At 46.6% G+C, this 71,806-nt stretch overlaps 2 protein-coding genes across 3 annotated transcripts; one reads left to right on the top strand and one right to left on the bottom strand.

The window, feature by feature from the left end:
* Positions 1–36,391: 36,391 nt before the first annotated feature.
* BIRC5 (baculoviral IAP repeat containing 5) lies at positions 36,392–58,281 on the bottom strand. The gene is made up of 4 exons (XM_068249870.1): positions 57,960–58,281; positions 43,507–43,616; positions 38,080–38,197; positions 36,392–36,589 (listed from the first exon to the last, which is right to left on the bottom strand). The coding sequence occupies exons 1-4, from the start codon at positions 58,107–58,109 to the stop codon at positions 36,497–36,499; spliced, it is 471 nt and encodes a 156-aa protein (XP_068105971.1). The 5' UTR covers positions 58,110–58,281; the 3' UTR covers positions 36,392–36,496.
* Positions 58,282–58,348: 67 nt separating this feature from the next.
* MRPL41 (mitochondrial ribosomal protein L41) lies at positions 58,349–65,753 on the top strand. 2 transcript variants are annotated; one of them, XM_068249872.1, is made up of 2 exons: positions 58,349–58,498; positions 65,244–65,753. In XM_068249872.1, exon 2 carries the CDS (start codon positions 65,253–65,255, stop codon positions 65,658–65,660), a length of 408 nt encoding a protein of 135 aa, XP_068105973.1. In that variant the 5' UTR covers positions 58,349–58,498; positions 65,244–65,252; the 3' UTR covers positions 65,661–65,753. The 2 variants fall into 2 exon arrangements, with proteins under 2 accessions (XP_068105973.1, XP_068105972.1); XM_068249871.1 differs by lacking the exon at positions 58,349–58,498 and adding an exon at positions 58,565–58,779.
* Positions 65,754–71,806: the final 6,053 nt, after the last annotated feature.

Raw genomic sequence — 71,806 nt, 5'->3', positions numbered from 1 at the left:
AGGGAAGAGTTGGATATGGTGTTTACCCTTGGTATTGTTAAGTATGAGAACAGTAACAGTGAAAGGCAAGTTATCACCATATGAAATTGTGTTTGGCAGGTCCTACAGAATCCCGGCTTTTGATGTAATCTGGGATCCCCCTGAGGAGTGGGAACTTGCAGACTACTTAAGACGCACCTGTAAACAAAGATCTCATGTACCGGGGAACCCTCCAAAAGAGCCGGATGTAAGTGAGGATCTCCTCGTAAATATAGGAGATTGGATCTGGGTTAAAATTATTAAAAGAAAACATTGGAACACCCCACGGTGGGAGGGTCCTTACCAGGTGTTGCTGGCCACACCCACAGCGGTCAGAATAGCCGAAAAAAGTTCGTGGATACATTTAACTCACTGCAAAAGGGCACCCATTCCCGGTTCAGGGACAGAATAGACAGCATCCTGTGACGGGAGGTGTTGGCTCCTGGGCCCTGGAGTGTGAGGAACATTTGCCTGAGCTCCAGTCAAGATAACGTCACAGCGGGTGGAGGGAATATTAGAGATTTTCCTCTATTCAAAGCGGGCACAAGCCCTGAACAGGATGATTGAGGAGCTAGATTAGGGAGAGTTGGGGCCCGCTTAATTCCCAGAGTTCTTTAAAAAAAAATATATATAAAAAAGGGAGAAGAAATGGGAATCTTGAATACAGGATACTTTAAGACTCCAAGTGGAAAGGGAGTCATTATTTCTCTGCTTTTCATTGGGACATTGTGGATAGTGTTAGAAGCCCTAGAGCATTTCCAAACACCTCCTTCAGCCTTTCCACAAACTGATAATGTAACTCGCAACTGACCAAGGGTTAAACGGGATGCCATAAATATAGGACTGATGCGAAGAGGACAGGTTGCTGTAACAAGAGAACACCAGAGCTTAGTGTTCTGGTATAATTCTTCACAAATACAAGTGGCGACTTACACCTTTGACTACTGCCAGGTTGTGCAACTTTGTAATTGGCACTGCAGCCTTTATGAAATAGGACAATTTTTCATTTGTGTGACTGATGACCATTGGGGGTATAAATGTAGTTCTTGGAAAGCAGCTGCCTGGAACACAGGTACTGACTGGGGATACAGACCTGATCCTGCCATGACTCGGGTTGACAGAAATGGGGTGCCCCTTTGCTCAAGGATGACCTTAACAACAGCTGGGGGAGCCTGTATGCCTGGAAAACTAATAGATAGTTCCCAGCGCCTGACCCTGAATATAGAAAACCCGAGCCCTGGAGATGCAGGAACGTATGTGATAGGCATGCATGTCCCAGGTTATACAGGGGGGCCTCTGGGGAAGTTTTCGCTCAGGGACATGTACAAAAACCCTGAGTTTAAAGTTATGGAGCATGAGGATCAGGAACCATGGGTACAGGCCCTAGCTAACCCTACATTTGAGGAGACCATTGCCATGGAGACAGGATATTCAGACACTAACATGTGGCTTGAATGGATGAGGTACACAGCCAAGCAACACAATATGTCAGATTGTTATGTATGTGTAGGAGCAAGGCCACACCTTGGCACTGTGCCACTTCCCCTTCCAGAGGGGGGTGAGAAATGTTTTCTATCACTCTATAGGAGTAAGGGTCAAACCCCAGCCACAACTGATCCACTCTGTAAAATGTGGATAGACCGATACCCATTGAAGGAAGGTACCCCTGATCAAATTGACCACTCAGCAACTGTGTACAAGGGCAACTATACCTGTCATAACAGTACTAATTCAGGTGGAGTAGATGTAGGTGAATTTCCCCCTGGTTATTGTGCTGTAATGAAGCAAGCAGACCCTTTCCTACTATTTCATCAGACACACTCCCTTGGTGATATCTACTGGTTGTGCGGTGATCTTAAATTACGCCCTAGATTGCCACCAGTGTGGAAAGGTCACTGTGCACTGGCCAAACTCATTATGCCCATACATATGTTTAGAGAGAGTGACCAGGATTTTGAAAAAGAAGCCCACAAGATCTTTAAGAGAGAACTTAAAGGTAACCTGGACCCGCATGTCTTTTTGGATGCAATAGGTGTCCCCAGAGGGGTTCCAGATGAATTTAAGGCCAGAAACCCGGTGTGGGCAGAGTTTGAGTCTTTGATTCCACAGATCACTATTAACAAAAACGTGGAGTGGATAAACTACATATATTACAATCAGCAAAGATTTGTGAATTTCACGCGTGATGCTCTGCAGGGCATAGTTAATGAGTTAGGCCCAAACTCCAAAATGACATTTCAAAACAGAATGAGTCTGGACATGATGCTTGCCGAAAAAGGAGGAGTTTGCAAATTTCTGGGACTGGGTGGGGCCTGCTGTACCTACATTCCCAGTGAAACTGGCCCTGATGGACGGGTGACAGAAGCTTTGAGGAAACTGACTGACCTATCAGACGAGTTAAAAAGAAACTCTGGTGTATCAGATTCCTTTACAAAATGGTTCAATGACTGGTTTGGAAACTGGAAGGGTTCCCTAAAAAATGTTGGTACCATGATACTTATTGTGATACTCATGTTCAGTTTTTTTGCTTGTTGTGTCATACCCCTGGCCAGGAAATACTTGGGCAGTTTCATAAAGCAGAAAACTGATGCAGCCATGTTTTCACTCCAACATGAGGAATACAATGACAGTGAGGAGGAGGACAGCTTTATGGGGAAGCACAAATTCCCAAAAATTGACTTCTCAGTTGTGTAGATTGTTTGATATCTGATAAGATAGTACACTAGAAGCAGTAGGCGTCATATAAAATACATATATATTTTGCAATGCTACAAGGCTACGATGAAAGCAACTGCTAGCTTCCATTATTTAAGAAGTGTTTCAAGTCTATGTAGTTGAACCCTTTGCCACCTTATACATATATATGTGCAACAGGGGGGTATGTTAATGTCATAGCTGTATGTTAATCCAAGTTTCATATATATGCACTTAATAGATATAAGGTCACACCAATGTTTAATAAGGCTAATGTAACACAGATGATTCAGATGAATAGAGTTACCCTTTAAAGTTAGTCTCAGATTCTTTCTCTGTAGACATGCTTTAGTTAAGACCTGGTACTGTGTGAGTTTTTGTCTTCTCAGGAATTTCCAAACAGATATGGCGTGCCTGATACTGCAACCTCCCATCGGGGGATGATTCGAGTCACGCAAGTAAAGACCTTGAAAGTAACTATGAGAGCAGGATGCCAGAGAGATTGTGTGCTGTAGTCAAGACCAGGTGCAAGGCTGTGAGAATTCTCCGCCCTCTTGGAGTGAAAGAAGAAGACCCTTAGAGACATATATTATTATTGGACAAGTAAATTACATCATGACCACGTAATTCGGGGTATAAGAACTGGTGCACAGCGGAAGTTGAAGCAGAAACCTTAAACTGCCTTGACCCTTTTGCTAGGCTTATCTGGGTTTCCCTCATGTATACATGTGCTATTTTTGAATAAAGCCATAAGTTGTTTTTTCATTGCATCTCCTGACTTATTTTTGAAATCTTGGTGTATTGGTAAGTAAGTGACTTCCACAGTATACAGATCCCATACTACCTTTGATGATATGTTCTGGGGGTCTCGCCCTAGCAGCCAAGATTGCACGTCTTTTTCAAATATAAACTGCAGTTATTCTTACACTTTTAATGGCAGGGTTCTCAAACTTGACACAGTTGGCCACTGGGTGACTGGGACTAATATTCAGCAAAGTGGGCGGAGCCTACAGCAGCCAATCAAAATTCACCTTTTGATTTTCAAGAGGAATATTTACATTGCTGCCATTCATACGCTCTTAACGGCAGAGGCCTCAAATCTGGTACAGTCAGTCACTGGGAGACTGGGGTTTAAATTCTGAGGGCCCGTTTCCACTAGCGCGAATACGCATGCAGATTTGCATAGGCAATACAAGTGGATGGGACTGTTTCCACTTGTCAGTTTTCAATAGCGTTTTTCTGTGCAGGATTTTTCTGCACGGTAGACCACGCAGAAGTCGCCCGCGTGTGGAATGCAGGCGAATCGCAGGCAATGTATTTAATAGGGAATTTGCTTGTGTTTTCCCCATGCGTTTTTTGCCGCGAATTCGCATAGGTACCAATGTAAATCCACACAGGCAGTGACATGGTTAAATTCGCATATACCCCTACCTATGCGAAATCGCATGCGGAATCGCATCCGCATGCGATTTCGTCAGCGGTGGAATCCAGGCGATTTCGCACCGCAATAGTGGAAACGAGCCCTCAAAAGGGAGTGGGCCAAAAACAGCCAATCAGATTTGTTTAATTTCAATGGTAAAATGCAACTTATTGATTCCAAAGACCACAAAGCTCATAAACTTGGTCAGTGAGTGACTGTATGTGAAGGTTAGAAATAGTGGGCAGAGCCAAAAAAAAAACAAAAAAAACAAAAACAAAAAAAACCAAAACTTTTAAATGGGAAAATATAAATTGCAGCTATTCTTACACTGTTAATGGGAGGGTTCTCAAACTTGACACAGTTGGTCACTGGGGGACTAGGATTAATATACGAAAAAGTAGGTGGAGCCTACAAGAGCCAATCAAAATTCACCTATTGATTTTCAAGGGGGAATATTGAAACTGCTGTCATTCTTACACTGTTAATAGCAGAGGCCTCAAACCTGCTACAGTCGGTCATCAAGTGACTGTGGTTCAAATTCACTAAAGAAGTGGAGCCACAAACATCCAATCAGATTTGCTTTTTTTGGATAAACTGCTTCCATTCACGCAATTTTGATGCCAGGAACCCAAAAGCTCACAAACTTGGTCATTGAGTAGTGACTGTGTGTCAAGGTTACAAAAAGTGGGTGGAGTCAAAAACAGATTTTTCTGGGAAATTGTAAACTGCAGCCCTTCTTCACTGTTAATGGCAGGGTTCTCAAACTTTGCACAATTGGTTACTGGGTGACTGGGATTAATATTCATAAAAGTGGGTGGAGCCTAAAAAAGCCAATCAAAATCACCTGTTGATTTTCAAGGGGAATATTAAAATTGCTGCCATTCTTGCACTGTTAATGGCACAAGCCTCAAACCTGGTACAGTTAGTCATTGGGGTTCAAATTCAGAAAAGGGGACAGAGCCACAAACAGTTTCATTTCTTGGGAAAATACAAATTATTGATGCCAAGGCCCCAAAGCTCACAAACTTGGTCATTGAGTGACTGTATGTCAAGGTTACAATAAGTAGGCGGAGCCAAAACCAAAGTTCACTGGGAAAATGTAGACTGCAGGCCTTCTTACACTGTTAATGGCAGGGTTTCCAAACTTTGCCCAGATGGTCACTGGGTGACTGAGATTAATATTCAGGGAAGTGGGTGGAGCCTATAATAGACAATCAAAATTTACCTGTTGATTTTCAAGGGGAATATTTAAATTGCTGCCATTTTTACACTGGTAATAGCCTCAAACCTGCTACAGTTGGTCATTGGGTGACTGGGGTTCAAATGCTTAATTTCTATGGGAATATACAAATTATTGATGCTAAAGATCCCAAAGCTCACAAACTTGGTCATTGAGTGTTTGTGCGTAAGGGTTAGAAGAAGTGGGCGGAACACACACCAGTCAAATACATACCTGGGCAATGCCGGGTCATCAGTGGGTGGAGACAAATACAAATTTCACTGGGAAAATGTAAACTGCAGCCTTTCTTACACTGTTAATGGGAGGGTTCTTAAAGAGAACCCGAGGTGGGTTTGAAGAACATTATCTGCATACAGAGGCTGGATCTGCCTATACAGCCCAGCCTCTGTTGCTATCCCAAAACCCCCTAAGGTCCCCCTGCACTCTGCAATCCCTCATAAATCACAGCCACGCTGCTGACAAACAGCTTGTCAGAGCTGGCTGTGTTTATCTCTATAGTGTCAGTCTGCTGCTCTCCCCGCCTCCTGCAGAACTCCAGTCCCCGCCTGCATCCCTTCCCTCCCTGCTGATTGGAGGGAAGGGACGGGGGCAGGGACCGGAACTATGCAGGAGGCGGGGGAGCAGCTGAGACTGACACTGCAGATGTAGACACAGCCTCACAGCACGGCTGTGATTTATGAGGGATTGCAGAGTGCAGGGGGACCTTAGTGGGGTTTGGGATGGCAACAGAGGCTGGGCTGTATAGGCAGATCCAGCCTGTGTATGCAGATAACATTCTTTAACCCCCTTGGCGGTATGAAAAATACCGCCAGCGGGCAGCGCAGCAGTTTTTTTTTTTTTTTTAAATCATGTAGCGAGCCCAGGGCTCGCTACATGATAGCCGCTGCTCAGCGGCATCCCCCCAGCCCCGCCGATCGCCTCCGGCGATCAGGAAATCCCGTTCAAGGAACGGGATTTCCTGGAGGGCTTCCCCCGTCGCCATGGCGACGTCATTGGGAGACCCGATCCATCCCTTGGCGCTGCCTGGCACTGATTGGCCAGGCAGCGCAGGGGTCTGGGGGGGGGGGCCGCGCGCCGCACCGGATAGCGGCGATCGGGCGCGCGGCGGCGGCGATCGGGGTGCTGGCGCAGCTAGCAAAGTGCTAGCTGCATCCAGCAAAAAAAAAATTATGAAAATCGGCCCAGCAGGGCCTGAGCGGCACCCTCCGGCGGCTTACCCCGTGTCACACACGGGGTTACCGCTAAGGAGGTTAAACACACCTCGGGTTCTCTTTAAACGTTGCACAGTTGGTCACTCAGTGAATGGGATTAATATTCAGAAAAGTGGGTGGAGCCTACAAAAGTGTAGAAAGCTTCACCTATTGCTTTTCAAGGGAATATTTAATTGCTACCATTCTTGCACTGTTAATGGCACAGGCCTCAAACCTGGTGCAGTTGGTCACTGGGTGACTGGGGTTCAAATTCAGAAAAGGGGGTGGAGCCACAAACAACCCATCAGATTTTTTAATTTCAATGCAAATTATTGATGCCAAAGACCGCAAAGCTCACAAACTTGGTCATTGAATAATTGTTAGAGTTAGAAAAAGTGGGTGGAGCCGACACCAGCCAAATACATACCCGGGCAATCACCTAGTATAAAATAAGAGATATATATATTTTTTTTTTAAAAAGGCATTTTTAGGAGAAGGAGGACAGATGCAATTGTTTTTATCATCAGTTTATTTTCACCTCCGATGTCCTTTAAGTGTGTGTTAACAGGAAACTTCAGAGCTACGGAAGATGACCCCAGACTATGAACCTCAGCAGGGTTGCCATATCTTCCCTTTAAAGGGGAACTGAAGTAAAAGGTATACAGAGGCTGCCATATTTGTTTCCTTTAAATCAATACCAGTTGCCAGGCAGCCCTGCTGGTCTATTTCTCTGCAGTAGTATCTGAATAACACCAGAAACAAGCATGCAGCTAGTCTTGTCAGATCTGACTTTAAAGTCAGAAACACCTGGTCTGCTGCATGCTTGTTCAGGGGCTATGGCTAATAGTATTAGAGGCAGAGGATCAGCAGATGCCAGGCAACTGGTATCGCTTAAAAGGAAATAAACATGGCAGCCTCCATATACCTCTCTCTTCAGTTCCCCTTTAAAAAGGGACCCTGAGCAGTGTAGTAAAAAAATGAAAGCCCCAGGTAAGTCCAGTTAACTCTAGCCCACCATAGCCCGCGAGGTCCCAGTCATCATTGTCTGTGGTCCTGCTGGCGGCTCCGGTAATGCTCCGGCTTGGGTGAAGTCACACTTGCTCGCCTCCACTACGTGCCCGTCGTGTCATCACGCTGGCCGCCATAAGAGTCCTGCGCATGCGCGGTTAAGTCTTTAGAGAACCACACATGCGCAGGGCTCTTACGGTGGCGGTCCTGATGACACGACGGGGCACGCAGCGAGCATGCATGACTTGAACTTCATCCAAAGTCGGAGCCGCCAGTGGAACCGCGGACTAGGCCAGGAGGATGCCGGGGACCTCACAGGTTACGGTGAGCTGGAGGAAGCCTCACGCAAGTCCAATTTACTTTTTTACTACACTGCTTAGGGCCCGCTAGCCCCCTGCAGCCTCCATGTTCAATTTTGTTATCGCAAGGCCGTGGCCACTGTGTCCTCGTTCGCATTCCTCTCACCTGGAGGGGCAGGCACAGTACAGGACTCTCTGCAAACGAGGACGCGTGCGGGCAGGTCCGCATAGTCGCAGTGAAAACGCAAAAGAAAAACGCATATGCATTTTGTATATGCGAATCGCAAACGCATTAAAACGCATGCAAAACGTTAGTAAAATGCATCTGCGGTAAGAAAAAAGCTAACGCAGACACACACAAAAACTCACACAACATAAAATGAAACTTGATATAAAACGTAGTCTTTCACGCAATGTTATGTGTGCACCTAGCCTAAAACCTACCAGAATTGCTAAATATCATTACCTCATGAGATAAATTGCCGTGCTAAGCACAAAGCCATATACCATTAGGCTGGGTACACATAACAACGTGAAATGCTGTGTTTTATGTCATGTTTCATTTTATGTTGTGTGCGTATTTTGTGCATTTTTACTGAGTTTTTGGTACGATTGTGTTAGCGGGTTTTTGTTTTTACCGCAGATGCGTTTTTCAAGTGTTTTGTGTGCGTTTTATGCAAATCACTAGGGAGACAACAGGAATCAGAAATACATCACAAAACATTTTTTTTAACCAAAAACTCATGCAAAACGCATACCATTGCATTTCCATTGACTTTTACTATGTGCGTCTTCCTGCGATTTTGAAGAATATGCAACAAAATCTGCATTTTTTTTTAAACGCACGCATCAAAAACATATATGCGTTTTTTCCTCCGCCCCATAGACTTCCGTTAGCGGCAAAAAATGCAGCGTTTTCCCCAACGCTTGCGTTTCTGCTATGTGTGCACCTAGCCCTAGTGTTGCCATGGTTTTCAGCAAGTTTTCTGAAAACCTTCTAGCAGCCGCAATGCAGCCTTGTGAGGGATGATCACATGTTGTCATTCTGAAATGTAAATATAAAAGGCAAACAAGGAATCTTTACAAAAGGAAAGATACTTTCACTTACCAGAGTCAGAGGATTATGGTGTGTACACACTTGAAATATTAACCACTTGCCGACCAGGGGATGTTACACTGATCGGTGCTGCGTGGGCTCTACAGCCCGCAGCACCGATCAGCAGTGCAGCAGGGCGATCAGACTACCCCCCTTTTTTCCCCACTAGGGGGATGTCCTGCTGGGGGGGTCTGATCGCCGCCGGCTGCAGTTGCTTAGCGGGGGGGGGGCTCTTCAAAGCCCCCCTCCGCAGCGCTTTCAGCCCTCTCGCCAGCTCCCTCCCTCTCCCTTCCCCTGTGTGCTGCGCAGGACGGATTTCCGTCCTGCGCATTGAAGGATAGGCTTCAGCCTATCATATGCCGGCGATCCCCGGCCAATCAGAGGCCGGGGATCACCGATCTGCCTTACGGCGCTGCTGCGCAGCAGCGCCGTATGATGTAAACAGCGGGGATTTCTTCCCCGCCTGTTTACATTTTGCCGGCGAGCCGCCATCGGCGGCTCTCCGGCTGTTCACGGAGACACCCTCCGTGAACTGACATGGAAAGGCCGCTCGATCGAGCGGCCGTTTCCATGGTAACCCGCAGACGACCAGTTTACGCCAATCGGCGTTAGCTGGTCGTCAAGAGGTTAATGAAAGATCACAGACCAATTTTACCCCCTTCCATGTAGTATGAGAGCCATACTGTACACAGTCTATTCTATTGAGCTGAACTCCCCATCAGATAAAATCTTTGCAAGATGCTGCACACACAGATGCTGTAAAGACACAAAAGATCAGTATCTGCAAAAGATCTGGGTACTTATCCGTTAGCCGGGCGCATCCGGCAGGTGGCGACAAAACTCCACCAGAGTTACATCTTTTCCTACTATCCATGTCGGCCTGGAGGAGGAATAGTAATTAGCGCCACCTGCCGGATGCGCCCGGCTAACGGATAAGTACCAAGATCTGCTCCTGCAAAATGTATTCATAGGCCTCTATTCATAAAGCATTCCCGCATGCGGTAATGCTCAAAACAGCTGACTTTACTGACCATAAAGGGCTCGTTTCCACCATAGCGAATCCGCATGCGGCGACGAGATGCAGATTCGCTTGTTACACAAAGTGGCCGGGGCTGTTTCCACATGTGCGGCGTGCGGGAGCGATTTGGCGGCATGCCAAATCTGCACGACGGGACCCACAGAATTCGCCTGCGTCGGGAATCCGTGCAAATCGCCGCTAATGTATATAATAGTAAAAACGCATGCGTTTGTTACATGCGTTTTTACCCGCGATTTCGCACCTTTTTCAATGTTATTTTGCCCTGGCAGTGTCATGGTTAATTTCGCATGGCACCCTGCCATGCGAAATCGCGGGTAAAAACGCATGTGGAAACGCATCCGCATGCGTTTTTACAAGCGTCGGAATGCCGGCGAAATCGCGTCGCAACAGTGGAAACGAGCCCTTAGCAAAGTGTCCATTCATAAAAGCTGTTTCCGCATGTGTCACAAGGGGCTCTAGTGGCTGACCGCACTTAGCCTTCTAAACGATGCCAGCGCACAGATCGTGCGAACTCTGGTCGCCGTCAATGCGCAGGAACCGTTAAGAATTGGCCGCGGACAAACCAGGAGGGCGCCTGTGAGATACGGGTGATTACAACGTCACCTACTGGTTCAGAGTAAACTGCCACCACCGCGGTTACTATGGGACCGTGGGGCCCACTAACTGACTGACTAATCCTGCGAATAAAACGGTTAAACACACGATATTCTGTCTAGCCAACAACAAACAAACAGTAGCGTATCTTCAGAGACCCGGGATCAGTTCTGTGTGTGCTGATAAGCAGGGTAGCGGAAAGTGAATGACTTGGAGAAAGTCGTTTATTCACGCAATATAAATAATTAATATATACAGACAATTTATTAAAAATCACAATTATTAAGACAGTAATAGCCAGTATGAAAAATAAAAGAAGGGAGAAAAATACTTAGTTCCTGGAAAGATGTCCTTATTGTGGGAAGAATCATAAAGTTCTTGGTTTCAAAGTCCAGAGTTCAGACCAGGTGGATGCCAGCATATCCTCAAGCTGGCATCTGATGAGTGCAAGATGGTTCAGTGTGGAGGACCCTGAGTTTGGCTCCTCTCCCATTCTTATGCCCCTGATTCAGTAGGAGGAAGTGAGGGCGGGCCCACACACCCCCTTAGAACATGAGATGAGTCCTGCCCTTGTCCTGGAGACCAGAAATCATGCCTTAACCATATATGGGCTCTATCTCACAGAACCGTACAGGTCAGGGCAGATTTACTAATATTTTCAGGTCTGCCTCGATGTACCCAGCAGTCTGATACCAAACATGAGGGGTGGGACCCCTGTGGTACCATTAGGGCACTGTTGAACTGCCTAACGGGCAGTCTTTACCTCAGAAGGTTCTGAAATGTTCTCAGAACCAACGCCAGGCAGGGCCCTACCTGCTCTGTTAGTTTGGAGGGTCTGCCAGCCTGGCAACACAGAAAATATGATACATATAGCAGTTTATGGAATATGAGAGACCCCTGGGATTTATACCAGGTCATTCCCAGGCAAAGGTTCTTTGAAGTTGGCAGCAGCAAGCCACATGTCGGCTCCCTGCTGGGAAAAGGAGTCGGAGTGTCTGAGTTTCCTCACTCTAAATTGGTTCTGTCATGGTGTTTGTCACCTTATACCTGATGGATGGGCCATCAGCACAGCTTGAAGCCAGGGACTCTCTGGGCCCAGGCTCATTAGCATATCAAAAGGGCCAACCAGCATTTAGGCTGGGGCTCTCTCTCTGCTGAGAAAAGACTGCAGCTGCCCCTACACACTCAACCCGGATTGTACCGTTTTGAAGCGCAATCGATGCAGGGAATCGAGTGCGATTGCTTTTTCTTCACGGTCGTCCAGGACGTGCCTGCGTCCCCGCAATCGTCCGTGACAGCCCTCCCCCTTGTCCGTGGCTTAGCCACTCATCCGCAAGATGTGTGGCGGCGCCGCTAACCTGGCTGACGGGCCTCGAGTTGCCGGTACGGCGGGAAAACCTATTGGAGCCTGTGGCTCGGTTCCCCTGGACCGGTCGCGGTCTGCTACCCTCAGGGTTGACCCAACATGGACCGTTCTGGACAGGGCGTTTGCGCCACTGCAGTCGGACGTGGTGCCTGCCGGGACTGCTGACAACGGGCAGTGGGTTGGTTAGGTCAACAGCCAGCCCACGCAGGGTTCCCCTGCTGAGTGGCTGTGGACCTAAGGGAACCCCGCGGGAATCCCTGGACCTTCCCAGCTCCTGACAGACGGCACATGCCCTGCAGTAGTTTGCTACATCCCTGTTCATCCGGGGCCAATAAAACTGGTTCCGAATACCGGCGAGTGTCTTGCGGACACCCGAGTGCCCTGTCAGAGGATTACCATGTGCGGATTTCAGCACATGTCCCCTGAACGCACTCGGGACCACAAGCCACTTGGTATTCGCGTGGGATCTACCTGTAGGGGGCTGTACAGACTCACTGTACAGTCTCCCACCTTCCCAGTACACCTTGAAAGCGGCCCCGTCTGCGAGGGGCTCAGCGGCTTGCTGCCTGAGCACCTCCAGGCTTGGGTCACTTTGTAGTGCAGCTGAGAATACGGCGCTGTCAGTTTCAGCCAACTGGCTCATGTCACACGAGGCCAGCGGCTGAAAGGTCTCATCCCTGCGGTCAGAGGAGGGGGAGGAGGCCGGAACCCCCTCCACCTGTTCTGAGCCCAGGTTCTGAGCAGTGCAGCTGCGCGGTACTGCTAGCACCGGTACACTGTCAGAATGGCACAGACGGACAGTACTCAAATCATCATTGCATGCAGTAATGATATTGACAGGTATAGACATTTTTTCATTACAGATAGGTTGTACAGTAAACTCAGGTACAGTTACAGCATCATCACAACAGACAGTCTGTACATCAAACTCAGGTGCCTTTGAAGCAGGCACTATTGAACCTGGTACCCTTGAACTGGGCACATTCAACCCACCTCCCCCTGGTGCTCCCCCAAGTGTATAAAGTACCTGGTGGTGGGTGGAGAGTCCGTCTCCTTCCGTGAGCGACAAGGCGGTCGTGGCAGGTTCATAGTAGGACACAAGCTTGCCCAAATCAGTCCCTAGCAACACAGGGACTGGGAGATCCTTCATAACCCCAACAACCCTTTCGTGGACCCCTCCCACTCCCCAATCCAGCTTCACTCTGGCGTGGGCTATGTGGAAAAGGGTGCCCTCTACTCCAGTAAGGGCAAGGGATCGGCTGGAGCTGATGCTCTCCTTTGGCACAAGATGTGAGTGAACTAACGTGATGTCAGCTCCGGTGTCTCGAAATCCGGTGACAACTTTGCCGTTCACTCTAACAAGTTGCTGCTGGTCGGTTCGGTCGCGGATTTCCTTTCCGCGGGCAAACAGGACAAAATCGGATGATCCAGGCTGTGGTTCGCTGGCGGGCTGCCTCTGCTGTGGGTGAGGTGCAGGTGATGCAGATGATCCAGGTGCTGGTGGTGTCTGTCTCCGCTCCGGACAGTCGAATTTCATGTGTCCGGGCTGGCGGCAGTAGTGACAGGTGACCTCTCCAGGCGCTGCGGGCCTGGGTGCAGCAGCTGCGCTGGGTGGCCTCTGTGGCGGACGGCTCACAGGGGCAGGAGGGTCTGCCGAGGTATTGGGCTGACCTCCTCTCCAGCTGGATGGGACAGTTCTGCGTGTATCAGCCACCCGGGTAGTTGCAAAAGTCTCAGCAAGGTCTGCAGCGACAGTGGCTGAAGCCGGCCTGCGTTCTAACACAAACTGTCGTACATCAGCAGGGCAAATGTTCAGAAATTGTTCCAGGACTATCAAGTCCTCCAGGACATCATAAGACCCTTTGGTGAGGCCTAGAGTCCACTGCCGGAGTGTGGTGAGCAAGCTGCTGGCCACATCTCGGTACGAATCAGAAGGCTTTTTCTGCCAGGCCCTAAACTTTTTCCGATAGGCTTCTGGCGTCAGCTGGTACTTAGTAATGATAGCGTCTTTTTTAGCAGCATAATCATTATCCTTTTCCGCAGGCAATTCTGCGAAAGCATCAAGCGCTTTGTAGCGCAGCAACGGTGTCAGATGTCTGGCCCACTGGTCTTGGGACAGACGATACTGACGGCATGCTTTTTCAAAAGACCGCAAAAACAAGTAAATGTCAGTGTCTTTTTCAATATTAGCAAATTTAAATTTTGCACTTACGGGTGCTGCAGCTCCTTCAGCAGGGAGGCTGGGCGGTGAACTCCGGCTGGCCTGTTGCACCTTTGCCATGTTGAGCTCATGCTGTCGTCTCTCCCGCGCCTCTGCGGCATCCCTCTCCGCGTGGCGTTCAGCAGCAGCAGCAGCAGCTTTGCGTTCTGCAGATTGGCGCTCCCGTTCCTCTCGTGCTTCCATGTACTGCATGTACTTTTCCAGGTCAGTCTCCATCAGCTTTTGTAATGCCTGCTGCATTACCGGGTCAGCACCCATGGACAGTCCAGTACTGGCCAGTTCCGGGCGAGTAATGTCAGAAACTCTGGGATTGGGGTCCATACTGACAGTCTCTGGCGTAACTGTTGCAACAGGGCCCGCAGGATGCTCAACCTCTGTACGCCTAAGATCTTCAGCCTCTGGTTCCCCTTGATTGTCAGATGGGCTGGTATCCACCTCAGCGGACACTCCCGGCTCCCGCAGTTGCTGGGCATCCCATCTGGACAAGTCTGCTATCAGGTCCCGTTTTGTCTTGCGAAGGATGCCAATGCCCCTCTCTTCGCAAAGATTTTCCAGGTCTGCTAGGCACATGTTCTGGTAGTTCCCGGACATTTCCATGCCAAATAAAATAAAACTTTGGGGAAGGGGTACTGGCTACACAGTCTCTCTGTATATATAAAAAATATATTGCCTTCCAGCTACACCAACGAATTAGTTCGTTTCTCGATAGCGCTAGCGCTATCGCAGATACTTTCAGCACAACACAGATCCCAACCGCTGCCTAACACTGTCACAAGGGGCTCTAGTGGCTGACCGCACTTAGCCTTCTAAACGATGCCAGCGCACAGATCGTGCGAACTCTGGTCGCCGTCAATGCGCAGGAACCGTTAAGAATTGGCCGCGGACAAACCAGGAGGGCGCCTGTGAGATACGGGTGATTACAACGTCACCTACTGGTTCAGAGTAAACTGCCACCACCGCGGTTACTATGGGACCGTGGGGCCCACTAACTGACTGACTAATCCTGCGAATAAAACGGTTAAACACACGATATTCTGTCTAGCCAACAACAAACAAACAGTAGCGTATCTTCAGAGACCCGGGATCAGTTCTGTGTGTGCTGATAAGCAGGGTAGCGGAAAGTGAATGACTTGGAGAAAGTCGTTTATTCACGCAATATAAATAATTAATATATACAGACAATTTATTAAAAATCACAATTATTAAGACAGTAATAGCCAGTATGAAAAATAAAAGAAGGGAGAAAAATACTTAGTCCAGAGTTCAGACCAGGTGGATGCCAGCATATCCTCAAGCTGGCATCTGATGAGTGCAAGATGGTTCAGTGTGGAGGACCCTGAGTTTGGCTCCTCTCCCATTCTTATGCCCCTGATTCAGTAGGAGGAAGTGAGGGCGGGCCCACACACCCCCTTAGAACATGAGATGAGTCCTGCCCTTGTCCTGGAGACCAGAAATCATGCCTTAACCATATATGGGCTCTATCTCACAGAACCGTACAGGTCAGGGCAGATTTACTAATATTTTCAGGTCTGCCTCGATGTACCCAGCAGTCTGATACCAAACATGAGGGGTGGGACCCCTGTGGTACCATTAGGGCACTGTTGAACTGCCTAACGGGCAGTCTTTACCTCAGAAGGTTCTGAAATGTTCTCAGAACCAACGCCAGGCAGGGCCCTACCTGCTCTGTTAGTTTGGAGGGTCTGCCAGCCTGGCAACACAGAAAATATGATACATATAGCAGTTTATGGAATATGAGAGACCCCTGGGATTTATACCAGGTCATTCCCAGGCAAAGGTTCTTTGAAGTTGGCAGCAGCAAGCCACATGTCGGCTCCCTGCTGGGAAAAGGAGTCGGAGTGTCTGAGTTTCCTCACTCTAAATTGGTTCTGTCATGGTGTTTGTCACCTTATACCTGATGGATGGGCCATCAGCACAGCTTGAAGCCAGGGACTCTCTGGGCCCAGGCTCATTAGCATATCAAAAGGGCCAACCAGCATTTAGGCTGGGGCTCTCTCTCTGCTGAGAAAAGACTGCAGCTGCCCCTACACACTCAACCCGGATTGTACCGTTTTGAAGCGCAATCGATGCAGGGAATCGAGTGCGATTGCTTTTTCTTCACGGTCGTCCAGGACGCGCCTGCGTCCCCGCAATCGTCCGTGACAGCATGAAAAGCTACAATTCCTGAGCAGTGCGGGAAATTACCGCCTTGTGCCTGCGCAGTCCACTCCGGCCCACGTGGCGGTGATTGACAGCGTCGCTCACGCAGGCGTCGTACAGAGGAGACCTGGAGGTCGCTCTGACGTCATTGCCGGGAACCGGGACGGACCTGCGGGGAGAGCTGCGGCGAGGGACGTCCTGGGAGCTTGGGGCTGGAGGAAACCCCCGGTAAGTAGCGTTTATTTTATGATTTTCTCCCTGATGACTCCTTTAAGGAATGAAGAGATAAGATAGCTCTCTCACTGCATGGTGGTAAGTTTTCTCTTGACTTATCTCCAGCATGATCTTAGTGAATTGAGGCCAATGTATCAACTCAGCAGCACCGCTAGTTTAGTGCGGGAATTCCCCGACCAATTATCACAAGTGTAAACATTTTTATGAATTAGCACACAAAAGTCTAAAATACCGATGCGGTATTTTCCCTGGAAGATTTTTTTTTTCCGCAAATGTTTTATGAATAGAGCCCATAGTCTAAGATATCTGCAGATCCTCATACACCCCTTGTTTAACAGACATTCATCTGCATATCTGACATTCATTTGCATATCTGACAATCATCTGCAGATCTGAAGATCCATCCTTGTGGATCTGATATGCAGATGAATGTCTGTTAAATCATGTGTGTATGAGGATCTGCAGATATCATAGACTATGAATGCAATTTGCAGGAACAGATGTTTTGCAGGAACAGATCTTTTGCAGATACTGATCTGTTGAATGTGTACAGCATCTTTGTGTGCAGCATCTTGCAAAGATTTCTGTCTGATGGGGAGTTCAGCTCAATAGAATAGACTGTGTAGAGTATGGCTCTCATACTACATGGAAGGGGGTAAAATTGGTCTGTGATCTTTCATTAATCTTTCAAGTGTGTACACACCATTAGTGAGCAGCTGATGCCAAGTCTCAGTAATCGGAATGTAGTTTCAGTTTCAAGGCAGGAAACCAATTTATAATTAGGCACTTCAATAAACAAGCCCCCACAGTGTTCACAGATACTTTAGGCCTCTTTTCCACGGACTGTTGAGCTGTGTACTCAGCAAGCAGTTACCAGGCAGCAGTGAGCAGTTACCAGGCAGCAGGGAGCAGTTGTGAGCGTTTGAGAGGCATTTCACTGCCTATCAACAGTCCGTAGAAGAGAGGCCTCACTTTCTGCACTATTAACCCCACATCATCCAAACCATAAGACTGCATAGGGGTCAAAAGTTTAGGAATTTAAGTTTACTTATATTTATCTATTACAAGCAGGCAGGTTTAATTAACCACTTCAGCCCTCAGTCGTTTTTCACTTTATGCATCCGAGCAATGTTCACCTCCCATTCATTAGTCTATAACTTTATCACTACTTATCACAATGAACTGATCTATATCTTGTTTTTTCCGTCGCCAAGTAGGCTTTCTTTGGGGGGGGGGGGGGGGTACATTTTGCCAAGAGCCCCTTTACTGTAAATGCATTTTAACAGGAAGAATAAAAAAAGAAAAAAAAACGGTAAAACTTCATTATTTCTCAGTTTTCAGCCATTATAGTTTTAAAATAATACATGCCTCCATAATTAAAACTCACGTATTGTATTTTCCCATTTGTCCCGGTTAATCCACCATTTAAATTATGTCCCTATCACAATGTATGGCGACAATATTTTATTTGGAAGTAGAGGTGCATTTTTTCCTTTTTGCATCCATCACTATTTACAAGTTTAAAATAAGAAAAAAAAATAGAAATAGTTAATCTTTACATTGATATTTAAAAAGTTTAGACCCTTAGGTAAATATTTACATGTTTTTGTTTTTTTATTGTAATTTTTTATATTAAACATTTTATTTGGGCATTTTTGGGAGAGTGGGATGCAAACAGTATTTTTTTAAAGTAAATATGTGTTGATTTTTTTTTTTTTTCACATTTGGTTGTAGTTTTACTTTTTGGCCACAAGATGGCAGCCATGAGTTTGTTTACATGACGTCACTCTAAGCGTAACACATGCGCTTAGAGGGATGCATGGGGACGCTAGAGCCAGAAAAAGCGAAGCTTCCGAGAGAAGCTGTCGCTTTTTCTGCGGGGGAGAGGAATCAGTGATCGGGCACCATAGCCTGATTAACTGATTAAAGATTTTGTTATATAAGCGCTCGCTTCACATCTAACAAACAACTAATTATAGGTTTGTTCTGATACACATCTGACAAATACTGTTCGTATGCTTGTTCTGATTGGTATTAACAGTCAGTATAAAAGCTCGTTCTGTTCTACACCCAACAAGTGACTGTTGGTATGCTTGCTCTGATTGTTATTAACAGTCAGCATATACTGCACTAACACCGTCAAGTGCTGCAATTAAGTCTCTGGATTACTGCCAGTGATATAAAAGTAGTAATGGTGTAGTTGCGCTCTTGACTTTAGCAGTTAAACCATTCGCCTTTCCCCCCCTTCATGGAATCACTCACCAGATGCTGGGGTCTCAGAGACCAATGTACACCTTCGGGGTGTATGGTCCCCCGTCACCATGCGATCTCACTGCCGCTCCTCCCTGTCTGGTGCAAGCTTGATCCGTGCCTGGTCAGGTCCTTGTTGTTATGAAGCATGTGGGGAGAAAAACACAGGAAGACCAGCCTCAAATCAAGTCAAGTCAAATCCTGGGTGGCCACCATGGACTTCCGTACCCCCTCAATGTAAAAAAAAAGCATTGAGGGGGTACGGAAGTCCATGGTGGCCACCCAGGATTTGACTCAACCTAAACCCATATGTTACCGGCCATTGCCGGCTCATACTACACCGGTTTTTTAAAACTTTTTCAAAAAAACTTTGGAACTTTTTATCAATAAAACGGAATTACACTATAGGAGGCTGGTCTTCCTGTGTTTTTCTCCCCACATGCTTCATAACAACAAGGACCTGACCAGGCACGGATCAAGCTTGCACCAGACAGGGAGGAGCGGCAGTGAGATCGCATGGTGACGGGGGACCATACACCCCGCAGGTGTACATTGGTCTCTGAGACCCCAGCATCTGGTGAGTGATTCCATGAAGGGGGGGAAAGGCGGATGGTTTAACTGCTAAAGTCAAGAGCGCACCTACACCATTACTACTGATTCACTGATTGCCTGGCTAATGAACTGCAGGCTGGGAGCGAGCAGGAGCGCGCGGACGCGCACATGGCCTCCTGGGCGTAGCTAGTACGTCCAGGAGGCGAAAGTAGTTAAAGACAGGGGCGTCACAATAGACCCTGCAAGGGATGCAGCCACAGGGGGGCACAGAAGCCACAGGGTGCCCCATGGGAGGAGAAGTTTATTTTCCCTGGCCTGAGAGACTGTCAAGTAAGGACACGGAGAGAAAAAGCTTTCTGCTCTCTGCACAATTGTTCTAATGACTGCATCTGCTCAGCCACTGAAAAGGAATCATACAAAGATTTGCAGACATGGCCTCTATTCATAAAGCAATCCCGCATGCGGTAATGCTCAAAACAGCTGACTTTATCGACCAATTAGCAAAGTGTCCATTCATAAAAGCTGTTTCCGCATGAAAAGCTACAATTCCTGAGCAGTGTGGGAAATTACTGCCTTGTGCGGTGATTATCTTAACACATGTCCCCAAATGTCAATTCATAAAGATTAAAGCAGGCGGAATGGGAATGGAGAATACTGGCTGTTTAGATAACGCGATATGCATGCGGATAACAGCCAAGCTTAGGCCTCCTTTCCACAAACTGTTGAGCTGTGTGCTCAGCAAGCAGTTACTAGGTAGCAACAAGCACTTACCAGGCAGCAGTGAGCAGTTGCCAGGTAGCAACAAGCACTTACCAGGCAGAAGTGAGCAGTTGAGAGAGTTTGAGAGGCATTTCACTGCCTATCAACAGTTCCTGGAAAGGAGGCCTAATAGGGACAGACCTCCCAGACAGCAGCAGAGAGAAAAAGAGCAAACAAGGCATCCCAGAATACCAAGGCTGTGTTTTTTAACCCCTTGGGTACCTGTTTTCAGATAAATTTCACATCAGAAAGCCTGCATGTGTAACATTTCTTGAAGTTCTTCTAAGATGCAGCAATTAAATAGATTGTTTAGAAAGACTAATAAACAGATTCAGGGCGGGAGAGGCAATTTAAAAAAAAAATGCACATGTAAAGGGATGCTGGGGCTGCCTCCTTTATAGTAACTGTCTCTGCATGGAGAAAATGTATCAACTCAGCCAGCAAATGTAACAACTCAGCCAGCACCACTAGTTTAGTGTGGGAATTCCCCAACCTTTCATCGCAAGTGTAAACTTTTTTATGAATTAGCACATAAAAGTCTAAAATACCGATGCAGTGTTTTCCCTCCAAGATTTTTTCCCCGCAAATGTTTTATGAATAGAGCCCAAAGATTTGTAGACAGTCCGTATTCAGTGTGCATCATGGTCTTGTGTACAGCGCCCCGCCCCCAACCTCTCTACCCCTCCCCAAGTGCTGTGTACTGTAATGATACTGGAGAAGTCTGCAGAGCCAGTTCTGCTCTATCAGAGATGGACAGATTGAGTGTAATAAGCTGGGGAGGCTGGGAGCACACTCGTCTGATGGTTTTCTGTATGTGTTTTCTGCGCACCATGTGTGTCTGTTTGTGTGAAAATATGCATGTTTATTACAGAAGCTAATGTAATTGATAGAGAAAATGCCTGCAGTGCTTCACTGCTATCAGTTTTTATCTGTATGGGGAAAACACATTCAAGTGTACACTAGCCAACTGAATAACATTGGTTCTTAGTTTACCTGTGCAAAAAGCGAGGGGGAGGGGCCCCCATTCAAAGTTTCGCAGGGGGCCCATCGATTTCTAGTTACTCTCCTGAATAACCACTTAAGGACCACAGTCTTTTCACCCCTTAAAGCGGTTTAACACCCAGCATTACAACTTTGCTTTAAAAGATTGCTTACAGCTTAGAAATTATTATGCCAGATTTTTTTTAAGCAGAAATTCACTGAATGGGTTAAACATGACATTTTAGTGTTGTATTTAACTAGGAATCCGAATCCGTTCTTATCTTTAGTTACAAATGTATCTTTGTTTGGAATGCAATTAGACCTCTGAAAAGCCTGCCGGGGAAGCCCTCTTTGTTCTCTCAGAGCAGTGTTTGTTTGTTACATTGTAAATAGATACATTTGTAACTAAACAAGCAAGCACGGAGGAGGATTTCTAGCTAAATGCAGCACTAAAATGTCATGTTTAATACATTCAGTGAATTTCTGCAAAAAAAAAATAAAAATCTGGCATAATCGTTTCTAAGCTGTAAGCAATCTTTTAAAGCAAAGTTGAAATGCTGGGTGTTAGACTACTTTAAGGACCAGAGCCTTTTTTTCCATTCAGACCACTGCAGCTTTAACAGTTTATTGCTCGGTCATACAACCTACCATCTAAATGAATTTTACCTCCTTTTCTTGTCCCTAATACAGCTTTCTTTTGGTGCTATTTGATTGCTGCTGCGATTTTTAGTTTTTATTATATTCATCAAAAAAGACATTAATTTTGTAAAAAAAATGATTTTTTTAACTTTCTGCGCTGACATTTTTCAAATAAAGTAAAATTTCTCTATACATTTTTGTCCAAAATTTTTTGTGTTACATGTCTTTGATTAAAAAAAACAACATTCAGTGTATATTTATTGGTTTGGGTAAAAGTTATAGCGTTTACAAACTATGGTGCCAAAAGTAAATTTTCCCATTTTGAAGCATCTCTGACTTTTCTGAGCACCTGTCAGGTTTCATGAGCTGCTAAAATTCCAGGATAGTATAAATACCCCCCAAATGACCCCGTGAGAGGCATGGTGAGTTCATAGAAGATTTTATTTTTTGTCACAAGTTAGCGGAAAATGACACTTTGTGACAAAAAAATAAATAAAATCTGCCATGGACTCACCATGCCCCTTCTGAATACTTTGGGGTGTCTACTTTCCAAAATGGGGTCATTTGTGGGGTGTGTTTACTGTCCTGGCATTTTGGGGGGTGCTAAATTGTAAGCACCCCTGTAAAGTCTAAAGGTGCTCATAGGACTTTGGGCCCCTTAGCGCACCTAGGCTGCAAAAAGGGGTCACACATGTGGTATCGCTGTACTCTAGAGAAATAGTATAATGTGTTTTGGGGTGTATTTTTACACATACTCATGCTGGGTGGGAGAAATATCTCTGTAAATGAGATTTTTTTTTATTTTTTTCACACACAATTGTCCATTTACAGAGAGATTTCTCCCACCCAGCATGGGTATGTGTAAACATGTGTGACACTTTTTTGCAGCCTAGGTGCGCTAAGGGGCCCAATGTCCTATGAGTACCTTTAGGATTTCACAGGTCATTTTGAGGCATTTGGTTTCTAGACTACTCCTCACGGTTTAGGGCTCCTAAAATGCCAGGGTAGTATAAGAACCCCACAAGTGACCCCATTTTAGAAAGAAGACACCCCAAGGTATTCCGTTAGGAATATGGTGAGTTCATAGAAGATTTTATTTTTTTGTCACAAGTTAGCGTAAATTAATTTTTATTGTTTTTTTTCCACAAAGTGTCATTTTCCACTAACTTGTGACAAAAACTAAAATCTTCTATGAACTCGTCATACACCTAACGTAATACCTTGGGGTGTCTTCTTTCTAAAATGGGGTCACTTGGTGGGGTTCCTATACTGCCCTGGCATTTTAGGGGCCCAAAAAACCGTGAGGAGTAGTCTGGAAACCAAATGCCTCAAAATGCCTGTTCAGGGGTATAAGCATCTGCAAACAGGTGGTCTATGAGGGGCCGAATTTTGTGGAACCAGTCATAAGCAGGGTGGCCTCTTAGATGACAGGTTGTATTGGCACTGAAGTGCAGGAAGCGCAGGATGTTCTCAAATCGTGACCTGGACATGACAGCAGAGAACATGGGCATGTGATGTATTGGGTGCGTAGACCAATAAGACCGCAATACATTCTTTTTGAATAGACCCATGTTAAGGAAAAGGCCCCAAAAAATGTTACGTTCAGAAACTTGGAGTGGTTTCCACCGAAAAGGCTGGGCATGGTAGCTTCTTGGATTGGCAGTTGCGTATTGTGTGGCATAATGGTTGGTCTCAGCCACAATTAAGTCGTAGAGACCAGCAGTGATCAGACAAAAAAATTCTGTCACTGCGGTGGGGCGGGTGAGGGTTTGGCCGGGTGATCAGAAGCTCGCAGGGGGCAGATTAGGGCCGGATCTGATGGATAAGAGTGCTAGGGGGTGACAGGAGGTGATTGATGGGTGTCTCAGGGGGTGATTAGAGGGGAGAATAGATGCAGTCAATGCACTGGGGAGGTGATCAGAAGGGGGTCTGAGGGGGATCTGAGGGTTTGGCTGAGTGATCAGGAGCCCACACAGGGCAAATTAGGGCCTGATCTGATGGGTAGGTGTGCTAGGGGGTGACAGGAGGAGATTGATGGGTGTCTCAAGGTGTGATTAGAGGGGGGAATAGATGCAAGCAATGCACTGGGAAGGTGATCGGGGGGGGGGGGGGGGGTCTGAGGGTGTGATTGGGTGCCCGCAAAGGGGCAGATGAGGGTCTGATCTGATGGGTATGATGGGTAGCAGTGACAGGGGGTGAGTGATGGGTGATCAGTGGGTGATTAGAGGGGAGAACAGATGTAAATAATGCACTGGAGAGATGTTCAAGCGGGATCTGAGGGTGATCTGAGGGTGTGGGCGGGTGTTTGCGTGCCCGCAGGGGGCAGTTTAGGGTCTGATCTGATGGGTAGCAGCGACAGGGGGTGACGGGGTGATTGATAGGTGATCAGGGTGTGATTAGAAGGGAGAATAGATGCAAGACATGCACTGGCGAGGTGATCAGGGCTGGGGTCTGAGGGCGTGGGCGAGTGATTGGGTGCCCGCAAGGGGCAGATGGGGGTCTGATCTGATGGGTAGCAGTGACAGGTGATGACAGGGTGATTGATAGGTGATCAGTAGGTGATTGCAGGGGAGAATATATGCAAGCAATGCACTGGCGAGTTGATCAGAGGGGGTCTGGGGGGCTATTTGAGGGTGTGGGTGGGTGATTGGGTGCCCACAAGGGGCAGATGAGGGTCTGATCTGATGGGTAGCAGTGACAGGTGGTAACAGGGGGTGATTGATAGGTGATTACAGGGGAAAATATGTGCAAGCAATGCACTGGCGAGTTGATCAGAGGGGGTCTAGGGGGCTATTTGATGGTGTGGGCGGGTGATTGGGTGCCCAAGGGGCAGATTAGGGTCTGATCTGATGGGTAGCAGTGACAGGGGGTGATTGATGGGTGATTGATGGGTGATTAGAGGGGAGAACAGATGTAAACAATGCACTTGGGAGGTGATCTGAGGGTGGGTCTGCGGGCAATCTGAGGGTGTGGGCGGGTGATCAGGTGCCCGCAAGGGGCAGGTTAGGGTCTGATGGGTGTCAGTGACAGGGGGTGATTGATAGGTGATCAGTGGGTGATTACAGGGGAGAATAGAATAGATGTATACAGTACACAGGGGGAGGGGCTGGGGAGGATCTGAGGGGGTGATCAGGAGCCCCCAGGAGGCAGTTTAGGACCTAACCTAAAAAATAGTGTTGACAGATAGTGACAGGGAGTGATTGATGGGTGATTAGGGGGGCGATTGGGTGTAAACAGGGGTCTGTGGGGTGGGGAGGGTCTGAGGGGTGCTGTGGGCGATCAGAGGGCAGGGGGGGGGGGGCAGATCAGTATGTGTGTGTGTATACCAGGGGGGCTGCCTCCTGCCCTGGTGGTCCCTCGATCACTGGGACCACCAGGGCAGGAGGCAGCCTGTATAATACGCTTTGTATACATTACAAAGCGTATTATACGCTTTCTATGCGGAAGATCAGGGGTTAACAACCCGCCGGTGCTGCTAATTAGCCAGTGGGTTGACGTCGTGGGTGGGCGGAGCCTATTGCCGGCAGATGCGCGTGCATCCAGCGTGCGATCCCCGGCCAGGCAGATGCGCGTGCATCCAGCGTGCGATCCCCGGCCAGATAGTGCAGAACGAGCCGCCGCCGATGGGCGTATTGCGGTCGGCTGTGGGCAGTTGGCAAGTGGTTAAAGGGAATCCAACTAGAGAGGGATATGGACATGTTTATTTCCTTTTAAATAATGCACATTTCCTGGCTGTCCTGCTGATCCTCTGCCTCTAATTCTTTAAAGGGGAACTGAAGTAAGAGGTATACGGAGGCTGCCATATTTATTTCCTTTTAATCAATACCAGTTGCCTGGCAGCCCTGCTGGTCTACTTCTCTGCAGTAGTATCTGAATAACACCAGAAACAAGCATGCAGCTAGTCTTGTCAGATCTGACTTTAAAGTCTGAAACACCTGATCTGCTGCATGCTTGTTCAGGGGCTATGGCTAATAGTATTAAAGCTTAAAGGGGAACTGAAGAGAGAGGTATATGGAGGCTGCCATGTTTATTTCCTTTTAAGCAATACCAGTTGCCTGGCAGCCCTGCTGATCCTCTGCCTCTAATACTATTAGCCATAGCCCCTGAACAAGCATGCAGCAGATCAGATGTTTCAGACTTTAAAGTCAGATCTGACAAGACTAACTGCATGCTTGTTTCTGGTGTTATTCAGATACTACTGCAGAGAAATAGACCAGCAGGGCTGCCAGGCAACTGGTATTGATTAAAAGGAAATAAATCTGGCAGCCTCCGTATACCTTTTACTTCAGTTCCCCTTTAACAAACATAGTTACATAGTTATTTTGGTTGAAAAAAGACATACGTCCATCGAGTTCAACCAGAGAACAAAGTACAACACCAGCCTGCTTCCTCACAAACACAAACAAAAACAATGCAAGGACAGACAGTGTGTATATTACAAGTCAAGGACATTATGCAAGTATAGTGGCAGTAAGCAATGTGCGAATTGTTCATTTACAGTTCTGTGCTGATTACTTTCAAGTCCTAGCAGCTCTAGCTGGGTTCTGCATTTAGTATGGCTACCGCTTGAGGAAAAAAGGTGTTCCTGTGTCTAGAGCAGTGGTCCTCAAACTAAGACCAGCGGGCCGAATGCGGCCCCCTGATGCATTTTTAGCGGCCCCCCTCCCACACACAAAATGTATTACTTATAGATACGGTCAACTACATCTTTAAATATTGGTGGTCTGCATATAGAATAGTAGTGCTGGCACCACCCATCCACATGGAAGCCAGAAAGCAGTAATTAGTTGGTTTCCAATCAAATTTCACATCAGGTGACACTGCTGTCCGCTGCAGGTTGTCACCTGGGTATGCTTCACTGTCTGGGCCGCAAAGACTTCTACATCATTTTATGTATACTCCGGCCCCCCAGCAGTCTGAAGTATGTTTACCCGGCCCTCAACCCAAAACGTTTGGGGACCCCTGGTCTAGAGGTTTTGGTAGCGATTGACCGGAATCTTACTCCTGAAGGCATGCGCTGGAAGATGGAGTGTGCAGGGTGAGAGGGGTCAGAGGCAATTATGGTTGCTCTCTTTCTGCACCTGCTAGCGTAAAGATCCTGCAGGGAAGATAAGCTACAGCAAATTATCCTTTCCACTGTTCGGATGATACGCTGCAGCCTCACATTTTCTAATGCTGAGCAGGAACCGAACCATACAGTCATAGATGATGTTATGGTGGATTCGATGATTGCAGTGTGGAACTGCACCATTAAATTTTGAGGTAGGCCAAACTTTTTCAGCTGCCATAGATGGTACATCCTCTGTTGCGCTTTGTTGACAATAGTGGAAGTGTTGTTGTCCCATTTTAGGTTGTGTGAGATTGTGGACCCAAGAAACTTGAATGACTCTACCTGGGTTATTGTGGATCCATTTATGGTTAATGGGAGGTGCTGGGGGGGGGGGGGGGGGAGATCTCCTAAAGTCTATTATCATCTCCATGGTTTTGAGAGCATTTAGTTCCAAGTTGTTGCTGCTGCACCAGGAGGAAAGCTGTTCCATCACATGCCTGTATGCAGACTCGTCCCCGATTTGTAGGAGACCAACTACTGTTGTGTCATCTGCAAACTTCAGAACCTTAACAGATGGATCTGTGGAGATGCAGTCATTGGTGTACAGTGAGTAGAGCAGAGGGGAAAGCACACAGCCCTGGGGTTCACCAGTACTGACTGTCAGAGAGCTTGATGTGTGCTTCCCAAGTCTGACCTGCTGTCTCCTGTCGGTTAAGAAATCGGTTATCCATTTGCAGATGGATTCGGGTATGTGTAGCTGGGAGAGCTTGTTGTGTAGCAGAGATGGCATTATGGTATTAAATGCAGAGCTGTAATCTATAAACAAAATCCTGGTGTAGGTTCCTGGGGTGTCTAGATGCTGTAGTACATAATGCATACACATGTTCACGGCATCGTCTGCGGATCCATTAGGCCTGTAGGCAAATTGCAGAGAGTCCAGCAGGGGATCTGTGATAGATTTCAGATAAGCCATCATCAGTTTTTCATGACCAATGATGTCAGGGCAACAGGCCTGTAATCACTTAAACATGTAGGTTTTGATTTTTTTGGAATTGGTACAATGGTTGAGCTTTTAAAACAGGCCGGAACAATTGAGAGTTCGAGAGATGCTTTGAATATGTCTGTGAATAAAAGTGCTAATTGATCGGCACAGAGTTTCAAGCATTTCGCAGAGACAGTGTCTGGCCCCATTGCTTTCCTAGTGTTTTGTCTTTTGAAGAGTCTGTTTACATCTGATTGGCATATTGGTAGAGCATGCACATCTGGGGACAGGTTATTATTATTATTTAGTATTTATATAGCGCCGACATATTACGCAGCGCTGTACAATGTGTATATATATCTTGTCACTAACTGTCCCTCAAAGGAGCTCACAATCTAATCCCTACCATTGCCATATGTCTATATTATGTAGTGTAAGTACTGTAGTCTAGGGTCAATTTTAGGGGGAGCCAATTAACTTATTCGTATGTGTTTGGAATGTGGGAGGAAACCGGAGTGCCCGGAGGAAACCCACGCAGACATAGAGAGAACATACAAACTCTTTGCAGATAGTGCCCTGGCTGGGATTCGAACCAGGGACCCAGCGCTGCAAGGCGAGAGAGCTAACCACTACGCCACCGTGCTGCCAGGTTAGAAGATTGTGTCTGGCCTCCTGTGTTGTGTAGATACTGAGGCACCGCAGGGGGTGGAGACGTTGGCTGGCTGGAGGAGTGTTCAGTTTGCCTGTTGCAGAGATGCAAATTATGCAAATTGACATTGGTGTGTTTGGCTTTTGTTGCTATTGTCAAACCTGCAATAAAATGTATTCAGTTCATTTGCAAGCTGCAGATTGCGTAGTGAATTTGGAGATCTCTTCCTGTAGTTGGTAATTTCATGTAGAGATTTCCATATTGTGGATGAGTCGGCGTTGGAACATTTTTCCTCAAGTTTTTTTTAGAATAATCTTTTTTTGCATTAGTAATGGCTCTCTGCAGTTTGTATTTCGCAGCTTTGTAGAGGACTTTATCGCCAGTACGATATGCCCTTTCTTTATCGAGGCGCAGCTTCCTGAGATGTGCTGTAAACCAGGGTTTATTATCGTTATTGTACCTGGTGCACTTTTTTGTGGGAATACAGGGCTCTTCACAAAAGGTAATGTATGATGTCACAGCGTCAGTATTTATTTAGGTCACTGGAGGATTCTTTAAATATATTCCAGTTTGTTAAATCAAAGCAGCTCTTTATTTTTTTTACAGCTTCACTAGTCCATTTCTTAACTGTGGTCACTACAGGTTTGGCAGTTTTTAGTCTTTGGATATATGTTGGGATAAGCTGTATAACAGCATGGTCAGAGTTCCCCAAAGCTGCCCTGCTGACAGAGTGATACAAGTCCTTAGTCATAGTGTAACAATGATCAAGTGTCTTCTGCAGATCCTCATACACACCTTGTTTAACAGACATTCATCTGCAGATCAGATCCACAAGGATGGATCTTCAGATCTGCAGATGATTGTCAGATATGCAGATTAATGTCTGTTAAACAAGGTGTGTATGAGGATCTGCAGATATAGACTATGAATGCATTTTGCAGGAACAGATCTTTTGCAGATACTGATCTTTTGAATGTGTACAGCATCTTTGTGTGCAGCATCTTGCAAAGATTTTTATCTGATAGGGAGTTCAGCTCCATAGAATAGACTGTGTAGAGTATGGCTCTCGTACTACATGGAAGGAGGTAAAATTGGTCTAAGATCTTTCATTAATCTTTCAAGTGTGTACACACAATACGTTTTTATCATAGCAATTTGCATATACTCCAGAATGTTATGAAGAGTGTTCAGATGAATTGCATAGACCTTCTTTGCCATTCCATTCCTTTCCACTGCATTTCATTGCTGTCATTAAAAGACCTGCTGATATCATTTCAGTAATCGTCTTGTTAACTCAGGTGAGAATGTTGACGAGCACAAGGCTGGAGATCATTAGGTCAGGCTGATTGGGTTAGAATGGCAGACTTGACATGTTAAAAGGAGGGTGGTGCTTGAAATCATTGATCTTCCATTGTTAACCATGGTGACCAGCAAAGAAACACGTGCAGCCATCATTGCGTTGCATAAATATGGCTTCACAGGCAAGGATATTGTGGCTTCTAAGATTGCACCTAAATCAACAATTTATAGGATCATCAAGAACTTCAAGGAAAGAGGTTCAATTCTTGTTAAGAAGGCTTCAGAGCATCCAAGAAAGTCCAGCAAGTGCAGGATCGTCCCCTAAAGAGAATCCAGCAGCGGGATCGGAGTGCAACCAGTGCAGAGGTTGCTCAGGAATGGCAGCAGGCAGGTGTGAGCGCATCTGTACGCACAGGGAGGCGAAAACTTTTGGAAGATGGCCTGGTGTCAAGAAGGGCAGCAAAGAAGCCACTTCTCTCCCAAAAAAACATCAGGGACAGATTGATCTTCTGCAGAAAGTATGGTGAAAGGACTGCTGAGGACTGGGGCAAAGTCATTCTCAGATGAAGCCCCTTTCCGATTGTTTGGGGCATCTGGAAAAAGGCTTGTCAGGAGAAGAAAAGGTGAGCACTACCATCAGTCCTGTGTCATGCCAACAGTAAAGCATCCTGAAACCATTCATGTGTGGGGTTGCTTCTCATCCAAGGGAGTGGGCTCACTCACAAGTTTGCCAAAAAACACAGCCATGAATAAAGAATGGTACCAAAACACCCTCCAACGGCAACTTCTTCCAACAATCCAACAACAGTTTTTGAAGAACATTGCATTTTCTAGCACGATGGAGCACCGTGTCATAAGTGGCTCGGGGACCAAAACGTTGACATTTTGGGTCCATGGCCTGGAAACTCCCCAGATCTTAATCCCATTGAGAACTTGTGGTCATTCCTCAAAAGGCGGGTGGACAAACAAAAACCAACTAATTCTGAGAAACTCAAAGAAGTGATTATGAAAGAATGGGTTGCTATCAGTCAGGATTTGGCCCAGAAGTTGATTCACAGCATGCCCAGTCGAATTGCAGAGGTCCTGAAAAAGAAGGGCCAACACTGCAAATACTGACTCTTTGCATAAATCTCATGCAATTGTCAATAAAAGCCTTTGAAACGTATGAAGTGCTTATAATTATATTTCAGTACATCACATGAACTGAAACAAAGATCTAAAAGCAGTTTAGCAGCAAACTTTGTGAAAACTCATATTTTTGAGTCTCAAAACTTTCGGTCAGGAGTGGACTGTATTGTTTAAAAGGAAATAAGTATGGCAGCTTCCATAAGTCTCTCACCCCAGGTTCCTTTTAAGGTACCCATACATTGTTCGATCTGGTAGCATCTCAGGTCAGTTGTCCTTTTAAAGGGAACCGAAGGTGAGTGGGATATGCAGGCTGCCATATTTATTACCCGTTGATGACTAGCTGTTGATCTGGCATAAGTAGTATCTGAGTCAACACCCTGGAACAAGCATATAGCTAATCGAGTAAAACCTGAGTCAGCTAAGTCACTTGATACTTGATCTGCTGCATGCTTGATCAGGGTCTATAGCTAAACGTATTAGAAGTAGAGGATCAGCAGGACAGCCAGGCAACTAGTATTGTTAAAAGGAAATAAATATGGCAGCCTCCATAACCCTCTCACCTCCAGTTTCCTTTAATGGGGAAGTGCACTGCAGGGAAGATTTTAATGTGCTGCCATCTAGTGGCAATATAACAACTACAACAAAATTGATAGTGTGAGATCTGAAATGGAGCTATTGTATTATTATTATTATTATTTTTTTTTTTTAAAGATTCTTTTAATTATTATTATTATTGATTTATAAAGCACTAAAATATTCTGTGGTGCTGTAGAGAGTAAGAAACAAATATGGGGTACATAATACAATACAGAATGGTATACACAAAATATAGACACTGGTACATAATACAGAATTGGTAGACATAGTAATTACAGTGACAAATATAACATGATGAACAAAATGTAAAGCAACTTCCAAGCCACAAAAGAGTCAGAAAGTCCTGCCCTTCCAAGCTTACAATCCAAAGAAAACAGAGAGGAAACACTAGGGGTGGGGTAATGTACAATTTGTATACCTAGCAGCAGTGTGTTTTTAGGTAATATTTTGTAAGGAGCAAAACTTGGCCAGAGGATGAAAGGTAATGGCCTAAGTTAGAGCATATGCTTTGCTGAAGAAAAATGAGTTTTGATGGAACACCTAAAAGATTTCAAAGGTTGGAGAGCAATGTGTGAGGATCTATGTGGTGATGTTGAGATGTACGGTAATATGCAAAACATAGCAGCCATATTGATCTCGTGGAAGCCATATTTTCACATTTTCTGTCTGTGTCACATGTGTATGTCTGCTAAAACCCAGTCTGGCTTTGGGGGAAGCTGTGATTGTCTGTATGTCAATGACAACTACATTTGCATTTAGTGCTAATAAACAGCCACTTGGCAAAGATTAGTCTGTGTCTGCATGGCTTTTGAACTCTGTGTACATGTAGACACAGCCCATTGTCCCAATATACAAATCAGGACCAACTGAGTCTGGGAACTTCAAAGGCTAACAGGAAACTCTGGAATTTACATATGACAGCATGCTGAAGAAGCCAGGAAGCCTTGCTCAAGTTGTCACCTGTCACCTGGAGTAGGGAAGTCCTTTTGATACTAGTTTACCTGTGGAAATTAGATCTATGGGGAGATGGGAAATCTCTGCAAAGATCAAAAGCGAAAACAGGAAAGCTTTGAAGTTTGCATATCACAGAAAGGATATGACAAACTGAACAATCTGGGAAACTGCATTAGTTTTGGGACTGAACATTAAAGGGGCACTACAGCAAAAAACTGTAAAATGTAAAATATGTGCAAACATATACAAATAAGAAGTAATTTTTTCCAGATTAAAATGAGCCATAAATTACTTTTTTCCTCTGTTGCTGTCACTTACAGTAGGCAGTAGAAATCTGACAGAAGTGACAGGTTTTGGGCTATTCCATCTCTCCATTGGGGATTCTCAGCAAGGCTTTTATTCTTTATGAAGATATTCCCAAAAAAAGGATTTAAACAATGATGCTGGCCAGCCTCCCTGCTCCCTACACAGTTTTTTGGCAGTTGGTCAGAGCAACTGCCATTCACTAAGTGCTTTTGAAAATAAATATATCCCTGAGAATCCTCTATAAAGAGATTGACTAGTCCAAAACCTGTCACTTCTGTCAGATTTCTACTACCTACTGTAAGTGACAGCAACATAGGAGAAAAGTAATTTATGGCTCATTTTACTCTAGAAAAAAATTACTTATTTGTATGTTTGCACATATTTTAAATTTTACAGTTTTTCGCTGTAGTGCCCCTTTAAATACCACCGGGCCACACTTCGGACTATATAAGTGGCCTAGGATAGTCACAACTCTTAGTTCTTTGGGGATAGCAAAATGCTAGGACAAACCTGGTCTGACCAGAACCGCGTTCCCCTCGCAACAACGCTCAGATCTATATGCTGGTAAAGTTTATTCCCATTTTATTTTATGCAACCTGTCTTGTTGTGTATCTTTGTAACTTATTTTGTAATTTTTACTTTTTGTAAATCTTGTGGATATATTTTCTGCATTGTTCCACTTTTTTCTGGAATATTAAATCGTTATTTAATAAGTTTGGCGTCTGCTGTACTAAGCCAACACTCATAGCCTAGAGAGACTGCAGTATAATTTACGTTACAAGTTCAGTGCCTGATTGCGCCTTGCTACTGTACGATTGTACTGTGTATGTGTGTGTGCGTGGCATTCCCATATTTGGCCTAAAGCGCAAAGCTGACCCAAATACAAAAACGCGGACTGCGTGCAGATCACTCGACAGCAGAGTGGGAATCGTGGAAGTGTCTAGCAGCAGCTAGTGGTGGCAGTGAGAAGTGCGACAGCCTTGTTGTAGCTTGACTAAGGCTGCTTCCCTCTCGATCTGGTCAAACCTGCAGTCGGGAACCGTATCTGCAGGCTTGCTGTGGGGCCGGTTTCTGACACAATGGATGTGTCTTGGAAGAGGGATCCAGAGGAGGGGGTGAGACTCATGAGAAATCTTATACGTGAATGCGAGGAGATGGGACAGAAGTAGGTCACATGTAGAGCAGAGATTGTGGTTGTGGTGGTATCTAGAAATTAGTGAGAGCTATTTGAGACTATTAAAAAAAAACCATGGAAATCCAGGTTTGACTTGTTGGGCAGTTCAGCATCTGCCGCCCGCGAGCTCCATTCGGGTGCAATTAAATTGCAGTGCTCAACATGCAGTGGTATTACCTGGGCATACAAGAGAAATCGCCACCGGGAGACTTACAGTATACGGCTGATCCTGCTGCTGCACAAGTCCTGGCGGCATTAACCTATTTTGGTTCCTGGACGTAGAAACTACGTCCAGGAACCATGCGCGCTACCGGCCCGCGATTCGTTAGCCAGGCAATCAGTGAATCGGGCTACGGTGCCCGATCACTGATTGCTCTCCCCCCGCTGAAAAAGCGACAGCTTCTCTCGGAAGCTGTGCTTTTTCTGGCTGTCGCCTCCCCCATGCGTCACTCTAAGCGTGTGTTACGCTTAGAGTGACGTTATGTAAACAAACTCATGGCCACCATCTTGTGGCCAAAAAGTAAAACTACAACTAAAAAAAAAACAAAAAAAAAAACATGTAAATATTTACCTAAGGATCTAAACTTTTTAAATATCAATGTAAAGATGAAATATTTCTATTTTTTTTTTTTATTTTAAACTTGTAAATAGTGATAGATGCAAAACGGAAAAAAATGCATCTTTATTTCCAAATACAATATTGTCGCCATACATTGTGATAGGGACATAAATTTTAACGGTGTAATAACCGGGACGTATGGGCAAATACAAAACGGGAGTTTTAATTATGTAGGCATGTATTATTTTAAAACTATAATGGCTGAAAACTGAGAAATAATGATTTTTTTCCGTTTTTTTCTTATTCTTCCTGTTAAAATGCATTTACAGTAAAGTGGCTCTTAGCAAAATGTACTCCCCAAAGAAAGCCTAATTGGTGGCGGAAAAAACAAGAGATCAATTCATTGTGATAAGTAGTGATAAAGTTATAGGATAATCAATGGGAGGTGAACATTGCTCAAGTGAAAACGACGGAACGCGAATGGGTTAATTACTATCCCTCCTCCAGGTCCACGTGGATGGTGGAGAATGATGTAATTCGGCTTCCAGCAGATCCCAATTCAGGAATGAGGGGGTGTAGGACCTTTACTGATTTATCTTACTTCAGTTACCCTGGAGGCTGCGAGGACACTTGTCTGTTTTCATGTGCGTTTTCTGCATGGGAAACCCAAGAACCAATGTTCATCAATAAGCTAGTTCACACCTAAAGTTAGATCAGAAAGTTACCCATGGAGAGGGAATGCTCTGGGTCCTAAAGAGTCTTCCTTTCCTCCCATGGCCCCCACATTCCAGTGCTGTCACCCCCTTTATCCTCTTCTACAGACTGGTTGAAAACCGCTCCATCAGCCTTTGTGTCTCCGAAGATGGACCGCTCTGTACATCAGTCACCACCCTGGTGCCTGCTAAGCTGGGTAAACATATCAGATAAAAAAAGTCTTTGGAAAATGAAAGCTCAAAGACCAATTTTACCACCTTTCATGTAGTCTTAAGGTAGCCATACACTTATAGATTTACAGCAGATTTGACCATCTTATAGATTTCTGTCAGATGCCTGTGTTGTGAAATACCACAAATCGATGTCTTGGAAGTAAAGTATTGGTTCATTTACTGTACAGGAGACGAAATATTGTCTGCAGAGGAAGGCTCGGAACAGAAGTTATATACCCCAAATTACACATTACAATCAATCCTCCTACCAATAATCTGATTAGATCCTCGCAGAATCTCCAAGTTAACTATTGGAATACAGAATACAGCATAAATTAATACATATTAATATTTAAGTGGATGAGATCAGTCAGTCGTTAATTATTAGAGGTATATGTTTCATCAGTAACTTGTTTAATTTAAGGCTAGTTTGACTGGTGAGATTCACACAACACCATCCTCATCTACAAGACAGACAAAGCATCCCTAGTAGCACATTCCAAACCCATGAAACCATGTGAATGAAGAGAACTAGTCTTATACGAGTAGCTGTATAGAACAAAGGGAGTGTGGCAAAATGGCTTACAGGTGGCCATTTTATTTATCAATTTTACTTCACCTGTCAAGTCTAATCTGCCAGGAATCTATCTGATGTGTGCCACACATTAGGAAATTTCCAATAGATTTTGAAATGAAATCTATTGAAAATCGATCTAAATGCATTATTGGGCCATTAGATCCAATGCAACTCTATGGGCCATCGATCTGCTGCCAGCAGCAGATCAACCTAGATCTTCCATCCTGTAGATAGATCAATTCGATCGAAATCGGCCACAAATCAATTGGCAATCGAAGGCTGAAATTGACTAGTGTACTTGTCACAGCCATCATTTCTCTACATTAGTTAGGAGAGGGGTCACTGTCCCCCGCTAGCAGTTCAAATGACAGACTGACCAATTTAAGGTTTTTTTCTTTTTAAATTTTATTTGAAACACTCCCCCCCCCCCCCCCCCAGGAAAAAAAGGACAAAATACAAACAACCCAGCAGTACAGAACAGGCCACTACACGGAAATATAAACATAATGTACAGAGGCAGGCTGGAGGCACTATTACGCTATTCCTCATCCTTATCCAGTTCCTCCAGTCTGGCTCGGGTCACTTGAGCCGCTGCTTGGAATCTCTCGATGGATTGATTCATAGTCTTTTGCTGCAAAAGAAGAAATACCAGTGAACCCAGATGTTTTAAAAACCATGCTGAAGTTGAAATCATGCACAGCTATGACAGATTCCTATTTAATATTCTTTTTTGCGAACTTGAGATCTTTATAATTAAGGTTTAGAAACTGCAGAATGTGAGTAGAGCAAGTCCATATCCTGCATTCCAGTTCCTCAGCACAAGCCAGAAGGACTTCATTCCCCTGAAGCGTTTGCTTTGCTTCCAGCTGTCACTGGTAGAGCGCCATTTCACAGGAAAGAAGAATTCCCCTGGCTGTCTCCAACAAACAGCTCCTCTCCACTCACGCTCTAAGCTACATTTTACAGGAAGCTTTAAAGAGGAACTTTAAGACAATATACTATGTACAGTGCTGCAGGAGAGGTTGGTGCCATATAAAATACTAAAAAATACATTCAGATTGAATTACATTCCAATCAGTAGCTGATTCCCATGAGAAATCTTTGCCTTTTCTCTAACAAATCATCAAGGACGATCTGTATGGCTGCTATTGTGGTGAAACCCCTCCCACAGTGTGATGTCATGATCATGGTCCTGACAGTTTGCCGTCTGGGAACCTCGTTGCATTGTGGGAAAGAATGGCTTTTTCCAACTGCAAAGCATACAGTATCTCCACTTTGTGGAAGGTTTGTGTACTGAGAGTTCTATGCACAGTCATCACCTAGCAGGACTAAAGATATTGCCACCTGTAAAAATTCAGAATGTAAGGGCTCATTCACACCGCCGTCTGCCTGGCTTTTAGTGGCATCATGGTCAGTGGCGTTGCATTCGGACTTTCGGCGGCTTTCAGGTGCGGTTGGTGGTTTTGTCCCCACAGGGGGACATTAGCCGCGGCTGTTACCGTCCCAGGACGCTACATGTAGCATCCAGGGTCGCCTTGAATGGCAAAAAAAAAAACCCCAGGATCTGAACGGCGCATTCACACAAATGTTGGTAGAAGCGTGGTACAAACGCTCCGATTCACAAGTCGCTCCTGCACGATGGATGCACCAGGTCTATTTTTATCCTCTAAAACTAAGTGCGTCATATATTCTGAAAGATACAGTAATAAAATGGTTTACTGTTTATAATAATTTATTATTTACTGTGTTTGGCCCTTGTAAAATCTTTCCTCTCCCTGATTTACATTCTGAAATTTATCACTGCGGCATCTTTAGTTATGCCAGCTGATATGTACAGAATGTTCGTTACTGAGGGTTTCATGCACAGAGGGAGATACTGCTTGCTTGGCAGTTGGAAAAAGCAGTTATTGTTCCTACAATGCAATGAGGTTTACAGACAGCAACATTGGTCATCTGGGAAAGGGGGTGGGGGGGGGGGGGGGGGGGGGTGGGGCCTGGGGGGAATCAGCTAATGATTGGGATAAAGTTTTATCTTTGGTTTCAGTTTAAAGAATCCCCAGATAAGCAACTGGCCACTTTTTGTCACCTAATGTTCCCTTCTAATTTCACTGGGTTACTCACCATCTTCAGTTTGACCCTTTCCTTATCCAGCTTGAGGAATTCGCTGAGTGTAAGCTGCTCGGGCCTCTTCTTCAGAGTGAGGAGTAAGCAGTTGGGCGAATGCTTCCTATGTTCCTCCCTGTGGGAGCAGAATTTATAGCAGTGTAAAGAAGGTGAAGGAATGGGAGTCCAGCAAACACGGGATAAACAGAATAAAGCACTCAACCTGGACTGGCAGCCGTATAGTCCTAGGACACATCAAACAAGGCAGTGGGCACCGGGAAGGAGGACCTCTGAGACATTTGTTTCACCCAGGTGGTGTGAGAGACATGGCGCTATGAACGTCATGCCTCTGCGGTGCACAAGCACCAGTGGAGTGAAACTGATGTCTCAGAGGTCCCCCATCCCAGCACCCACTCCACCGGGCATACTGTATGCAAGTCCACTCTTCACAATATACTTGAGTAGTAGCAGTGCCAGTGTTTGTTTCCTCAGCATCATAAAGAAACTCATCCTGCTATTACTGTATACCAAATTTCCATGGACTTGCTCTATTCTTGTTAAAGAGTAACTGTCAGGCTGCAAAAGCTAATTTAAACCTCTATTCTCCTGTGTTAAACAGTTTAGAAGGAAGCCAAAAAGGCAATACTGAAGTTAAAAATCTCTCTTACTTTTGATGTGCGCTGAACAGCAAGGCTGTTATTCTCAAGCTCTTAAAAGGAGAGGCCGCATAACATACTGCAAAGCATTCTGGGGCTGCTTCTCCCCACCTTGGGTCCTCCCCTCGGCTGCTAGTGAGAAGTTACAGGCACATGTTACAGCAGCTTGTAATGCAGTCCAGCTCACAGCACTGAAAAATCACAGGGCAGAGTATACTGCATGAGTCTGCTATTGTTCCTAGCCACATGGCTAATATTCACTGCACAGTAGTGTTGTCCATTAGGATCTTTTTTGTGAGTGGAATCATCAGGAAGCAGGGAGGACATGACGACACATTTGGCTTCATAGGAGACAGACAAACATGGAACCTGCCATGAGCTGTCAGGAGCATCATTCTCTGCAAATACTATATAAAAATTCTGTGAAATCCAAACGGACAGTGAAATGCATATGTAATGTAAGTACAGCCAATATTTAGCTACTGATATATGTGTTTTTTTCCTCTGAGACCTTATACCTAACAGCTCCTCTTTAAAGGGAAGGTCCAAGAAAAATAAAATAATGAGTTTCACTTACCTGGGTCTTCTACCAGCCCCATGCAGCCATGCTGTGCCCTCGTGTCACTCACTGCTGCTCCAGTCCCCCACTGGCAGCTTGCCGACCTCGGAAAAATTTACGCATGGCACCACTAACACGTAAAAACTTATGTGTTAATGCTCCTGCACTAGCGGGAATGTGTAAAAATGTACGCAATGCGGCCCGCCGACCTCCGAGGTCGGCAAGCTGCCAGCGGGGGACTGGAGCAGCAGTGAGTGACTACGAGGGCACAGCATGGCTGCAGGTGGCTGGTAGAAGACCCAGGTAAGTGAAACTCATTTATTTTGCTTGGACCTTCCCTTTAAAGAGGAGCTGTCAGCCATACTATTTAGAAAAAAAAAAAAAAAAAAACATATATAAAGTAAATACTTGCTCTACTTACATACATAACATACAGGGGTTGGACAAAATAATGGAAACACCTAACATTTTGGCATCATAATCTTTGAACATGTTTTAAGCAATCAAAACGTGACATATGTTACTTTTTTTTGTTTATTTTATATGTTTAATTAATTTTTTTTTTTTTCACAGATCTAAACCACAATTGGTTATTTATAAAAATGGCAGATCTCTCAGACTTTCAAAGAGGCCAAATTGTTGGTGCTCGTATGGCAGGCTCTACTGTAACAGAAACTGCCCGAATGCTTGGCAAAGTAATGACTGCCTTTGAAAGAGAAGGAAAAACGTCCTCAGCAAAGCACAGTTGTGGCCGAAAGTCGAAGTTGTCTAAAAGAGACCGGACTCTAAATCAAATGGTTAGAAAAGCTCGCAAGACCACGGCTCCTAAAATCACTGCAGAGCAGAATGAACACCTACAGAACCCAGTTTCCACAAAAACTGCTCGTCCGGAGCTGCACAAATCTGGATTCCACGGAAGAACTGCAATTAGAAAACCTCTGCTCTCAAAGACAAATGTTTCAAAGTGTTTAGAGTGGTGTAGAAACCACCAGAATTGGTCCCTTCGAGCAGTGGAAAAAATATGGGATTTTCTCTGACGAATCATCATTTACCTTATTTCCGACTTCGTGTACGCTTGGAGACAGACGAAATAAGCATTTCATCCAACGCAGATAGAACAGAGGCGACAAAAAGAGTAAAAACACTATTACTTAAAAACAGTAAAAAGAGGGAAGGTAAGGTGGACTTACCTCCCTCTAGCAGTGGACAACAAGACTCTGAGGTAGAGTAGAATGCATTTATTAAACAGTGTAACTCCTAAAGATGCAACGCGTTTCGCGGGCCACAGCACCGCTTCCTCAGGCTATACAGGAGTTCAAAAAAGCTGTATCCAATCCAAGTATTGAATGAGCGCCTCTGTGACAGGGGAAAACACATTCAAGTGTGCACTAGCCAATTGAATAACATTGGTTCTCAGTTTACCTGTGCAGAGCCCCATCCAAAGTTTCTCAGGGGGCCCAGTGATTTCTAGTTACACCCCTGGTAGGTTACATGCCCAACTAGTGATGAAACATGTCATATGGAATCATTTTAACTGGTACGAGCCAAATGTATTGTGAGGAGTTTAAAACTGTGGCACTTGTCATGTAAAAGTTAGGAAGAGGAAACATGAAAAATGTGTAATTTTTGCATTAATGCCTAATTTTCCTTGATAAATTGCCTGTCGAACTAAATACTTGAAAAAAATATTACCTAAAGAAAGCCTATAATGTCCTGGGAAAAAAAATATGTATCACTTTGATTGCATAGGGAATAAAAAGTTATTGCTGTATCAAAAGCAACATGGCTGAGGTACCAAAACTGTCTGGAAACTTAACCACTTGCCGACCACACACTCATACCGTGCGACGGCAAAGTGGTAGCTGGAGGACCAGCGACGCACATCTGCGTTGCCAGGTGTCTCCCTAATTAATCAGGAAAGGCCGCTCGCGCGAGCGGCCGTTTCCTGTTAGATCATGGAGCGGGTCTCCGTGAATAGCCTGCAAGCCACTGATAGCGGCTCACAGACTAAATGTAAACGCAGGAGACGTATGACGTAAGGCAGATCGACGATCCCCGGCCAATCAGCGGCAGGGGATCGCCGCCATGTGTCAGAGGACAGCCTCTCACAGGCTGCACAGGACGGATAGCCCCGATCACCAGGGGTGAGAGGGAGGAGAGGGGGGAATTTCGCAGCGGAGTGGGGCTTTGAGGTGCCCCCCCCCACAACACCCAGGCAGGCAGGAGCGATCAGACCCCCCCCTGCACATCATCCCCATGGGGGGGGGGGGGGGGGAAAGGGGGGCGATCTGATCGCTCTGCCTGCAACCTGATCTGTGCTGGGGGCTGCAGAACCCACCCAGCACAGATCATAAAATAACATGCTGGCCCTTAGGGGGAGGGGGTATGGGAGTAAAGGCTGAGTCCTCAAGTGGTTAAAGGAAACCTAAAAAGAGAAAAAAAACAAAACCCACACACAAGTTTAACCCACATGGGGCTTCTACTGGCCCCCTGCAGCCGCCAGAACAACTGGATCCTCCAGTCCCCCGCAGCAACACCAGTTTCGTTTTCAGCTACTCAGCCAGCTGATTGCCACTGCCCTGGCCAGGAGCATCCTGCACAGTACGTGAAACGGGAGTGTGATCAAGAAAGGAGGAGGTTCACAGACTACGCCGCACAGGCGCAGTGGCCATCAACTGGCTGAGTCCCCAAAAATGAAACTGGGTCACTAAGGGGACCTAGAGGATCAGTTTGTCCCACGGGCACAGGGCAGCAGCATGGGGCAGGTAGAAGCCCCAGGTAAGCAAAGTGCTAGCTGCGTGTACCAAAAAAAAAATAAAAAAAAAATGCAATTCGGCCCACCAGGGCCTGAGAAATCCTCAGCGGCGGCTTAGCCCTAGCTCAGCTCAGGCTTACCGCCAGGGAGGTTAAAGAAAACCTGAACTGAAAATTAAAAGTCAAAATAACCATACACAGGTCATACTTACCTCCTGTGCAGTCTACTCCTCAATCTCTTTCTCCTCTCCTGCGTCCCATTCGTCCAATGTGATCAAAGAAATTCTCCGTCCTTCATTTTGAAAATGGCTATTACCCCATAACAGTTTCCTGGTTAGCACTGTTAAATTGTAACATCGCCCACTTGAGCCATAGGGAAACATGGACATTACCTTGCACATTCAGTTGTAACGGACAGCTGCTGATATATAACTGACATTTCAGTTCTGACAAAATGTTGTCAGAACTGGAAGGGATCATTGAAGAAAATGGTGATCTTCTGAGAGGAACTGATGGCAAAGTAACTGTCTAATGTTCATTTGAAGTTACCTCATGTGTTTATTGTAAATAATTTTACTCAGTTCAGGTTCCCTTTAAGGAGTAAAAACCCAGGAACCTGAAGTGGTTAAAAGGAAATAAGTATGGTAGCCTCCATAGGCCTCTCACTTCAGGTTCCCTTTAAAGGGTCTTGAAACTGCCAATTAAAAAAAGTACCTTTTTTTGTTAAGTACAAAAGTAATTGGTGTAGGACTATTTTTAGGCATTCCAGGCCATTGGTCCTGGGGGCCATTGTTCCTGGGGGGGGGCGCCATGACAATGGAATAAGCCCCGTGTGCAGCAGCAGGAAGTTTGGTGTCCTGAGGAGCGGCAGCATTAGAAGTCCCTGGAGAGCAGACATCACAAGGTCCAGATAGTATAAGTTGCGGGCAGCCTCTATGTCCCCCTCTGCCAACTCTTAACCCCCCATGCCTCTTCCTGTCCCCCATGCTTTATTTTGTACCCCTGTTGGCCACTTCTTGTGTCTTCTGCCCCCCCCTCCCCAGGCTTTGTCCCCTTTAATTCCTCCCTTTGTGCCTTTTTATGTCCACTTGTACCACTAGCTGTCCCAGTCCCCTTCCTGAACTCTCCCAGTCCAGAGTGTAAATGCAGAGCATTGCACAGCAATAGCTGTGCTCTCACCTCTGACCGGAGTCTAGTGATGTGCCTGTGTGACCATCCTGTCTGTCTCCTGCTTTCTCTAGTGCTGGCACCCCACTCATGTCACGTGGAATTACGCTACATGCAGTAGGAGATGCCGGGCACTAGGCTGATCAATGAGCAGACAGGGGGAAGCACAGCACTGGACTCAGTGGAGTGGTGAGAGCACAGCTTTAGCGCCACCCCTCCCCCCCGAGATATCAGCAACCAAATAATTCAGTTGATGCAGGAATATGGGCAGCACAGAGACGTATCGAGATGGGTCGGCTGAATACTTACATGGGGTCATCTTCCGGCTCCCAGCCTTCCAGCTCCTTCAGGCAGAAGAAGCACTGCGCCACGTCCGGACTGTTTGCAGTTGGACAGTGAATAAAGCCGGCCTCCGCCATCTGGGTTGGGCAGAAAACAAATGTGTTGAGCAGTTACAGAGGGCAATCTGTAGAGCAAGTCTGAGATGTGCCATCAAGCAGCCTCTTGTTCATCAAAATAGCAGTCCAAAGACCAAAAACACGCAAAACCACAACCCCCCCCCCCCCCCAAAAAAAAAAAAAAAAACAGTGCTAGTCTACTTTAGGGGACCCACCAGGAAACCTCATAAGGCATTTCAGCTAAATGATTTAGTCGCCGAACTGCTAGGTTTCCAGTAGGTTGCAGTAAACCCACACATCAAAAAAAAAAAAAAAAAAAAAAAAAAAAAAAACACTTGTAGGGATGATTGCAAATATTTTTAAATTCATACATGATTATGTAAGCATATGCAAATGTATGCAGCTTTAAGGGAACATAACTGCCAACGCTTAGGAATTTTAAAAGACAACTGAAGTGAGAAGGATTCTGAGACTGCCATATTTATTCCCTTTAGTCATAGACTAAAACTAGTCCTTGGTAAGGCTAGGTCCACACTAGACACAGTTGCAGGACGGACAGTCGGACACTGCAGTCCGGATCAGGGGAAGATTAGGGGAAGTACCACCGTACTGCAAACTGATGAAAGTGCATCAGTTTCCGTTCAGTTTTTCCCTGACAGAAAACGTCTCCATCGTTAGGAAGGAGTGGGAGGATTTTTTTGGGCCAATCGTAAAGCTCAGGCTATCCGTTTTCAGATCAGTTTTTTGCCTGTGGAGCTGGAGATGCGTTTTCTCATTGCTTTTCACTACCCCTGCGTGTATCCGTGGTCCTGATCCGTTGCGTGAAAATGCAGCAGATCCGGACCTTCCGTTCAGGTTTTGAAAACGGGTCCCTGCAAACGCAGACGGATCCGTTTTTTTACTTGGGTGAGGCTGGCTGCTATTTTGAACATTAGTATCCGGGACTCCGTTTTTCATCAGGTTTGAAAAACGCAGCCACGGATACGTTTCCGGACCTAGTGTGGACCAGGTCTAAGAGTACTTGTAAAAGGTACAGGCCAGAACAAAGAACATCTATCAGGCCCTAGGCAATGTAACTGTGGGTACACGTAAGAGTGATGTGCAGGTACTCTGCAGGGGAATAAGGAGATTCTTCCTTTATTACACACTTTCTGAATGCCCGGCGTTGCCCGGGAATGTATTGGCTAGTGTTGGCTCCGCCCACTTTTTCTAACCCTAACACACAATTACTCAATGACCAAGTTTGTGAGCTTTGCAGTCTTTGGAATTAATAACTTGCATTGAAATGAAGAAAAATCTGATTGGCTGTTTGTGGCTCCACCCCCTTTTCTGAATTTGAACCCCAGTCACCCAATGACCAACTGTAGCAGGTTTGAGGCCTGTGCCATTAACAGTGCAAGAATGGCAGCAATTAAATATTCCCCTTGAGAAGCAATAGGTGAAGTTTGATTCACTTTTGTAGGCTCCACTCACTTCTCTGAATATTAAACCCAGTCACCCCGTGACCAACTGTGCAAAATTTGAGAACCCTGCCATTAACAGTGTAAGAATGGCTGCAGTTTACATTTTCCCAGTGAAATTTGTATTCGTCTCCACCCACTAATGACCTGGAACTGCCTGCCCATGTATGTTTTTGACCGGTTTTGGCTCCGCCCACTTTTTCTAACCCTAATGCACGAACACTCAATGACCAAGTTTGTGAGCTTTGGGGTCTTTGGCATCAATCAGTGGTATATTCCCATAGACATTAAACAAATCAGATTGGCTGTTTGTGGCTGCGCCCCTCTCCAACATTTGAATCCCAGTCACCCAATGACCAACTATAGCAGGTTTAAGGCATCTGCTATTACCAGTGTAAAAATGGCAGCAATTTAAATATTCCCCTTGAAAATCAAAGGTGAATTTTGATTGGCTATGATAGGCTCCATCGACTTCCCTGAATATTAATCTCAGTCACCCAGTGACCATCTTGGCAAAGTTTGAGATCCCTGCCATTAACAGTGAAGAAGGGCTGCGGTTTACATTTTCCCAGTGAAATTTGTTTTTGGCTCCGCCCACTTTTTGTAACCTGGACACAGTCACTCAATGACCATGTTTGTGAGCTTTGGGTCCTTGGCATCAATAATTTGTATTTTCCCAGTGAAATGAAACATATCTGATTGGCGGTTTGTGGCTCTATCCCAGGCATGGGCAAACTTAGCCCTCCAGCTGTTAAGGAACTACAAATCCCACAATGCATTTGCCTTTATGAGTCATGACTGTGGCTGTCAGACTCCTGCAATGCATTGTGGGACTTGTAGTTCCTCAACAGCTGGAGGGCCAAGTTTGCCCATGCCTGCTCGATCCCCTTTTCTGAATTTAAACCCCAGTGACCCAATGACCAACTGTATCATGTTTGAGGCTTGTGCCATTAACAGTGCAAGAATGGCAGCAATGTAAATATTCCCCTTGAAAATCAAAAGATGAATTTTGATTGGCTGCTGTACGCTCCACCCACTTTCCTGAATATTAATACTAGTCACCCAGTGGCCAACTGTGTCAAGTTTGAGAACCCTGCCAATAACAGAATGGCTGAAATCAATCTAACAAATATGATTGGCTGTTTGTGGCTCCACCCCCTTTAGTGAATTTGGTCCCCAGTCACCCATTTACTGACTGTATCAAGTTTGAGGCCTCTGCTATTAAAGAGACTCTGAAGCGAGAATAAATCTCGCTTCAGAGCTCATAAATAGCAGGGGCACGTGTGCCCCTGCTAAAACGCCGCTATCCCGCGGCTAAACGGGGGTCCCTTCACCCCCAACCCACCCCCCGCAAAAGTGTGTCGTGAAAAAGTCGCTGGCTGTCTCTTCCTGGAGGCAGGGCTAACGGCTGCAGCCCTGCCTCCAGTCGCGTCTGTCAGCGGCGCATCGCCGCCTCTCCCCCGCCCCTCTCAGTGAAGGAAGACTGAGAGGGGCGGGGGAGAGGCGGAGATACGCGCTGACAGACGCGCGTGGGGCAGGGCTGCGGCGGTTAGCCCTGCCCCAACCAGGAAGCGCTCCCCCGGTGTATCGAGGGGGATTTGGGGGTGAAGGGACCCCCGTTAAGCCGCGCTATAGCGGCGTTTTAGCAGGGGCACACATGCCCCTGCTATTTATGAGGTCTGAAGCGAGATTTATTCTCGCTTCAGACTCTCTTTAACAGTGTACGAATGGTAGCAATGTAAATATTCCGTATGAAAATCAATAGGTGAATTTTGATTGGTTGTTGTAGGCTCCACCCACACTTCTGAATAATAATCCCAGGCACCCAGTGGCCAATTGTGTCAAGTTTGGGAACCCTGTGTAACAAACGCTGGAGAGGCAGCCGCGGTGAACAGCGCTACCTCCGCAGCTGCCTGCAGCTCCCTGTTTAGCAGCATATCCGGGCCTCAGGTGTCTAGCACGCCAAGGACAGAACTGTCAGTTGCACATAGGGTTGCCTTGTCGCGCGCACATAGACAGGACCTTTATGCGGGGAAGAGGCGCGTCAGCTGACCGGCTGACGTCAGAGGAGACGCTCGCCGTTCCTCATTGGTCAATTGCAAGGGGCATGCCTGGAGGGTCTCCTCTACTTCATAAGCCTAGCTGCGTCACTCGCAACTTGTCTGCTGTTGCGAATACTTCGTGTTAGCGCACAGACCCTTAGATAGTTCTGGTGTGCTTTGATCTGGGAGGAAACCGGGGATTTCACACAAGATAGGAATTGTTTGATAGCCTTAAAGTATTACCTTACTGTATATTATTTGTGTATGACTCTGGCTCGTTCTGACCACTCTATTGCTCAGTGATTCTGTACCTTTGCTCATCTGATCTTGCTGCCAACTCTGCCTGATATATCTTCCTGACTCTGCCTTCCGATTTTGTACTGCATCTGTCTGTCTGTTGCCAAACCCGATCTGTCTGACTACTCCACTCTCACCAGAGGGCCCTTGACTCTGGTGAGAGGCACTATACTGATAGTACCCACCAGCTCCGCTGGTGAGGTATAGCTCTGATCAGTATTACTGTTGCACCAAACACCACCTGTATTTGTTGTCACATCAGCTTCTGATATACCAGTATTATAGGTGATTCTGCAGATCACCTTATAATCAGGTATGTATATATCTGCACATAAACAAAATTAAGTTTCTGGCAAAGCCCACCTTTTTGTAACATTGACATATAGTCACTCAATTATCAAGTTTATCAGCTTTGGGGTCCTTGGTATCAATACTTTGTATATCTGAGTGGCTGTTTGTGGCTCCACCCCTTTCTGAATTTGAACCCCAGTCACCCAGTGACCAACTGTACCAGGGTTGAGGCATCTGCTATTAACAGTATAAGAATGGTAGCAGTTTAAATATTCCCTTTGAAAATCAAAAGTTGAATTTTGATTGGCTGTTGTAGGCTCCACCCACTTTCCAAAATCTTAATCTCATTCACCCAATGACCAACTGTGCAAAGTTTGACAACCCTGCCATTAACAGTGCAAGAAGTGCTGCAGTTTATATTTTCCCAGGAAAATTTGGTTTTGGCTCCGCCCACTTTGTGTAACCTTGTCACACAGTCACTCAATGACCAATTTTGTGAGCTATCAGGTTCCTGGCATCAAAAATGTGTGAATGGAAGCAGTTTATCCAGCAAAGAAATCTGATTGGATGTTTGTGGCCCTGCCCCTTTAGTGAATTTGGACCCCAGTCACCCAATGACAGACTGCAGCAAGTCTGAAGCCTCTGCCATAAACAGTGTAAGAATGGCAGCAGTTTAAATATTCCCCTTTAAACGCAATAGGTGAATTTTGATTGGCTGTTGTAGGCTCCACCCACTTTCCTAAATCTTATTCACCCAGTGACCAAGTGTGGCAAGTTTGAGATCCCTGCGATTAACAGTGTAAGAATGGCTGCAGTTTACATTTTCCCATTTAAAATGAATGGCTGAATTTTGATTGGCTGTTTTATGCTCCGCCCGCTTTTCCTGGATTTGTAACCTTGGTCACCAACTGACCAAGTGTGGGGACTCTGGCTTGATTACTGTGAGAATGGCAGCCTTTTACATTTTTTCCATTGACTTGAATGGGTGAAATCTGATTTGCTGTTTGTAGCTCCGCCCAGGTGTGCAGGAGGGCCACGAGACCCCTAGAACCTATCATCCCAGGTAGTAAGCGATCTGTATACCAAGTTTCGTTCAAATCGGTCAAGCCGTTTGAGTGATCGCGACACACACACACACACACACACACACACACACACACACACACACACACACACACACACACACACACACACACACACACACACACACACACACACACACACACACACACACACACACACACACACACACACACACACACACACACACACGTGTTATGGGTGATAGACAACACCTCAGTTCAATGTGCACAACATTCTCAGAAGATTCCCTGCAGCTCTGTGGAGAGTGCATATGTAGAGTATAGTACTACTGTGTAACAAAGTAAACCTGAGACAGATGAAATTAAAGTTTTATACATACATGGGGCTTCCTCCAGCCCCCTTCAGGCTAATCAAAAATCAGTCCCTCGCTGTCCTCCGGCATCTGGATCTTCTGCTATGAGTCCAGGTACTTGAGCCAGTCTGGAGTAGTGCGCATGCACACACTCCGCCGCCGGGAGCGTACTACACCTGCGCAGCACTATTGCGCAGGTGCAGAACGCTCCTGGCTGTGGAAGCGGCATGCGGCCGGACTGCGCTGACTGGTTGAATTACCAGGACTCATAGCAGAAGATCCAGGTGGTAGAGGTGGACAGCGAGGGACTGATTAGCCTGAAGGGGGCTGGAAGAAGCCCAAGGTATGTATAAAACTTTTCTTTTCATCCTTTTCAGGTAGCATTAAATTCGTAGTCACCAAACCAAATTTTAACAACATATCAAATTATTTGATTTCATGAGCAAAGAGGCACTCTTTGCATAAATCAGAATCAACGCAGAAATATTTCCATCTCATTGACCATCTCTATTAGTGACAGGGCTACACATCAGGCTTTAGGCCTTTTGCACACTGCATGCATTTCAGATTCCGATTCCGCTTTTTAATCTGTTTTTACATCCGATTCCGATTCAGATTTTTAATCTTAACTGCATGCTGCGTTTTTTGATCCGTTTTTCTGTTGAATGTATTCAAGGAAAATCGGAAACGGAATCGGAATCGGAAACGGAATCGGAAAACGGATTTGCAGTGTGCAGGGAGCCTTATACTTACAGCATAGATGTTATTTAGTATATATAAGAAATTCCTGTGTACACATCATATATACAGTCACAATCAGATGTGTATATCTGACTTTAAAAATACGGGGACTGCTTTATTGAAGCAGCACAAGTAACTAATTTTGATTGGTTTATTTCATTTTTGTGGACTAAGCACAGCTATTACTGTATGTATAAATTATTTATGATGATTATCTGAGAAAGAGAAAATGTTATATTTTCTATTTTAATTACAGTTTAAATTCATTAGGAGTCGGTGCATTTTTTCCCGACTCCGACTCCAGGCACCCAAAATTGCCCCGACTCCACAGCCCTGGTGTTATACCCCCCTAGTGACCAGGCCATTTTTTACTTAATAGGCCCCTGCAGTTTTAAAGAAAGTGCCGGCTGCTTACCTGGTAGCAGTGTTCCGGCGAGTCCTCCAGGACGGCCCTCCTGAGATTGTGTAGTCTCCCCCCCCCAAATCAGAAACACCTGACAAGAATTAGAATAATAGATTAGTATAAATCCCACCCCTCCACAATCTCCCCTCAGTTTAATGAAGAGAAAATAGTCCACCAACCACTAACATACCATTAATAGATATAATAGGGAAGGGAACTTAGGCGGCCGTCCTGGAGGACTCGCCGGAACACTGCTACCAGGTAAGCAGCCGGCACTTCCTCCCTACGTCCTCCAGGACGGCCCTCCTGAGATTTAGCGAGAAATTTACCTTTAGGGTGGGATAACGGCTTGAAGAACCTTGCGGCCAAAGGCCTGGTCCTGACTTGAAAGGAGCTCCACTCTGTAGTGTTTGATAAAGGTCGAGTGGCTGGACCAGGTCGCGGCTCGACATATCTGATCTAGAGAAGCTCCTGATCTCTCCGCCCAGGACGTTGATAAGGATCTTGTCGAGTGTGCCGTAATGTGGTCAGGCACCTGTAACTGAGCTTCTGAGTATGCTAGGGATATCAACTGCTTAATCCATCTAGACACTCATTTTAGAAACGTGACTTCCCCTCTTAGAACCCCCAAACGCTACAAAAAGGTTAGTGGAAGTTCTCCACTCTCTGGTTCTATCCAGATAAATCAAAACTGCCCTTCTAACATCCAAAGAGCTCAACCTCTTCTCCTTGTCATTCTGCGGGTCAGCCAAAAAGGAAGGGAGTACAATATCCTGGGTCCTATGAAAGGACGTAGATACCTTGGGTAAGTAAGAGGGATCTAGTTTGAAGATAATCCTGTCAGCATGGATTACCATGTACGGATCTTTAACAGATAATGCCTGGATATCTCCAATCCTGCGAGCCGAAGTAATGGCCACCAAAAAAACAACCTTAAGTGTAAGGAACTTCAAGGGGACCGAATCCAAGGGTTCAAACTTGTCTGAAGTTAAAAAATCTAATACCAATGATAAATCCCATGGAGGAACTAGCTTCTGAGGGACCGGTTGTGAACGCTCCACCGACTTCAGAAAATTTTTAACATAAACATCGGCCGATAGCCGTCTAGAAAGAAAAACCGAAAGAGCCGACACCTGGGCCCTTAGGGTACTAACAGTTAAGCCTAACTGAACCCCGTGCTGTAAAAATGCCAATATTGAGGCAATGCTATCTGACCTGGAAACATTCTTCTGTTTCCAAGCGGAGAAGGTGTACCAAACCTTGTTGTACTTCTTCCTAGTAGCTGGCTTTCTACAGGCCAATAATGTTTTAACCACATCACTGGAAAACCCCGATCCTTCAATATCTGCTCCTCAGGATCCATGCGGTCAGATGTAAGAATTCTGGGTTCGGATGGACCTGGCCGTTTTGTAAAAGTAGGTCCGGCCTGCACTGAAGATGCCAAGGGCCCCTGATTACTAGGGACTGAAGGAGTGGATACCAAGCTCTTCTTGGCCACCAAGGCGCTATCAATATCACCTCCACATGCTCTGTCAGGATCTTCCTGAGAACTCTTGGTATCAACTTGAACGGAGGAAACGCGTAAAGCAGACCCTCCGGCCACGGAATCGACAGGGCATCTATTCTGTTTATTGAAACAGGAGGATCCAGGGTACAAAAATCTTTGACTTTTGCGTTCTCTGGACTGGCAAACAAAATCGAGAACAGGAGTTCCCCAACTTTCTGTGATCTCCCGAAAAATGTCGGGATTGAGCTCCCATTCTGACTCTTCCACAAAGCCTCTGCTTAGAGAGTCTGCCTGTTTGTTGTGGATCCCTCGAATGTGGACCGCTGATATGGACTCCAGGTTGGCCTCTGACCACGACATGATTTGCGATGTTAGGTACTTCAGGTCCGGCACTCGTGTGCCTCCCCGCTTCCTGACATAGCAGACCGAGACAAAGTTGTCCGAGAACCTCCGAGTTGGAGATTATCGGATGCAGAGCTTGTAATCCCAGAAGGATCGCCCTGAGCTCTCTGTAATTGGATGATCTGTGGGACATCTGTTCGTCCCATAATCCCTGAGCCTGGTGACCCAGACAGTGGGCCCCCCAACCCCAGGCACTCGCGTCTGTGTACAACTTCAATGGAATCTCCTGGGTCCACCTGCGGCCCTGATTCAGGTTGGTTAGATGATCCCACCAGAGAAGGGACTCTATCACCCGATCGGGTATCGTCACTCTTCTGTCTAACGGCCGATGATCTCTGTCCCAATTTGTTAGAACCCAAGTCTGTAGGTCTCGTGAATGGGCCTGGGCCCATTCTACTGCTGGAATGGCAGAAGACATCAAACCTAGGATTGATACTAATTTCCGGAGGGGAACCTGAGGATTCAATCTGAGTCCCTGAATCTCTGATCTCAGCTTGTCTATTTTTTGTTCGGGACACGTCTGACCGTCGTGTCCCACCTTAGCCCCAGAAAAATTAAGCTCTGAACCGGGTGTAAGTGAGACTTTTCCGCGCTCACTATCCAACCCAGACTGTTCAAGAGCTGGAGCGAAAAATCTAGCTGCTTTTGCAAGACCTCCCGGGTCTCTGCCATAAAAAGAAAGTCGTCTAAGTAAGGAAGGACCCTTACATTGTGGAGATGCAAAAAGGACATCACCTCTGCCACAACCTTCGTAAAGATCCTTGGGGCCGACGAAATTCCGAACGGGAGAGCCTGATATTGAAAGTGGCATATCGACTCCCCCGTCTGGACAGCAAATCTCAGATACTTCTGAAACAGGGGGTGGATTGGGATGTGGAGGTAAGCATCCTCCAGATCCACCGTTGCCAGAAATTCCCCTGGAGACATGAGGTTGCGAACAGAGGCAATGCTCTCCATTCTGAACTACTTCTCCACAATGTAAGGGTTCAAAGGTTTCAAATTCAAGATCATTCGAAACTTTGATTGTTTCTGGATCAAGAATACTCGTGAGTAAAATCCCCCCCCCCCCTGTTCCTGAGTTGGAACCGGTCGAATTACGTTCTTTTGCAGAAGGGAGGAAACAGAGTCCATGAAGGCCTCTGCTTTGATCTGATCCCTGGGAATAGAAGTGACTATAACCCGGGAGGGAGGAGGAGATACAAATTCTATTCTGTAACCCTGTCGAATTAGAGTCAGAATAAACTCGTTCTTTGTTATCTTTTGCCACTCTGGAACGAAGTGGAGAAGCCTCCCCCCCCACCGGGATCTGGCCGTCACTTGGCGGACTTTGCAGTGGACGAGGTTGGTTGAGGTTTATTGAAAAGGAATGGCCTGCCTCTGCCCGCATTATAGGTCCATTTTTTATTTTGTCTCTGCCCCCTATTTGGCTGGTCCTGCCTAAAAAAGGGCTTCCTGTTCTGAAAGGACCGTTTAACACTCTTCTTATCCGGGAACTTCCTGGCCCTATTGGAAGATCTTTCCAAGACCGAGTCCAAATCCCGTCCAAACAAAAGGTTACCCTGGAATGCCATTCCACATAGTTTTTGTTTGGAGGTAACATCTCCTTCCCACGTATTTAACCAAACGGCCCTTCGTGCCGAGTTAATTAGTGCTGCTGTTTTGGCGGCTGCTCTGAGAGATTCAGTAGCTGCGTCCGCCAAAAAGGCAATAGATTTGATGATAACTGGAAGGCTCTCTAGGATTCTAGCATGCGGAGTGCCCTCTTCTAAACGTTCCTGGAGCCCCCGAATAAACTTATCCAAGTTACGGGCTACACATACTGAGGAAATGGCCGGTTTAAAAGAGAAGGATGTTGAATCCCACGCTCTTTTAAGCAGGGCCTCTGCTTTCCTGTCCATTGGGTCCTTCAAGGTCCCCATATCCTCAAAAGATAAATCAGTATCCTTAGAACACAGAGAGGGGAGCATCTAATCGAGGACACTTGAATAATGATTCATGTTCCTCAACATTAAAGGGAAAACGGCGTTTAAAGGATCTAAAATAGCATTCCCTCCGGATCCTTCCACTGAGCGGAAATAACACTTTTGATTGCTCTATGGACAGGAAAAACCCGACCTCCCCGATCCTCTATAAATATCATCCTGAGGAGTAGAGGACGCTCTAGGTTGCTCAATCTGTTCTGAATCATAAACTGCTTTCAGCAGTTCAGATGTGTCCTCAGCATTGAACAGATACCTAGGAATTCTAGCTTCTAACGGATCTCCTGAAGCATCAGATTCAACAAGTTCACCCTCATCCGATCCCTCAGAAATGTCCGATAACGGTGAGGAATGCTCAATACCAACAGCTTGGGAAACCCCCGTATCACCCCCCTGAGTATTAGGGAGTACAGGTAAGGGTGCCATCTCATCTGTGGGGACAGAGACAGTCTGAGGAACCTGTGATTGGGAAGTTATTACAACAGACTGGACAGTGGGTAATGGTGGCAAGGCTGCCGAAGCCTGTGGAAGAGGAACCAACTGGACAAGGAGGCAGAGCTGCTCTAAATGCCGAAAATGTAGTAGCCAATTCCTGTTTCATTGATTTCATTAAATCTAATAATGCTACAGTAGTGCTTTCGGGCCTTGGAGAATGAGACTTTGATCTATTGTAGCAATCAGCACATAAAGACTTAGAAGACCCCTCAGGTAGCCTGCAACCACATTTAGCACACTTATTAGATTTCCCAGTGCTCTTGAGTGGCTTCTGTAAAGAAAATAGACAACAAACCACCAGGGGATGCTTAGCCTGAATAAACAGCACATTGTAGCATAAAACAAACAGGAATCAAAAAGCACCTTACCGGCTGCTGTCCTGACTCCCCAGTGACAGCCGGAGGCGTCTGCCTAGTCTCTGGAGTGGGCTCTGCTGACTGCTCCATGGCCCCTGCAGAGTATCGCTGCACTCAGTGCAGTCCTTGTGGCGTGCTGGGTGGTCTGCTGTCCGGCCGTATTGCTGCTTGCGGCGGCGGGGAGTGCTGCGCGGATTCAGAGCTGCACAGTGTGGCCAGACTGCGTGCGAAGTGATCACCCAGATGCGCACGCCGGGACCGCCCCCTTTATGCGCACACGTGCCTCCGCGTCTGACGCTGGCTATGCTGCGTGCTTCCGCGTCATTTCCGACTTCAATACAATACAATAACATTTGTAAAGCGCTTTTCTCCCATAGGACTCAAAGCGCATAGCTGTGTCTCAGATTAATACAGGGTTTCAGGCTGGGTTGTGTTACAGAGGAGATAGTCAGATGTTCATGAATGCCAGACTGAAAAGGTAGGTTTTCAGTTTAGACTTAAATGCTTCCAGGGATGGGGCTGTCCTGATTGGGTGTGGCAGGGAGTTCCAAAGTGTAGGGGCAGCATGACAAAAGGCTCTGTCTCCAAAGGTTTTGAGGTGGACTCTGGGGGTGACCAAGGTGTTACGTCCTTTTGATCTAAGATTGTGGGGGGTGTGATGTAGTTGCAACAAGTCCTTCAGGTATCCAGGGCCCAGATTGTGCAAGGATTTGAATGTCAGTAAGCCAATCTTAAACAGAATTCTCCATTTTATCGGTAGCCAGTGGAGTGAGCTCAGGGTTGGTGTTATGTGGCAATGGCGGGGTTGGCTCGTTAACAGCCTTGCGGCGGTATTCTGTACTAATTGCAGGCGGCGTAAGTCTTTCTTATGCAGGCCTGTGTAGAGGACGTTGCAGTAGTCTAACCTTGATGTGACGAAGGCATGAACTAGGGTTGGAAGATCCTCTGAAGGAATTAGGTGTTTAATCCTTGCAATATTCCTTAGGTGAAAGAAGGAATGTTTCACAACAGCTGAGATTTGATTCCTGAAGCTTAATTTACCATCAACTTCCGGAACTCCAATGCGGAAGAGAAGCTGGCGTCCACCCAGCCGCCATGCCGTCCGAGAGAGCAGTGGAATGGGAGAAATCCTATGACCTACCCCACCCCAACACGTGGAGAAAGGTATGGCTGCCCAACAATCCACTAGCCGGGTCGCGCCCAGCGCAGACCCGAACCGCTCTCAGACAGAAATCTTGACAAACTTGAGCCTGGTCATTTAGATACAGTAGGTGCCATCAGGCTCCCCTACCACCAGGATTCCATAGGTGCTTCCGTGGTGAGTCTAGGAAACTTACAAAAAACTGAGGGGAGATTGTGGAGGGGTGGGATTTATACTAATCTATTATTCTAATTCTTGTCAGGTGTTTCCGATTTGGGGGGGGGGGGGGACTACACAATCTCAGGAGGGCCGTCCTGGAGGACGTAGGGAGGAATTCTGTAATGGAAAAAAAAAAAACTCCCCTGGGGGTACTCACCTTGGGTGTGGGAGGGGGGGAACCCTCCGGATCCTATTGAGGCTTCCCCCATCATCCTCAGTCCCACAGCGGTGGCGAAAATCATCCCAGAGCAGCGGCGATGTAAATAGATAGACAAAAATAGGCGATCTCCGTCGGGCCTCTGTACTGCGCAGGCGCAAGTCTCCTGCGCTGTACAGCGGACCCGACGGAGATCGGCTATTTACGCCTATCTCCGTCAGAAGAGCCACAACAGCTCCCCAGCTGGAGCCAGAAAAGGTAAATATTGCACAGCGTGACAAAATGGTCACCTGTGCGTTCCGGGGGCCGCAGGGAGACCACCGTGGGACACCGGTGGACGAGGGAAGCCTTGATAGGGTACAGAGGCTTCCCCCTACTGAGGTGAGTACACCCCTGGGGAACTTTTTACAGTACAGGTTCTCTTTAAAGGGACACTAACATCAAAAACATCCCCTGGGGGGTACTCACCTCGGGTGGGGGAAGCCTCGGGATCCTAATGAGGCTTCCCACGCCGTCCTCTGTCCCACGGGGGGTCTCGCTGCAGCCCTCCGAACAGCCGGCACAGACCCGACTGTCATTTTAATATTTACCTTAGCTGGCTCCAGCGGGGGCGCTGTGGCTGCTTTTGGCTCCGAAGTAGACGGAAATACCCGATCTCAGTCGGGTCCACTCTACTGCGAAGGCGCCGGAAACTTGCACCTGCGCAGTAGAGCAGACCAGACGGCAATCGGGCATTTCCGCCTACATCAGAGCCGACAGAGCGCCTGCGCAGGAGCCGGGAAGGTAAATATTGACATCACCGCTGTACAGAGGGCTGCAACGAAACCCCTGAGGGACGGAGGACGGCGTGGGAAGCCTCATTAGGATCCTGAGGCTTCCCCCACCCGAGGTGAGTACCCCCAGAGGACGTTTTGAAGTTACAGATTCTCTTTAAGGCCTTGCTGCAGGGCCACACAACTCAGCACACAAGTGATTCTCTCCCCCCCCCCCCCCGAGCTCTCTGTTAGAGGTTTGATAGCTTAGCTCCCCAAATATTTGTTTTTTTATTAAATAAATGTAACTTTTTAAATTATTATTATTTCCACCATCCCTCCCCCGTCAGCCTATCACAGCGATCGTCTGTGATAGTCTTCAGCCTACCACAGCAGAACGCTTCCGTGTCCCCAAGGGAGACAGCTCAGTCATTCATGCAGAGATGTGCATGATCTCCTGCAAATCTGCAATCCCCACCCACAGCCATTCACACCAATCGGCGTTGAGTGGTCCTGGGGCCGTGTTCACGCCAAGTGGCGTGAAGCAGTCGGTAGGTGGTTAAACCTGAGTTAGGACCTAACCATTTTCAAGCTGTGTGTGTGTATAGTATATCTCATTAACATAATCCTGCATCAACTCAGAAATATTTGCATCTTAGAAAACAACACAACACTTCTGGCTCGTTGCATAGAGCAAGTAGAAGCGACACTCAGCAGCAGCCTCACCCTCTCCGGAGTGCAGGCGCACGTTTCGGTGAACGGCCAGTTGCTGAACGTCTTGATCCGGTTGCAGAGCAGCCACAGCCGCCATTGCTCCGGGACTTGGGGCTCCCCGGGGCCCGGCAGCGACACCAGAGAAGGACTACAGCTCGCCATAACCGCCCAATTCAAACAGCCGCGGCGTCACAGCTCGCAAAGCACTGTGGGAAGACCCCTCCCCCTCTCCGGCTTCAATCTCCCTGGCGCAGCCAATAGACTCCATGAGGGGCGCGGCCGCTCGCTTTCCTCTGTTGTGCTCGGCTAATGGGATCCGGGGAAGGTGTGGCCATGAGCGGCAAGGGATTTGGATACTGCGCGTCGGCGTTTCAAGGGCAGCACGATCGGACGCAGCGCAAGAGTCACTTTACTGACGTGCGGCGGTCACGTGGGCAAGTGACGTTACGTCACTAGTGTCCTTTAGCGCACAAGGCGCTGCGGTAGGTTGCAATGCATTGAATTCACCGATACGGACGCTGCGGCTGCTGTGCTGAGCGCGGTGCCTGAAGGTGAGAGGTGACCCTTTCCGTGCCGGACTGTTGTTTTTGTGTGACTTCATGGCCACGTGGGTGATTGCCAGGGAAAAGGTCCAGTCGCTGTAAGGGGCCCCATACGTCACTCAACACTTGCAGCCTGACTACTTTCCAATTTGATACATTTTATCGAAATGGGAGAGAATAGGGGCGGAGCAAGGTCAGCCAATCGATCTTTCAATGGACTTTTGGGAAGATGTGGCTGAATGGATTGATTGGCAATGGTGGAAAGATCTCAGTTGCAAGGGCTCAAACAGGTACGCGGTGATAATGGCATTTGATATCACAACGACCAATTGATCCTGGATATGTATCATGCTGGGTACACACCATGCGTTTTCCCGCTTGATCCGCAGGTCGATCAGGATCGATTCGACTATTTCCGACTCCGACATGCTTGATTTGGGCTTCGATCGTTCCTGCTGTCGATTTTACATACTTAGCGTGCAAATCAATGGCAGGAACGATCGAAACCCAAATCGAGCATGTTGGAAATAGTCAAATCGATTCCGATCGAGTGGGAAATAGCATGGTGAGTACCCAGCATTAGTTTGCCGTGGGCGCAAGGCAAGCTGCATGACGGCTCTCCCTGCTGCCACTAAATTCCCTGCGGCATTAAATACTATTCTACCTCCAGTTGTCGCAGCTCAGAGGGAGGTGTAATTTGGGCCCCCCGGATTACACTTATGCGCCCCAAGCAGCATAATATTGCTGCTATGGGGTGCTTGGTTTCGGCTCAGCACCGGGCGCCAAAACCACCTGCTTGCGGACCCATGGCTGGTGTCCAGGGCAGGCCTTAGGTTTCACAGCACCCTGAGCGAAACCGGATTTTGGTGCCCTCTAGTGATGGGAATTCCGGCTCTTCTCGGAGAATCGGCTCTTCTGAATCTGCTCCCATTACGGCTCTGAATCGGCTCTTCATTAAATATCACTAGACGCCACTCGAAATCGGAGTAAAAGCCCCGCCCCCGTCTCCATGACAACTCCAGACTGCTTCTCTGACTGGGGCAATCCCTCCTGCTACTGCTCTCTGCCTCATACACTCCTACAAGCTGCAAGAGGAGGACTACCTCTCCCAGCATGCCTCAGCGCCCTTTATTACACAGCAAATCAGAGCTGTGTGGGGCGGCTGAGGCATCGGCTCTTTCAAAACTGAGAACCGGCTCTTGTCGTTCGCAGCAAGCCGGCTCGTTCGCGAACGACCCATCACTAGTGCCCTCCCCATCCTCTTTGCGCGTGTATACACACACACACACACACACACTCAATTTGCAATGCCCGTTATAGCTGTGGTGCATCCCTCCCAAAAAATGCCCTCAGACTCAGTATAGGTAGGTAGCCAGGTATAGGTGCCCTCAGTATAGGATCTCATGTGTAGGTAGCCAAGCAGAGGTAGTATAGTTGCCACAGTAATGGTAGCCAGTATAGTAGCCCTTAGGGCCCTTTTCCACTTGCAATCGCACGCTGAACGCTAGCGATTGCTGAATCGCAATTACCGGCGATTCCCCGACGTTCGCCGCCGCATAGCACTGCACTGCACTGCATAGCAAAATCGCGGCAATTATCACTCCGCCGTGCGTTCGCGTTCCCGACAAAAGCGAATCGCGGTAGTGGAAATGACCTACCGCGATTCCTATGTTAAAAAGCAAACCGTAGCGATTGTAAAATCGCTAGCGGTTTGCGGTTTTGCGATTCAGCCAGCGCAAACGCGCTGGTGGAAAAGGGCCCTCAGTATAGGTATTATAGTTGCCCTGGTATAGGTAGCTAGTATAGTTGCCCCCAGTGTAGGTAGTGTAGTTGCCCCATATAGGTAGCATAGCTGCCCCCAGTGTAGTTAGTATCGTTGCCTCCAGTGTAGGTAGTATGCTCCCAGTGTAGTAGCATAGCTGCCCCCAGTTTAGGTAGTGTGCCCCCAGTGTAGTAGCATAGCATGCCCCCAGTGTAGGTAATATGCCCCCAGTGTAGATAGCATGCCCCCAGTCAATCCCCACCCCTTCTGCGGCAGCAGGCCGGGCAGAGACTGAATCACCTGACTTCCACGCTCCAGCGCCGATGTCACTCTTCTCTCCCCGCCTCCGCTCTATCTGTAGTGAGAGCAGGGCTACAAGAAAATGGCCGCCGAGTGTCCATTTGTGGACATCGGCGACCATGTTCTTGTAGTCCTGCTCTAATTACAGTTGGAGAGGACGCAGGGACAGACTGCGGGGCGGCAAGGGACGTCAGGGTGCATGCGTCCTTGAGAGCTGGTGCCCTGAGCGACCGATTCGGTCGCTCATATCAAAGGCCGGCCCTGCTGGTGTTCCCCCAAGTACAAACTGTGCTCTTGCTCAGTGTTTTAAAATCTCACCTCATGCTAGCACAACTTCTGGCCTCCCCCGGAGTCTGCGTCTACAGCATGTGGCACCGGTACGTGTGTGATGTCACACCATGTGTTGAATCGCACTTGGTAGAAGCGGAAACCGGAGGAAGCACTCATTCACAGTGCTAGTGCAGAGGTGAGAGTCTAAGACGTGGGGATGTCGGCCAGAGGTCTGTCGGTTGTCACAATGGCAAATGCTGTTACTGCTGCACACCTGATCGAGCCCCGGCAATCCAATATCCCTGATGGATCTGTTTTGGATGGAAATCAAATGAGAAATGGATTGGATGGCCATGCTGCGGCAATTTTTTTCTCTTCCGATACAATAAAGGTATTGGGCTCTATTCAAAACAGCTGATTTTACAGATCACCTTTCCAAGTTACAATTCACTAAACCCATCACCACACAGAAAATCACAGTTCCCGACTAGTGAGGTAAATTACAGACGTGTGCGGTAATTACCTCGGGAACTGTCAATTCACAGATTTCCGCATGTCCTTTACCGGCCAAAAGTGTTCAGAATTTTTCTCCAGCTCACAGCAGCCGATAACTGGCTCTCCCCATGCTGTCTCTGAGCGGTAGATTTGACAGACAGCCAATAGGGAGAGCCACACAGCCTGCTTCTCACGCTGATTGAATGTGACAGGGATGCCGGTGGGTCTTTTTGGTGTATCAATGCAGAAGAAGCTGACGGGCATCCCTTTAGATGTGCATATTTGTATTGTACTACACAGAAGAGCTCCCCCTGGTGGCTGCAGCACATCTAAAGGGATGACCGTATGCATGGGCCGGAAAACCTCTGAGTCACACACAGCTCCCTGCTAGAAGGCTGGTAAGAGACACTTACCGGCCAGAGCTTAGTGAATTGTGTGAATTGAGGTATGTCTGTTGATCAGGACTGCTCAAATCCGGAACCAGGAGACATCCGAATAGTTCTATCCGGATATCTCCCAGTTACCGGGGAGGGGGGTGGTCAATCTTACCTGTCTGACGTCTTCTTCAGTCCGTCCCTCGGCGCCTCCCACAACGCAGTCCAAGTGGCGGTCACGTGATTACAAACACTTCCTCCTTCCGGGTTGAAGGAGGAAGTGTTTGTAATCACGTGACGCACGTGGATCGCATTGTGGGAGGCGCCGAGGGACGGACTGCAGAAGACGTCAGACAGGTAAGATTGACACAACCCCCCTTCCCAGCCGCACAGGTTTACTGAGAGATATCCGGATAGCAACTATCCAGGTATCTCCCGATCCCAGATTTGAGCAGCTCTACAGTTAGGTAAATTACCAAACTTCTACTTCATGGGGGGAAAACTTTTGTGAATTTGGGAAAAAAAAGTGTAAAATACCGCATGCGTTATTTTACCGTCCAAAATGCTTAAACCAAACTGCTCATTGTGAATACAGCCCATTGAATCTGAAGGTTGATCGGGATATCTAATGATGTATGGGCACCCTAAGGGGATAGCCAGTGACATCACTATCCATTTGTAAGAAGTCGGGGACCCAGCAGTGCTTGTCCACTTTAGGGGAACCAATAAGAATCCTCGTAGACAAATGGCTACTTTCATTTGTAAGAACTGGGGACTTAGCAGGAGTAACTATCTATGCCGCCAATGGAATAGGCTTAGTAAAGTTATGTGAGTGGAGGAGTATCCGGCGTGAGCTCTGGGTGCTAGTCTACTTTAGGAGACCCAGCAGGAAACCTCATATCGCACAGTTCTCTAATCACAGCACTTTCTACAGCATAAAGTGTGATTGGCTGAATACTGTGAACGTAGTTTACTGCAACCTATCTGAAACCTAGCAGCTTGAGAGGGTGCCATCCACCCAATCACGTTAGCAGAAAATTCCTATAAGGTTTACTGCTGGGTCCACTAAAGTAGACTAGTGCCCAGCTGTGTGCCTGAAGACGCCAAATTTCCCATTTCTTACTAATTAGTGAACGCAACCAATTTGCCTCGAGTGTGGAGCGGTCGTTAATCTATGAGGTTTCTTGCTGGGTCATTTTAACTACACTAGTGCCAATTCTGCTGACGTGATTGGGTGGACAGCACCCTCTAGAGCTTCTAAGTATTGGATAAGTTGTATAATGACACTCTCACACTATTCATCCAATCACAGCGTGTCCAGTTGTAGAGGGTGCTGTGATTGGAGAACTGTTCCCTATGGAACTTACTGCTGGGTCACCAAAACCAGTAACCAAGCAATTACTTTGGGTACCTAGTGGCACTTGGTACCCATACAGTGCTGGAGGGGTAATTAGGCGGCATGAATATTGGCGAAGGGAGTCTTTAGTGGCACTTATATCCAGGGCTGTGGAGTCGGTACAAAAATCCACCAACTCTCGACTCCTCCGTTTAGGATTCCTCCGCCTCCTCTAATTTGCATATTACAATCTTGTTGATTGAAAGTATGAAATTAATCTCTTAACTGCCAACGCTTAGGAATTTTAACTACTTGCTGCATGCCGTGCAGTATATTCACAGCACTGCAAAATTGACAGGATGCACCAGGGCCGTGAATACAAGTCTGCAGCGGTGTGCAGCCGACGCTCGCTCCTGTTTGCCCGTGCGCACCGCCGTTACCGCCGCTTAGAGGGGGGTTAATAATGGGACCGCCCATTCATAAATCGAAGTCCCCGATTCAATGAATAGCGCTGTCTATGAGACGCTGGCATTCATTGTATCTTTCTGTTGTTACACTGCTACGCATTACTTCCGATTCACGGGCTTATGTACGTGAATCGGAAATAATGACTGAGGATATCTTGTGGCCAAATAGTATATTGCACCAAATTTCATTTTTGCTTAATAAAAATCCCCACACTGACTGTTAAAATTAACTATTTCCCTCCAACACCCTCCCATAGTACCCAAACTTTTTTTTTTTATTATTTATTTATAAGGGGGGGGGGGGGGGAGAAATGTAGTTGCTTTAGGGACTGAACTTCTTAAAAATGTATGTCAAGGTGGTATATTACTATTGATTTTTTATTTATGGGCTTGTAATTAGTGATGGATGCAAAACTGAAAAAAATGCACCTTTATTCCCAAATAAAATATTGGCGCCATACATTGTACTAGGGACATTTTTTAAACGTTGCAATAACCGTGACAAATGGGCAAATAAAATGTGTGACTTTTATCCACAGTAGAATGTTTTATTTTAACACTATAATGCCCCAAAACTGAAAAATAATGCATTTTTTTCATTATTTTTTTTTCTTATTATTCATGATAAAATGCATTTAGGATAAAATAATTCTTGGCATACTGTAACTCCCAAAGAAAGCCTAATTGGTGGCGAGAAAAACAAGATATAGATCATTATGCTGTGATTAGTAGTAATTAAGTTATTGGCGAAAGAAAGGTAGAAGCGCTGAAAGGTGAAAATTGCTCTGGTCCACAAGGGGGAAAAACCCCTCAGTCATGAAATGGTTAAAAGACAACTGAAGTGAGAAGGATATGTAGACTGTCATATTTATTACCTTTAGTCATAGACTAAAACTAGTCCTTGGTAAGAGTACTTGTAAAAGGTACAGACCGGAACAAAGAACATCTATCAGGCCCTAGGCAATGTAACTCTGGGTACATGTAAGAATGATCAGGATTGGCTTCATCCTGTGGGAGCCTGCAGGGAGGAGGGGGAAGCACACGGATGCAGCCAATCAGAGAGGAGCAGAGGAAATAAAAAACCCAGCATGCACTGCAACTTCTCTTCTGTGGCTGATGTACGAATTAAGAGCCGGGGGACATGGGGATCGATATCCTTCTAGGAAAAAAAAAGTAAGATTACTCATGAGCTTTTGGATTGCCTATTTAGCTGCCTTTTTAGCTATAAAATAGATGGAAATAGTTAATTGATTTTTGATTTTATGCCTATCAGTTACTCTTTAAAGTCAATGGGAACTAGAAAAAAAAATCAGCTAGATACTCACCTAAGGAAAATGAAGGCTCTGGGTCCTATAGAGCCTTCCTGCTCTTCTCTCGGTCCCTTTGTTGCAGCGGCAGCTCCCGATTTGAATCCCTGCCGCGGGGGACTTCAGAAGTCTTTGGTAGCACGAGTGCTTCCGAAGACTGACAGCTCCGTACCGCGCATGCGTGAATGCACAAGAGCGTGCAGGCGCAGATGCGGTGCCCTGTCTTCAGGAGCACTCGGGCTTCCAAAGCCTCTTCCTGTGGCAGAAAGCGGTATTTCACCAATTTGCTTGAATACTGCTACCGGGAGAGCCATCGCTGGAATGCGGGGGCCAGGAGAGGAGCTGGAAGGCTGTATATGACCCAGAGCCTTCCCTCTCATTAGGTAAATATCGGTTTTGTTTTCTGTCCCATGAGTGGTCACACCATGTGCTTCTCTTTGCAGCTTGCCGCCATGGGGCTCCTTCAGAACCTTGTCCGAGGCTTGGTGCGTGGTTCTAACAGAATGGCTGAAATCACCAGCAAGATGGGGCCAAACTCCTTCAACAGAGGACGGGGGGCCAAGAAGACGGGGTTCCTGACCTCCAACCGCAAGTTCGTCAAAATAAAGGAGATGGTGCCGGAGTTCATAGTCCCTGATCTCACCGGCTTCAAGCTGAAGCCGTACGTCTCTTACAAAGCTCCTCGGGGGACAGAGGAGGAGATGACGGCCGAGAAACTGTTCAAGGAGACGGCTGCCCCGGCCATACAGAAGGACATTGTGGAGGGAACGTTTGATCCTAATAATCTGGAGAAATATGGGTTTGAGCCCACGCAGGAGGGCAAGCTATTCCAACTGTATCCAAAGAACTATGTCCGGTAGCCTCAGCGGGAGCATCCTTGGGTGTATATTCAGAACAGGACAGCAACCATTGTGCAAAAATGTGTATTTCATAATTAAACCTCTTATAGTACATTCTGGGCTTCTTTATTTCTGCAGCGGAATCAAAGATTCTCTTATCTCGATTTTCGTCTTAACCACTTGCCGACCAGGGGATGTTTCACTGATCGGTGCTGCGTTGGCTCTACAGCCCGCAGCACCGATCAGCAGGGCGATCAGACTACCCCCCTTTTTTCCCCACTAGGGGGATGTCCTGCTGGGGGGGTCTGATCGCCGCCGGCCATTAGTGGGTAGCGGGGGGGCTCCTCAAAGCCCCCCTCCGCAGCATTTTGTGCGCTCCCTCCCTCCCCTTACCTCCCTCTCCCTTCCTGGGCTGCGCAGGATGGATATCCGTCCTGCGCATTGTGGGATAGGCTTCAGCCTATCATATGCCGGCAATCCCCGGCCAATCAGAGGCCGGGGATCGCCGATCTGACTTACGGCGCTGCTGCGCAGCAGCGCCGTATCATGTAAACAGCGGGGATTTCTTCCCCGCCTGTTTACATTTTGCCGGCGAGCCGCTATCGGCGGCTCTCCGGCTGTTCACGGAGACACCCTCCGTGAACTGACATGGAAAGGCCGCTCGATCGAGCGGCCGTTTCCATGGTAACCTGCAGACGACCAGTTTACGCCAATCGGCGTTAGCTGGTCGTCAAGAGGTTAAAGGAGCACTACAGCGAAAAACTGTAAAATTTAAAATATGTGCAAACATATACAAATAAGTACATTTTTTTTCCAGAGTAAAATGAGCCATAAATGACCTTTCTCCTGTAGTGCTGTCACTTACAGTAGGTAGTAGAAATCTGACAGAAGTGACAGGCTTTGGACTAGTCCATCTCTACATAGGGGATTCTCAGGGATATTTAATTTCAAAAGCACTAAGGGCCCATTTCCACTATCGCGAATCTGCATGCGTTTCCTGCATGCAGATTCGCACAGCCAATACAAGTGGATGGGCCTGTTTCCACTTGTCAGTTTTCCTGAGCGTTTTTCTGTGCAGGATTTTTCTGCACGGCAGAGCCCTCAGAATTCGCCTGCGTGTGGAATGCATGCGAATCGCCGCTAATGTATTTAATAAGGAAACCGCCTGCGGCTTTGGTATGCGAATTTTCATGCGAATTCGCATGGATATCAATGGAAAAGCACACCGGCACTGCCATGGTTAAATTCGCATACAGCGTCATCCATGCAAATTTTCATGCGAATTTGCATACAACCGCATGCAAATTTTTTACCGCAGCGATTCGCACCGCACAAGTGGAAACGGGCCCTTAGTGAATGGTCGTTGCTCTGTCCAACTGTCAAAAAAACTGTACCTAGCAGGGAAGCTGGCCAACATCATTCTTTAAATCCTTTTTAGGGAATAGCTTTATAAAGAATAAAAGCCTTGCTGAGAATCCCCTATGAAGAGATGGACTAGTCCAAAACCTGTCACTACTTTCAGATTTCTACTGCCTACTGTGACAGCAACATAGGAGAAAAGTAATTTATGGCTCATTTTACTCTGGGAAAAAAAATGTACTTCTTATTTGTATGTGTTTGCACATATTTTAAATTTTACAATTTTTTGCTGTAGTGCCCCTTTAAAATAGAGTAAGGACTAGTTCACACTGAGCGCTTTGGTAGCGTTTTGCTGATCGTTGGCAATCAGCAAAAAGCTGTTCTTTCCCTGTACAGGAAAGCGATTTAGAAATGATTGCGTTTTGTGATTCTATAACATTGAAATGCAATCGCTCCAAAAATGCTGCATGCGCCATCAGCAAATCGCTAATCACTGGCGATCACTGCAGGGTGAACACTACCATTGACTTGCATTAGCAGCAGCATTTTGCTGATTGCTGGTGATCAGCAAATCACTGAAAAATCCAGGGCTGTGGAGTCGGTACAAAAATCTTCCAACTCCGACTCCTCAGTTTATGAAACCACGACTCTGACTCCGGGTGCCCAAAATGACTCTGACTCCTTAGTCTAATACTTAACAAGGCTGTGAATTTTGAACAAAAATCATCCGACTCCCGACTCCTCAGTTTATGAAACTCCGACTCCGGGTGCCCAAAATTGCCTCGACTCCACAGCCCTGGAAAAATCACCCAGTGTGACCTAGCCCTAAGAGCTGTTCTGAGCGTTTTTCAAAAAGGTTGCGCTTTGAAAAGCGCTTGGCTAATGTATTTCAATGGGATGGTGCACACCAGAACGGTTCGGTTTTTCCCCCAAACGCAAACTCCAGTCTCGCAGCATTTTTGGTGATTTCTGAGACAATTCAGCCTCAATGTTAAGTATAGAAAAGTTGAAAAGTGCGAGATCAGAGCAATTTTCCTAAAGTTTGTTACAGAAGCTCCAAAAAGTGCTGAGCGTTTTACACTAGCGCTTTTTGGTGTGCACTGGGCCTAACACTTGAATTGTAGAAAAGAAAAACGAGATTTTTAGACTGGAAGAGGCTGCTTCTTCCTCACCCCATTCACTCCTTTTAATATGGAGGTCCTATGGAGAAAACTCGCCCTTTTTTGCCACGCAAGTCTAGGGCCACATACACACATCAGACCATAGTCTTTTGAAAATGAAAGATCAGACCAATTTTACCCCCTTCCATGTAGTATGAGAGCCATACTCTACACCAGTGGTTCCCAACCTTTTCCGGCCCAGGGAACACTTTCTGACCATATTTTTCTCCGGGGAACGGCGGGGGGGGGGGGGCACGCGGGTGTTTGCGCGACCTAGTGGACAGTGCCATGTGTAGCAGGCTATGGGGGGGGGGGCTGGGGTGCGGCTGCATAGCTAGCATAGTTGCCCCAGTATAGGGAGTTTAGTTGCCCCAGTATGGTTAGTGTAGTTACCCCAGTATAGCTAGTATAGTGCCCCAGTATAGCTAGTATAGTCCCAGTGTGGATAGGTAGTGCCCCAGTATAGGTAGGTAGTGCCCCAGTATAGCCAGTAAAGTGCCCAGTATAGCTAGTATAGTGCCCAGATAGCTAGTATGGTACCCAGTATAGTGCCTAGCATAGTGCCCAGCATAGCTAGCATAGGTAGGTAGTGCCCCAGTATAGTTGCCCCCAGTATAGCTAGTTTAGTTGCCCCCAGTATAGCTAGTACAGTTCCCCCCAGTATAGATGCCCAGGAGGGGGGAAGCAGCGCTAGGAGGGGCAGTGGAGGCAGCGGTGGGGAGGGGGGAAATATCCCCCCCCTCCCTCACCTGGGACCCCTCCCCCCCTTCTGCCTCTCTCCCCCTCCATTTCGCGGTGGCAAGTGCGGGCTCGGCGGCGGGGAGACATGCGCAGACTTACCACTTCTGCGTTCCAAGCGCCGGCAGCGTCATGTCGTCAGATCTCCGCCTTCAATGCCGCCCACTGTTCTTCCGCTAATCAGGAAGCACAGTGGGCGGCATTGAAGGCGGAGATCTGACGACATGACGCTGCCGGCGCTTGGAATGCAGAAGTGGTAAGTCTGCGTATGTCTCCCCGCCGCCGAGCCCGCACTTGCCACTGCGAAATGGAGGGGGAGAGAGGCAGAAGGAGGGGTCCCAGGTGCGAACACGGTAAATCCAGCGCTGGAGACTTGGGCGCAGCAGCGCAGGAGACTTGGGCGCAGCCGGCGCCACCATAGGCCGTAATAGGAACTACGGCTATCGCAGGCACATGGAGTAACTTCAGCGCCGTCAGAAGACTGATCTGAAGTTGCTTTTAAAACAATAATTCGGCTTCCAGCTATTGCTGGAAGCCGAATTATTTCATTCCCCCACTATCCATGTCGGCCTGGAGGGGGAATAGTAATTAACACGGCCCGGACTTGTGCGGCAGCAGGATTAGCCATATACTGGCTGTGTCCTGCGCCCAAGTCTCCGGCGCCGTTCTCTCTCGTACGCCCCAGGTGAGGGGGGGAGGGATATTTCCCCTCTCCCCACCGCTGCCTCCACTGCCCCCCCTCCTAGCGCTGCTTCCCCCCTCCTGCGTACTGAACGCCAGACCTGGACGGCACACCTGGCAACATGCCGCGGCGCACAGCGGTTGAAAAACGCTGCTCTACACAGTCTATTCTATTCAGCTGAACTCCCCATCAGACAGAAATCTTTGCAAAGATTTCTGTCTGATGTGGAGTTCAGCTCCATAGAATAGACTGTGTAGGTATGGCTCTGATACTACATGGAAGGGGGTAAAATTGGTCTGTGATCTTTCATTTTCAAAAGACTATGGTCTGATGTGTGTATGAGCCTTAAGGGTGCAGACACACACATCCAAATTTGATTTGCTAATTGTACCACCGCCATGATGTACGAAGACCAACAGATTGTGTAGGTTAACTCCTCATTCTACATGGAGGTACTAAAATTGGCCAATCAAAATAGTTTTTTTTTTCTTTAACAAACCGGAAGGCCCAGGGACCCACGCACTTATGATGGGAAAAGCTCTTGCTAATGTAATTCTTTGTGTGTGATCCCATTTGAAGGATGTGATCTTTTTTGTTTTTAAATCCCTCATTGCATCATATTGGCAAGAGCTTTACAAATCACACATGCTTAGTGGGTTCCAGCCCTGATGCCACAATTTGCATATGGCTTGCCTCGGCACACGTGGAAAAGACACAAAACCACGATTTCTGGCAAAACCGGTAAATTTCGGCACCCAGACAAGCCTGATAAAATTGCAGTCACTGAGGCATTCTAATATGTTAATTGAGGCATACAGATATGCATATAGATATGCCTGGACCAATGCAATTTTATCGGGTGCCTCTGTGCACCCAAATTGCAGCTTTTATAATTGGTGCTTATGGCGGTGCCCTTTTTTTTCCCGTAAGGGCTCTTGAATCCTTTTTTTCTGTTTTTGATTAATAAAAATTTTTTTTTTTTTAGCAAAGCAAGCAATATTTATTGGTAAAATGACCATCATAAAAATAAACAGGTCTGCCTGTACTGCAGAAGGTGGAAACATGCTAAACAATGACATTTGTTACATATTTTCAGACACTTGAGATGAAATGTGAGGATACAATCAGTAATGGTGCAAGGAATATACGTCATTTAGCTTTTATCAGCCTACAAGGACACAAACAGAAATAAAAACCTACCATCATTTACCTTTAAAAACCCCATCCATTCTCCCTGGTACGCTGGGCGTTTTGTAAGGACATTGGCAGGTTGGTAGTTTCCAATCCTGCACATTGTTGGTTGCTAATTTTATAATTAAAGAAAACTCTGAGAAACCCCACCCCCCCCCATGAGAAGATGGGCTAGTCCAAAACCTGTCGGTAATGTCAGATTTCTACTGCAAGTGACAGCAACATAGGAGAAAAGTCATTTATGGTTCATTTTACTCTGGAAAAAATGTACTTCTTATTTGTATGGGTTTTAAATGTTAAGATTTTTGCGACAGTTCCTCTTTAACGCGGCCGGGAACTTGTGCAGCAGCAGGATAAGCCATATACCGGCTGTATCCTGTGCCTAGGTCTCCCGACGGCAAATCCTCTCGTACGCCTCTCCAGCGAGCTGTGCTGAAGTAAATGTGCACACTACACACATCCAGCTTTGTTTGGACAATAACTGGCCAATATTGCCACTTCCATGTAGTATAAGAGCTTACCTACACAAACTGCTCATAGTATTCAACATCTGTTGACCCGCATACTACATGGAGGTGATAAAATTGTCCAATTAAAACTGGATGTGTGTATGCAGCCTTAGGATCTCCCCAGTCCTGGTTCTTTATACTGTCTGTCCTTCTGTTACTATACATACAGCATTATGAAACTCAGTACGTCAACACATAAATGTATTTGTCTATAATATCTGTGCCTATTGCTTTATATATTGCCCTGTGGGAGTATAAAAATGATAAAAATATATATGGCACTGACCCTGTACCCTGCATATACCAGTTTCTCGTGTTATAAACTATTACAAGCTGACGAATACATGCGTTATTCAAATCAGTCCAGTCTAGGAGTCACTAGTGACTAGGAGAACTGACTTTCAAAGAGACACATAAGGAAAAATATTGATATAAATATATGCCATTTATGTTTAGGGGTGTGGCTATTAGGGTTGATCAATGATATGTAAATACTTCTGAGTTTGTGAAAATGTATGTAAATATTTA

This window comes from Hyperolius riggenbachi, chromosome 8, assembly GCF_040937935.1.
Source record: "Hyperolius riggenbachi isolate aHypRig1 chromosome 8, aHypRig1.pri, whole genome shotgun sequence".
NCBI classification, from domain to species: domain Eukaryota; kingdom Metazoa; phylum Chordata; class Amphibia; order Anura; family Hyperoliidae; genus Hyperolius; species Hyperolius riggenbachi.
This window is presented reverse-complemented; position numbering and strand designations above follow the sequence as displayed.

What these genes read in the sequence shown, in the direction of transcription:
- MRPL41 (XM_068249871.1), top strand. Translation starts at nt 58,744, where the DNA reads ATGGTGGAAAGATCTCAGTTGCAAGGGCTCAAACAG. An exon ending in AGTTGCAAGGGCTCAAACAG is followed by an intron (nt 58,780 to 65,243) that starts GTACGCGGTGAT and finishes TTCTCTTTGCAG; the next exon opens with CTTGCCGCCATGGGGCTCCT.
- BIRC5 (XM_068249870.1), bottom strand. Translation starts at nt 58,109, where the DNA reads ATGGCGAGCTGTAGTCCTTCTCTGGTGTCGCTGCCGGGCCCCGGGGAG. An exon ending in GCGCCTGCACTCCGGAGAGG is followed by an intron (nt 43,617 to 57,959) that starts GTGAGGCTGCTG and finishes TGCCCAACCCAG; the next exon opens with ATGGCGGAGGCCGGCTTTAT. An exon ending in AAAGGGTCAAACTGAAGATG is followed by an intron (nt 36,590 to 38,079) that starts GTGAGTAACCCA and finishes CTTCTTTTGCAG; the next exon opens with CAAAAGACTATGAATCAATC.